Here is a 72,089-nt window from a genome sequence, read left to right on the forward strand (position 1 = left end):
ATGAGAAGCAAGAAAATGTACATAATAAAAATTGCGTTTGATCTACTAGTCTTTGTGGCCTATTTAGTCGGGATATAGAGGTGTTTGGATAAGCTGGTTTGACCAGGTTATACATACCTTTTGACTTATAATACACGCATTTGGTAAACATTATAAGTGCTTATAAGCTAAAATAAGCCAAAAGCTATAACATTGGTAAGGTTATAAGCACTTTGGTTTAATCAAAACTTTTACTATTTTATCCCTAGTATTTTTGTAATCCTTGAAATACCCTTTCCAATAAACAAACTCCTAACTCCTCTCAGTTTTGTTTTTGATGTTCATCCTTCATATTTTTTGCTCGCAAAACTTTAATTTTTTTCCAAGTAAAATTCATATTCAAACGCAGCTTCAAGATGTTTTTTTTTTCAATAGGAGACATCGTGCCAAATCTGCTAAAATTTTAGAATCCATAACGTACTTGGAATAGCTTTTTTTTTTTTGGTGCAAAGGATAACTAGATTTATTATTAAAGCAAAGTAGTACAAGCAGTTTGAGGGAGCATATGCATCGTTCTAAGGGGGCGACCTCGTGATGTGTCGGAACAAAAAGGGGTGTTCAGGGAGAAACTATTACTACTAGGGCCTATATTAGGAGTAGTACATAAAGGATGTTCAAAGGGTGTTTGCAAACGGTTTGAAGGTGGAAGAGCTGGTAGAGCCAGTCTTCTAACAAAAAGCTTGCTTGTGCGATCATCTTCCAGTGTTGCTCGAACAAAAGATGGTGGTTGTATATATACAGTGACTACCAGACTTTGCAAGTAAGTCAGCGACTTGGTTTTGCTCCCTGTAGGTGTGAAGTAGAGCTGGATCATCCAAGTGTGCGAGTAGGAACCTGCAATCATTTATAATGATATTATATAGCGGATGCGATGTTTGTAGAATATTAATGATTGTTTGGGCATCTAAGTTCACTTCTAATGGCTTATAACCATGTGTAAAAGCTAACTGCAGGCCATAATAAAGTGCAAATAGTTCTGATTCCACACTCCCATGAGAGATATGGTGACCAGCAAATCCCAGAATCCAGGAACCAGAGGAGTCACGGATTACATTGCCAATTCCGACTTGTGTGTTGGTTAATGAGCGGAAACATCATTGTTTAATTTAAAAGGGGTGGAGCTAGGGGATGCCATTTGATGTAAAGAGGGATATGGCCGTGAGAGGACGGTGGTGGAGCAGAAATGTAGTAGTATTCTGCGGCCATATTTAAAATATGTGATGAGGAGAGGGGCGTAGTGTGGGTGCGGAATACTTTTTCATTTCGGGATAACCAAATATGCCATAAGCAAAAAGGTATCAGGATGGGATTGGGGATATTAAGTGGGTTGGGAATGTCGTTGTGCAATATAAATTGTTTCAACCATTAGATTGGGGGGTCTGCGTGACTGTGTAGTGTAGTGAGTTCCTGAGTCATGTGAAGGTCGGACCAAAGTTGTAAAGCTATTGGGCAGTCAATGAGGAGGTGTGGGATAGTTTCAGAGCCAGTCTAACATTGGGCACAAATGTCAGTAGTAAAAAGGCCTATGTAGTGATAATGAGCCGCAGTGGGTAATCGATTGTGAGCACATAGCCATAAGAAATGCTTTATTTTAGGAGGTATTTGGAGTTTCCAAGTCATGTGAACGAGGGAGTAGGGGGTTTAAGGATTAGCTGATGATATAGTGATTTAGTGGTGAAAGTGTCATGCCTCGTGAGGGCCCAAGCAAAGGTGTCAGGGGATGAGGTGTATGAAGGAATATGGATATGATGTATACGTTGGAGTATGGATATGGGTAGTTCAAAAGGTAGGGAGGTGAAATTCTATTGACCCCGGGAAAGATAGGTCGAGACGGTGTTAATAAGTGTGTGGCGTGGTAGAAATCCGACTAAAGAGTTACAAAGAGTAGTATTGCACCCGAGCCAAGGATCTGTCGAAAAATTGATAAGAGAGCCATTGCTAAAGATTCATTGGATGTCTTGTTGGCAGAGTTGACATCCGGCAAGTAAGTTTGACAAAATGAAAGATACTTCTATGTTTAGGTGTCTGCGGTGGTAGAAGTATTTATGTAGTAGGGTGGCAGCCCATAAGGAAGATGGTTGTTGAAGTAGTCTCCAAGCTTAACTTGCGAGTAAAGTTTGGTTCTTGAGATGAAGAGGCTGAATGCCTAGGCCACCAAGCTGCTTAGGACTGGTAATTGTGCTCCATTTGATAAGATGTAGTTTTTTCCGTTGTGGAGTTGTGCCCCAGAGAAAATTTTGTTGGTATCGCTCAAGATGGTTTATGATGTATTGAGGGAGTTTAATATATTGCATGACATGATTGGGTAGATTGTAAAGAGTGGTGATATTCGGCTTAAAGTATGCATATTTTTATGTATATAGCCTCGCATTATGCTCATGTCTCGTATATTTCGAATGTATAATATAATGATTTGTGCTAATTTGTGGTATTTCTATGTGTAGAAATCATTCGAATACAATTTGGGACGAAAGTGCGCAAATTGGAGCAAAAATGGAAAGAAAAGGCGAAATGACCCAGTTGAGCACCACAGGCAGCGTGGGGCGCTACATGTGGCACACAAAACAGTATGTGAAGAAGTTGAGCGCCAGGGCCAGCGCCCCACGCTGCCCTAGACGCTCAAAATGTGAACATGTCCTATTTCGATCGGGACTAGGTTATTTCGACCCCAAGACGCCCCCAACTCATATAAAAGCCAACCTAAACCTATTTTGGAGAGGGAGAACGTTTTTGAGAGGAACTTCTGACCAAAGGAGAACATTTTTGGAGAGGAACTTCTGACCAAGGGAGAACGTTTTTGGAGAGGAAAACATAAGCTCAGAGCTGCCTTGGAGGCCGGAATTCATCAGATTCCATCTTTCTTCCGCCAAACTTAGTAATTTTTATCTTTCTTTATATGATTTGTTGTTTTATTGTCATGTCTATATAGAGCTAAACTTCACGTTCTAGGGTTGTGGTTCTTTCATGAATATTGTTATTCGGATATTGATATTGCTTTCTTGATTTATCATATTGGTTTATTTATTCAATTTTACGCTTAATTATTTAATTGATTGATCACCAATTGAATACTATCTATGAATCTAGAATTGAACTCGAAAGTGAGAATTCTAGATTGCACATAGGATTGAGTAGAGTAAGTTCTTGAACATGGGCATCGGGGTATAGATTCGCGGCTAGGATAGACATATACCTAATTGCCTTGCTTGGTTGATGTACATGAATTATAAATGCTCTTGCTAGTTCTAACTCCAGAGACATATAGGCGTTAGGTTAGCTTGAATAGGCGAGTAAGAACTTGACAGATTCTTATGAGTAATATTAACTTTGTCAACCAATAAGCTAGATAAATCAGTTAGTCAGTTCAATTGAAGAATACAATGGGAATGTTAGATAGCCCATAACCCTAGATCCCTTTCATCGCATTGATAACATAAAAATCTGCTCTTCTTTTGTTCAATATTCACTATTTGTTTTGCCTTTATTTTAATTAGTTTAGAGTCAAATATTTTTAGGTTTAATTCATGTTGAGATAATTAAGATAATCTAATTTAGTTAATAGTTAATCACAAGTTCTCGTGGGTTCGATATTCGACTTCTAGTCACTTTATTACTTGACGACCACATATACTTGCGTGTGCATTTGGCCGCAGCAAATTTTTGGCGCCATTGCCGGGGACTTAGAAATTAGCTATTTTCTATATTAGACATTTTTTTTAATCTATTTAAGTTTTTTTGTTTTAGTTTAGTTAGTATTATTTATTTATTTTAACATGGCATCTTGGAATAAAAATTATTCGAATGATGGTTATTCTTATTTTGATGATCCTTGTCCATATTGTGGAGGACCCACTGGTGAAAAATTATCAGAATGTTCCCAGGACCGAGTTGTGCGCACAATCCCAATCCTTCGAGTGGAATATTTATAATATATGTGGTAGTCAAGGTGGCCATTGGGATGGTTGTCCTAATTTTTTTCATCCTTCTCTGAGCCATTGTTATGATCTTTCTAATAGTGTTTGTGAGTTTGACAAGGGCAATGAAGTGCAGGATATGGAACATGATGCATATATTAGCGATATATTGAGGCAAGTAGCAGAGCAACAAGATGAACTCAAAAAAGATATGAAAAGAATGAGGGTAGCAATCACAAGAATGAAGGCCAATCTGGAATAATTGAATGAAGAGAGCAAGTTCCAGCAAGAGGAAAATTTTGAAAAAGAAGAGATTTTGAGCCAAACTTGGCTAGTGGAACAAGCTGAAAAATTGAAAGTATATGAGGCTCAATGTGAGAAAATTACAAATGAGATGAGATAATTTATAGAAGGAAGAGCGGAACTGGGACAAGAGATTGATAAATTTGGCACTGCTATTCACGACTTAGAGGCTCAATTGAATGCAAAGGTGGATGTGTCTAACGCCTAACAAAATAGCAATGAGTTGTGTGAAGCTGAAAAGGAGCTTATACGCCAAATTGAGAAGCTAAAAGTGCAGAGCCAATCATTCTAGCATATTTTTGTTGATGATACCCATGTTGAGAAAAGTACAGTAGAGCCATGTGAGGAAGCAAATAATGTTATATTTCAAGACTCTTGTGCATGTAAATATGAGGATGTAAATAGTAATACAATTTCAAAGGTGGGGCGTATTGGTCCTCATTCCATACATTTTTCAACATCGTGTTTAGATGATGACATGAAAATCGAGTCATTTGAGCCTTTGGAGGAGTCAATGGAAGAGGAACAAGCTTCTTACATTCTTGGATTTGTCGTGCCAGAGAAAAAATTACATTCCTCATATAAAGGCCGAGAAGTATAGAGTGAAATATTTTTTACTTGGCATGTTTATTTTTATATCCCCACCAAAGGAGCATAGCCACAGACTGGATGCCGTGTTAGGGGTACAATTCATAAGTTCAAGGTGGAGGTAAAAAGTGGTTCAAGTTGTGCCGCGCCTTTAAATTAGGCGCTTGTTGTGAGGCAACCCATCTTTACTGCTTTCTTTTAGTTTTAATTTTTTTTTCTTTTTATATTATTTTTGTAGTGTTATTTTATTTTGTAGGATTATGAGCATAGGAAGAAAAGCCACTGGAAGTGTGAAAAAGCAAGCCAGATGATTGGAACTAGTGTGAGGTACCCGCACAAAGGACCTTCCTTGGGAGAAGTCTGAGTACCCCGTGAGCTGCTAGTGCTTCGGCCTTTGGCCTTTCAGGGAGTTTCTTGTCCACTCTCGTTATTTTTTATTTTATTTGTACATTGGGGACACTACACTCTTTTAAGTGTGGGTGGGAGAATTCCTTTAGATCATTAGAAGTATTATATTAGTATGTTAATTTCTTATTTTTTTTCAATTTCATATTTTTTGTTTTTTAGAGTAGTGTAGTATTTTAGGTGATTAATTAAAAAAATGAAAAAATTGAAAAACAAATTGAAATTTTCCTGACGATGGATCTCCTAGACTGTTTTCTTGAGGGATTAAAGTCTAAATAAAAAAAAAATAGAAAAACACAAAAATAATACAAAAAATATGTCTTTTAGTTTTTCTTAGGTAGCAATAATCCCCTGTGGTTTTTCTTTGTGTCTCGGTTCTTTTTCATGGGATGTATTTTGAACCGGGTAGTAATTTTTTATTTTTAGAGTAGGTTAGAATGTAGGGAATAAATGAAAGAAAGATGAGATTCCTAGGCGCCCTTGACTTGTTTGATAGTAGCATATTTAGGCTTTGGCATGTATAGTATATTCCCTATATTTTGATATTGTCTATGATGCATGTATAGATTGGATAGCATGTTATTGACGCCTATGTCTCATTTACTTGACTTATGTTCACTTTATGCTTAATGGTTAATATCTCGTGGCTTTGTGAATACTTGCATTAGTTGAGAGTTGGAATAGGACCGTCCCTTAGTGAGTCATGTGACATGTGTGGTAAGGTTTTTGTGTAGTCTATGTAATGTACTTTTGTCTAGAACCTACCAGGTATGTGAGTTGAAGCGAAATTTTAGATGATGCTCAGTTTGAGAAATAATTTTAGGCTTTCTTTGATTTTTTTTGTGCTTATTACTTATCACAAATAAAATTTATCCCTACTTACCTCTTTTGAGCCTATAGACTTTTATTTGGCACCCACATTACAAGCCTCTACCCTTATTATTCTTAATTGATATTGTTTTGACCTTTTTACCTCTTAAAGTACTTTAGTAGTAAAATGAACGCTAAAAGAAGTAAGAAAGGACTAACTGTGGGGTGGCTTTTGAGTGGAACCAATGAAAGGAAGAAAAATGTACTTGTTTTTGTAAAATAAATGCGCCACTAGAGGAAATCAAAAGAGAAAAAAAAAATCTAAGAAAAAAAAATGTAGATGAATAAATATCTTGTTTTTGCTCGTGGAGTGTAAATGATGATAGTGCTTAAAGAAAAAGGGAATATTTTCTGGGGGTGATCTTGTTTGTGAAGTTGAACTTGGATTGGAGAATTTGCGCTTTAGGTTGATTATGTGATGTGTTAAAGTGCTTAGGAGAGTGAACTACTATTCCTAAATATATCCTACCCGTCATTTAGCCCACATTACAACCATGAAAAAGTCCTAATTGATTTTAGATCGAGCGAGCTTACATTAATAGAGATTCACATTATGGGCAAGCCTATGGTACCAATTGCATGCGTGTGACTTCTTTGTGAGAGTGATAGATTTCTTTTATATTAAAGTGAGTCCTTAAACTATATTTGATCATGAGATTCGGATATGTGGATTCAACTTACTCTCTTTGTTTTTGTTGTGAGGGCACGTGGTTTCACGAGGGATAAGTTACGTTATAATACTTCTCTATGATGTTGGGTGTTCAAGCCATGAGTACATTATGATATTGAGTCGATTTTTGAGGTTGGGATTGTTATGAGTATGTTGTCTTCGATGAGAATATTTCTTTTGAAGAATGACATGAGTCAAGGGAAGTATGTGTTGAATGCATATGCTTTAGCTTAATTTTTACGATCAATCGTGGTCATTGGTGTAGTGTGGCTCAATTGTGTAAAAATAAAGTGCTAAAAAAAATAATGCAAATTATTGGCTTACTCGAGGACAAGCAACATTTAAATTTTGGGTGATATTCGGCTTAAAGTATGCATATTTTTATGTATATTGCCTCGCATTGTGCTCATGTCTCGTATATTTCGGATGTATAATATAATGATTTGTGCTAATTTATGATATTTCTATGTGTAGGAATCATTCGTATGATTTGGGACGAAAGTGCGCGAATTGGAGCAAAAATGGGAAGAAAAGGCGAAATGGCCCAGTTGAGCGCCACAGGCAGCGTGGGGCGCTACCTGTGGCGCACAAAACAGTGTGTGAAGAAGTTGAGCGCCAGGGCCAGCGCCCCACGCTGTCCTGGACACTCTAAACGTGAACATGTCCTATTTCGACTGGGACTCGGTTATTTCGACCCCAAGACGCCCCCAACTCATATAAAAGCCAACCTAAACCTATTTTGGATAGGGAGAACGTTTTTAAGAGGAACTTTTGCCCAAGGGAGAACATTTTTGGAGAGAAAAACATAAGCACAGAGCCGTCGTAGAGGCCGGAATTCATCAGATTCCATCTTTCTTCCGCCAAACTTAGTAATTTTTAACTTTTTTGTATGATTTATTGTTTTGTTGCCATGTCTGTGTGGAGCTAAACTTCACGTTCTATGGTTGTGGTACTTTCATGAATATTGTTATTCGGATATTGATTTTTCTTTCTTGATTTATCATATTAGTTTATTTATTAATCTTATACTTAATTATTTAATTGATTGATCACCAATTGAATACTATTTACGAATCTAGAATTGAACTCGAAAGTGGGAATTCTAGATTGCACATAGGATTGAGTAGAGAAAGTTCTTGAACCTGGGCATCGGGGAACGAATTCGCGGCTAGGATAGACATATACCTAATTGCCTTGCATGGTTGATGAAAAGGAATTATAAATGCGTTCTTGCTAGTTCTAACTCCATAGACATATAGCCGTTAGGTTAGCTTGAATAGGCGAGTAAGAACTCGACTGATTCTTATGAGCAATATTAACTTTGTCAACCAATAAGCTAGATAAATCATTTAGTCAGTTCAATTGAAGAATACAATAGGAATGATAGATAGCCCATAACCTTAGATCGTTTTCATCACATTGATAACATAAAAATATGGTTTTCTTTTGTTCAACGTTCATTATTTGTTTTTCCTTTATTTTAATTAGTTTAGAGTCAAATACTTCTAGGTTTAATTCTTGTTTAGATAATTAGGATAATCTAATTTAGTAAATATTTAATCACAAGTCCTTGTGGGTTCGACATCCAACTTCTAGTCAATTTATTACTTGACGACCGTGTATAGTTGTGTGTGCGTTTGGCCGCAACAAGTGGAGTTAATGAGTGTGGTGCGTCCTGCCAGTGTGAGGAAATTCATTTTCCAACTAGCGAGCTTAGTTTTAAAATTATTAAGAAGGAATTGAAAATCACGTTTGGAGGATCTGGCAGTGAATAGGGGAAACCCTAGGTATTTGTCAAAGGAGCATCCTTTTGACTTTGCATTCCCTTTAAGAAAAAATAAATGAACTATATATTTTATAATTTTACCCTTAATAATGATAGCATTTCCAAAAGTCTTAGAAATGATTTGGAAAATGAGTAGTTAATGATAAGAGTAAAACATTAAGGAAAAAATTATTTTTCTCTTGATTTAGTATAGTGGACAAGTAAAAGTAAAAATATATTTTTAGTATAATAGACAAGTAAAAGTGAACAGAGGGAGTATATATCAAGTGGCATAATTCCCCCATTTTCCCTCCCCCGTAGCATTAAATGCTTTCTTTATCACATCTGACGTCAAACTCCCTTTCTCTTTCGTAAATTCTATACCAAATTCAAAGCAAATACTTATAAATATAAATTGAAAACAAATACGTAGCGACCTTTGAGCTTTTTGAGCAGATTTTACCGAAACAAAAAGGGACCTACAAAAGTATATGACACAAAAAAATGGAAAATCAGCCTAAAAAAGAAGAATACAAGAAATTCACGTATTATACAAATAAGAAAAGAGGTGCCTACTGATAGAACGGGAGGCTTCAAGGCCACAATGGTAGATACGAGCATAGATAGGAGAAGGTGAAGACTTGACTTTTGTCTTCAAGAGAGGAATTAGCTTGAATAACGGCGATGGAAAAGGCATCCACACAATTTGTGAGCAATTGAAACAATACAAATAAGTTGTTAATCTATCAAGATTTGTGAGTAATTCAACGTTAACAAGTTAGGTGAAATGAAGGCGGTTGAAGAGTAGTTAGTTAGAGTGCAAGTTGTGGCTATGGGACCTACTTAAGATTAAGTCATTATAATCTATGTAGGCAGTTAGTCATTTAGAATAGTTAGATCTTGTTAGAATACAGTGTATAAATATCATCTCTTGTACATATCTCTAGAGATTGAATAAAAAAGATAGAAAATTCATTTCTCAGTAATTCGCTCTCTAAGCTTACTGTGTCTTCTTCCTTAATCCATTTAGAGAGTTAAAGTTTCCATCCATGGAAGTTATCATGGTATCAATTCCTACGACACGAGTCGCTGCCCACTAACAACTTCGATTTCTCTCCACAATCACCTCAGTTCTCTCAATTTTGAAGTTGAACTTTCTCAGAGTGATTTGAATAAAAACTAGGGGTTTTTTGCAATTTGTGCAATTGTTCAATTTCGTTGAGCTTATCTGCATCATCCATGGCGATTGATGATGAAACCAGCACTATGCTCGGGGATCTTTGGGATGATTTTGATGCTATAATGACATGCCCTAGTTGTCCCTGTCCTGAATCAAAATGGTACCTCGAGCACTTTGAGTACCAAAGATTGATGCAGTTCTTAACTGGCTTAAATGAATCCTATAGCCAAGCTATAAGTCATATTACAATTATGTATCCCACTTCGTCTGTGAACAAAACATATTCAATCATAATAGATCAGGAGAGCCAAAGGAACCTTGCTAACTTCACACAAGTTTCTCAAATCACTGAGTTAGTTGAGAGCACAACCCTGTTCAGCAACAAAGCAGGCTATCATGCTGGTAGTAACTTTAAACATGTGCCTAGAAATATTACACTGATATGTGAGTATTGCCACCTCAAAGGTCACACTAAGGAAAACTGCTACAAGCTGGTTGGATATCTACCAGACTTCAAGTCTAAAAGAAGAGGAGGCACTGCTGGCAATTTTAGCTAATATGCAAATCAGGCTGGTTGGATGACACCTTACATAGGAGATACTGCATGTGAAGTCAACAATGCTGGAAAGTATGGACAACAACAGCAACCTGTAGTCAGAGGAGGCTTTACTTCAATGATAATGCCAACCTACTACCTTCTTTACACTAGAGCAGTATCGGCAGATCATTCAGATGCTCAACAAGGGACTAGATGAAAGATCTTTTACCAAGGAAGTTGTTGCAGGTACATAAAATACCTAATGTCAATCTATAGTGATAGGGACTGGATTGTGGGCACAAGTGCATCTAATCATATGGCATCTAGCTTACAGATGTTAAAAGCATACAGGCTAGTATCATAATCAGACAGGAGCAAAGTTCACTTACCTACAGGAAATGTAGTCTCAGTCACATATAGAGGATTGACTTATATGTTTAAGACATGTCTAATGTGTTATATATTCCTGAGTTTAAGTTCAATCTTCACTCAGTATCCAAACTCACTAAAGAACTGAAATATTTGGTAATGCTCTTTCCTGACTTCTGCATATTCCAGGACCTCTTCAGTGGACATGTGAAGGGAATTGGTAGAGAGAAACATGGTCTCTATGTATTACAGGAGAAGCAGGAGAAGGTATCAAGTCAAAATTCAAGTCAACAAGTAACTAATAGCACTAGTATATGTTATGTGAATAAGACTAGTCATGCTCACATGTCTATTGTATCTAATTCTAGTAGATTATGGCACAAGAGATTAGGCCATGCACCATTAGAAGTAATAAAGAAACATGAAGCACTTAAATACCTAAAAGTTGATGTTCATCAACATTATATTGTTTGTCCCTTGGTAAAACAAACAAAGTTTACCTTTTCAGCTAAGTTCTACTGTGTCTAAATCTGCTTTAGATTTGCTTCATTGTGATATCTGGGGCTCCTACAGAGTTCCCGCCTATGATGGCAAGAGATTCTTTGTCACTACTGTAGATGATTATACCAGGTTTACTTGGATATTTCTGATCCATTCCAAGTCTGACACTATAGTCGTTCTTAAAGAACTATTTGCTAAGATTCAAAATATATTCTCTACTTCTGTTAAAACACTTAGAACAAATAATGGTTGTGAGTTCTTCAACACAGAATTCAAGGGACTACTCTCTACTCTTGGTATTGAACACCAAAGCACTTTTATGTACACTCCTCAATAGAACGGAGTAGCTGAAGGGAAACACAAAACTATTCTTGAAATAGCTAGAGGATTAAAGTTTCAGGCATGCATCCCACTAAGGTTCTGGGGTGAGTGTGTGACCACTATTGTTTACCTCCTCAACAGGCTACCCTCCAGAGTAATTGGCTTCAAATCACCATTTGAGATGCTTTATTTGCATACTCCTTCTCTCAGTCACCTCAAAATTTTTTGGGTGTCTTTGTTATGCAGTTGTTCCAAAATATTTTGACAAGTTTGCCTCAAGAGCCATTCATGTAGTCCTCATAGGGTTTGCTCCTTCAAAAAAGGGTATAAATTGTATGATATCCAGTCTAAGACACTATTTGTGAGCAGAAATGTGGTGTTCTAAGAAGATAATTTTCCCTTCAAACAACTAAAATTTGTAGGCAATCATGTGTTTCCAGTTCTAGGCCTGCTGACACTAGAGGCATCTATTGGTAATTTGAATCAGACATCCACCGCTTATGCTGAATCACCTGGTACTCCTGATAGTTCAACTCATGGGGAGTTCTACTCACCTCATCATCTTACTGAGCTCATGAAGAAGCACCTCATTATCTTACTGAAGCCCATGAAGAAGACAATTCAACTCTTCCTGATGAAGTTAATGGCACACCTGAACCACTCAATCCACAAAAACTTAGGAGATCTAGTAGACCTCATGTGCTGCAAGGCTATGTCACTAAACCAGTCAGTCACACCTGTCCATATCCTATTTCTTCATATGTGACCTATTTCAACCTGACCACTCCTTATCAATATATGCTGGCACTTCTCTTAGTTGTGCCTGAATTTAAGACTTTCAGAGAGGCTGTCTCTGATCCCAAATGGGTGCAAGCCATGAAGCAGGAAGTTGCAACACTAGAAGATAACAACACTTGGACCATTATAGACTTGTGTCCTGGTAAGACTCATATTGGTTGCAAGTAGAAATTTAAAGTCAAGTACAGGGTTTCAGGTGAAGTTGAAAGGTGTAAGCCAGGTTGGTGGCCAAAGGGTACAACCGGAAAAAAGGTCTAGACTACACTGAGAACTTGTCCCCAGTGGCAAAAATGGTTACTATGAAATCTATCATTGCACTGGCTGCTTTTAGACACTGGTTGATCTACCAAATGGATGTACATAATGTATTCCTAAATGGTGATCTTCTGAAGGAAGTTTATATGCATATTTTTGAAGGCTTTTGCAGACAGGGAGAGACTCAGAAGGTCTGCAAACTACAAAAATTATTGTATGGCCTTAAACAGGCTCCAAGACAGTGGAACATGAAATTAACTGAGGCTCTAGTGGATATGGGATTTCAGCAGAGTCATTTTGACTATTCTTTATTCACCAGAAAATCAGGGATGACATAGTGGTAATTGATGTGTGGCTATAATTTCATAATTTCGTACATTATGTGCCTTGCATTTTACATGCTTTAATGATAAATTACACATTATTTGCGTATAATGGAGTCTATTTTATGTGTAGGTGAATTGGAGATGAAAGTAGAGCAAAAGGAACACTTAAACATTGAAAGTATGCTCGAGAACAGTGAAAAGGAGAGACCTGGCGAGGCCAGCCAAAGGCCAGCTTAACCAGGCTTTAGCCTGGCGAGGCCATCCAAAAGCCAGGATGAACCAGGCGTTAGGCTGGCTATGCCAGGCCTGGGGCCAGGTTCAATCCGAGTTTTGAAGGCTTATTTTGTCTCCTGGTTTGACTAGGACTTGACCTACACGTTTAGGTCTTTTCCTACACATATAAAAACACCTAAAAATGCCACTTTGGAGGGACAGACCGAGATTGGACAGAGAGACCGACATTAGACCGGGGATTCGACCTAAGGAGGAAAGAACACACTAGGAGCAAGGCGGAGAATTCTTCTACGAGTTTTTCACTTCCTTCTTCCTATTTTCATTATTGGTTATGAATTCTAGTATTGTAGTTATGCATACTATTATGAATAGCTAATTTATTATCTATGGTTTTGATGGAACTTATTGGAGGACGATTTTCCTGTTACGTTAATATAGATTTGTTGTAGTATTTTCTCTATTTGTTCAACTATATTATTCTTGTGGTTGATTGAAGGGCCCTCAATTAGTTGTGCCTATTTAGTATGTATTACTCGGGAGGGAGTGCATATTTAGGTAGTTGTTGAATAACATCACTCCTAAACGTATATGAGGGATCAATACGGAATGTTTAAAGGTGGGATTAGGGATAACGAAACCTTGGTGCGATCTGAGTGAGCTGTACTTAATGCCAGCTAGTGTAATTCGGGAGAATATGTCTAGTAAATTATGGTAATTACTCGAGAGAGAATTACGACAGTTAGAGTGCTCATGATCAGTAGAGAAGACTTAGGCAAATTTATAGAAAACGTAGCGGAAAGGATTCCGACAATTGGGGAAATCATAACTCTATACCTCCTTAGTCTTGTCTAGAATTTTATCCATGTTAGTTGATAATTTTACTGCTTTATAATATTTACTAGTTAATTAATAGAAATAAAAATCAAATCTTTATAACTAAAAAATTATTTGAACTTGTGTTTCTTTACAATATTGAACAACTGTAGCTAAGCCTTAGTTCTCTGTGGGATTCGATTCCGGACTTGTAAACCGGATTATATTTGTAATGACCGCTTAGTCCTTTTTATAAGGCATAGTTGGGCGTGATCAGTAATCCTAGTATATGTAGATGATCTGATCATAACATGCACCAATCCTAATCAACTAAACCAAATAAGAGATGACCTATAGACCAAATTCAAAATCAAGGATCTTGGTGAGCTAAAGTTCTTCCTAGGCATTGAATTTGCCAGGTCCAAAGAAGGAATTGTAGTGAATCAAAGGAAGTATGCCATGGAATTGATCTAGAATTAGCTGGTGGAAAGCCTATTCCTACACCTCTTGAATTCAATCACAAACTCACCTTAGTAGTATTTGACAAATTTGTGAACAAAGGAGAAGCCTCTATAGATGCACACCTTGAGGATCTAGGTAGCTATCAGAGGTTGGTAGGCAGATTGCTATACTTGACAATGACAAGGTCAGATATTGCCTTTGTTGTTCAAGTACTTAGCCAGCACATGCATGCTCCCAAGTAGTCACATATGGAAGCAGCTACACGAGTTGTCAAGTATGTCAAGGCTGAGTCTAGATTGGGTTTTCTGATGCCTGCCAACAACACAAACAAGCTTAGAGCCTATTGTGACTCAGACTGGGGAGCTTGTTTGCAAACAAGAAGATTAGTAGCTGGTTATTTAGTAAAGTTTGGGAATGCATTAATATCATGGAAGTCCAAGAAATAAGAGACTGTTTTTAGGAGCTCAGCAGAAGTAGAATTTAGAAGCATGGTTGCATGTGCTGCTGAAGTGACTTGGCTAATAGGACTCTTTGAAGAGCTTGGAGTGAATGTTGAACTACCTGTTGAGCTACTATGTGATAGTAAGGCTGCAATTCAGATTGCAACCAACCCAATCTTTCACGAAAGAACTAAACACATTGACATAGATTGCCACTTTGTGAGGAAAAGGATTTTACAAGGAGTGATTAAAACTGAACATGTATCCACAAACGAGCAGCTAGCTGATCTCTTGACTAAGTGCTTGGGTAAGTTGCAACATGACTATCTACTGAAAAGCTTAGGAGTGAAGAACTTGTCTATGCCATCAACTTGAGGGGGAGTGTTGAAGAGTAGTTAGTTAAAGTGTAAGTTGTGGTTGTGGGACCTATTTAGGATGAAGTCGTTATAATCTATGTAGGCAGTTAGTCGGTTAAAATAGTTAACTCTTGTTAAGAATACAGTGTATAAATATCATCTCTTGTACATATCTCTAGAGATTGAATAAAGAAGATAGAAAATTCATTTCTCAGTAATTCTCTCTCTAAGCTTACTGCGTCTTCTTCCTTAATCTATTTACAGAGCTAAAGCTTCCATCCATGGAAGTTATCAAAGGCACCAAAAAAATTTACGAGCAATTGAACCACACATTCAAATTTTATCAATTCATCAAGACTTGTGAAGTATTAATTAAACGTTATAGTACAAGGTCTCAGTTTGGCAGCACTTGTGAACAATGAACAATACAATCAAGTTTTGCTAATTTAGCATAACTTATGAACAATTGTACTAGTTATGCCGCCCATCATAACTTGTGAACAAGACAAGTTTTGTCTAAATCGGTAAAATTTTGGAAGCAATTTGTGCCAAATTATGCTCCGTCAAGCATAACTTATGAATAAGACAAGTTTTGTCGATCTGATAAGACTTGTGTACCAAAGTAGTGTCCGGAGACTTTCTTGCTTAATTTCTTTATACCGGGAACTAAAGTTAAACAACGATCATATATATATATATATATAAATGTAAGAAAGAACCTTCATGTAGACATGTGACCATATTTTCTCCAAAAGGAAAAAGAAATTGGACAACTCATCTTCTTATCTTTCTACTTTTCCATCCAACACAAATAAATGCTTCCCCATTCTAATTTTTCTTCTTATATGCTTTCTTTTATTTTTTTCCAAAGGGGTTACTTCTACATTCCGAAAGGAACATACACTCATTTCCAGCTTGCAAGATTAAAACCTTGTGGACCATGGACGTATTATGTCACATGGTGCCAATAAAGGACGGTTTCTTGTACAAGCAAATACCAATATAATTGAGGAACAAATTAAATAATGCGGCTAAAATGTTAGTATTGACGATGATATTCCCTGGCTAACTACTACGAAAGTTTTGAGATTACGAAAGCTTTAATTAACTGCACTAAAATGGCTATAGACCATTAAAATGGAAGCAACCTTCGTTAATTAATATTTGTGATGCCTTAGTGAAAGCGGAGTTATCTTCGTTTGAGAGGATATGAAGTAAAGGAAAGATCATAAATTCCTCAAAAAAAATTGGAATTAAAATTTCAAAACCTAAATAAAAACTAAATAATGCCACCTTATGGACTACATAAATTTTAAGACCTCAAAGTTTCTGGATATCTTTGTCACTTAAATTAGTTGAAGTTCCTAACTTTCTTAGAGAATATTAGAAAATTTCAAAATTTTATATTTGGGTGTACAAGAAACGCTAGACGTTTATATAAACTAGTTAGTCTATACGTTCGTGCGTTGCACAAATATTTTATATCAAATATTATCAAACACGTTTCAAAAGCAATATATGAAATTTAATAATCAATTCCTTAAAAATTTAATATATAATTCAACCCAACTCATTAATAATGTTTTGATACAATCAAGGGACAAAATAGAACTAAATATTCAGGAATCACGCAGTTATTCGATTAATTTACTTTAATTTAGTTAAGCCTCAATGATCCGGGTACATGAAAGTCATATTTCTTTAGCTTAAAACACATTAATAACGAAGAAAATAAACATAAAAAGTCATCTAATCATTATTCTAATCTCTAGATTCAACTTCAATCATATGTCCCATCCACGACTAATCTTGCTCATGCATAAAATAGTTCAGATCTAGTGTCCAAATATCGATCATCACTTGTATACCTGTGTATATGTGCTCTTTTTCATTTTTCCTTAAAATAATCGACGTAGTTGCTCATTACTTGGAGCGTATTCTAGCATTTTGTTTACTTGTAATCTATTTTATTATATCTTTTATTAGTGAGTTATGGTTTTTGTTCAAATTCTTAGTGGATAAAGTTTTAAATATTACGATTCACCCAATAGGAAATTATCTTGCTAAAGAAATATATAATTTAGCTTTTGCAAAGCATAACAATCTGTCTACATAATATATATGATTATCTTGACGGTTGAGTATTTTAATGCATTTCGATTAAAAAATTATTTATTTTTCCTTAAATTAAATGAATAAACTGTAATAGATAATTGAATCTCTAATATATTATATGATCAAAATAGAAGGAAAATTTTGATGTTGAAAAATGAATGTTGCATTCATTAACTATAGTATAAGGGGTAAAAGATATTTCCAACTCCTTGTTCACTGATAAATAGTTAGAGTTAGGATCTTTCACGTGGCCATTTATAATGTAATAACTTTTGTTTTGTTCCAATAAATTTTTTCACTTTTCAACATGTTATTGAAAAGTACAATCTGGATCTTTGTCCCCTGTAAATTTAATCAAACATAATTTGTTGTTAATAAGAAAATAATATAAATAAGTAAGAAATATAATACAAATATACAAAAGAATACCTCTTCGTCCACAAATATCAATTGCAGCCGCGAACCCACCTCTTTCGTTTTTATATTCTATTATTGGTCCCTTTCCAATTACTAATAACTTTATTACCCATTCAACATCGGACTTTCTTAGATTATTTATAGGTACAAATTCTTTCGCCAAATCTAATTCCAGTGTCATTCTCAAAACACCTGTAATAACTAAGAAAAAGCTGCAAAACAATATATATCTTCTCTAAAAGTGAAATAATTTTATTATTTAATACCGTTAATTCACTTAGTTAAAAAGGAAAACCCTTCTTAATGAGTGGTGGCCACTTGTGCTGGCAATGCTAGTTATAAATAGTAACAAAGAGTTTGAGGATCCAATTGATTCTGTGATATGTTCCTGTTCAGAGGAATCAATAGTTAAACTTTATACCAAAATCATTAACTATCTTAGGACAAAACTAAAAATATGTGCATCTCAGAAAAGATCCTAAGGAGCTATAAAGGATGTGAATTAGGAGTAACGATTAAACAATATAATAGTTAAGCCAAGTGGAAAAGAACTAAACATAAGTGAAGTGGAAAAAATAATACATTTTGCTACAGAATTTTGTTATGGAGTAATATACCGTCTCAAAAAGTTTATAATGGAGAATATAATAGCGGCTCTTTTATAGAAGTGTTTGAGTCCTTTTTCCTAATGAATTCAGACAATATAATAAGTTCTCAAATTATTAAATTTGTAATAGGAATGTATTAGTTTATAAGGATTCGGATAATATAATTAGAGGTTGTCAAATATAGGAATTTTTAGGAAGTATAACGTGTTCCCAGGAGGAATTGGTATTATGTTTAGGGACGTGTGGATGTATTTTTGTACGTGTCCAATGGCTAATAGGATTAGAGGGCCGACGTTGGAATTCCGGTTATGGCCTTTCCTTGGGAGTTATTATATGTAATATTTTAAGGTTATTTTGGTAAACTAATATTGTATTCATACTTTCATAAAAATATAAATAGATAGATAGATAGATATAGATTATATAATATAGAGTATATTTTTCAAATTCTATACGCATATATATACTCTAACTCATATAACCTTAAAAAGGAAATAGAAGAAGAAATTATCTGAACCACTGTAGGTTTACTCAGTTTGACTGTCGCGTAGTATACCAATTCTCGTGCATAGGGAAATCGTCATTCAGGTGATGAGTCAATTCTTTTTCTTTATCCAACGTTTTTCACCCTTTAAAGGGTAAATCTCATTCTTGTTAACAATTACTCCGTAGGTTCTAACATACCAAAAATATATTTTTATTTTTATTAGTCCGCTATATTAAATTAAGAGAAAAATAATCTTTTTTTTCTATTTTATCCTTAACATTAATTACTCATTCTCAAGACTTTTATTAATGTTATCATTATTATGAGTAAAATTATAAAATATATAATTTATTTATTATTTTTAAGGGTGAAAAGTATAATTAAAAGTGAACTGAGGGAATACTAGCGTAGAAATTGGAGGAGGGGAATTGTTTGAGATAAGATCTCCCTTTAACCTTAACCCTCTTGAAAGGAAAGAAAAAATCAGAGCATTACGGCTATCTTTGGACAAGTCAACTTCAACATTCATGAGCTGTATACACTGTAATAATTAAACGTAGCGAAGTAACAACTATTATTGGGTCAACATTTGAACCTACGTGTATATTCTATTCAACAAGTGAAAATTTACATTGGGTACGCGTAAGCGTAAATAGCTTCATTTAAACATATAAATTTGATTTCTGAAGCTCTCATGGTATTCCGGTGTTTAAAATTAAAGCTAGATTTATTTTAGGAAAATAAGATAAAACTTCAAACTAAAATACATTAGAAAGATAGAAAATATATCTTGCTTAAAGAAAAATTCGTACTTGTTTTTTCCCCCCCCCATTTTTTGGCCATACATAAATAAACAAAAACATGCTTAGTGTTGCAAGAAAAGTTAAAGCTAGAAGTTTTCAAAAGAGCAAATGAAGAATTCCAGCTTCTTGTGCATGAAGCTTTCTCTGTCCTACATGCCATGCAACTTTCTTCTTTTCCCATGGCTGCACATTATTCTTGTTTTCAAACGCCCTAACTCCCAACCCCTTTGGCCCTTACCCTTTCCGAGTTTCTTGTTCCTCACTTTCTTTTCTTGGGTGGGTGGGTGGGTGAGGTGGTGGAGGACATATTTTAGTCTGTTATTAAAGAAATATCACATTTCTATATGTAGTAAGTTTTTAATATCAAATATTTCGTTATAAAATAAAATGATATGCCATATTTAAAATCAAAGATTTCGTTGTTTTTGATATGTTACACACAATTTTTAATATCAAGATATTCAAAAATCTTAGTTACAATCTTAAATTAAATCTGTGTATAGTCAAAGTAAGGCATATAAAATAAAACGGAGAATGGAGTATTAATTGCTGCAAGTTTTCCTTGTGTGGCGTCTAGCACTCAACTCATTGCACCCACATCAGTGTGTAATTTGACCGTCCATTAGAAGGAAGAGTAATTACCCTTTACAATGCGAAAACTTCACTGATTGATCACTGGAGGAGGACCAAGGACATATTTTCATATTTTTCAGAGTTTGCCATAAACTGTATAGAGAATGTGAAAAGAAAAAGGAAAAGGAAAGAATTAATGCAGAATTTTAAAACATAGTCTGGTAGTAGGTGTTGGAAAATTTAATTTTGGGCTACCTAAAAGTTAGCTATCACATTTCCCTATTCAAGCCACCTCAATAATAAGTACTACTTACTACGTACTACTACTTTATATCTCTGCTTATACTTCATTGCTCACACATTTCTAACACCACCAAAATCAATGGCCTCAACAACCAAAATTACCGGCGCCATTGCCACCACATTTCTCCTATTTTCAATTCTAATTTCGTCCGCCGAGTCACAAATATCACCAATGGGGGCTGCTTCAGGGCCATCGATGGCGATGGCCCCGGCCGCTCCGAGCCCCGGGTTGGATTGCTTGTCAGTGTTGGTGAACATGTCAAGTTGCTTAACGTTTGTAGAACAAGGAAGCAACTTGACTAAGCCAGATAAAGAGTGTTGCCCTGAACTTGCTGGATTAGTGGATAGTAACCCAATTTGCTTGTGCCAATTGCTTGGTGATCCTGATAAACTTGGTGTCCAGATTGATATTAATAGGGCTCTTAAACTTCCTAATATCTGCACTGTAGAAACTCCACCAGTTAGCACTTGCGCAGGTACCCCTTCTTTTTTCTCTAATACTGTTCTCCGTTTATTGCCTTCTTTTATATATGAAACGAATAGTAAAGGTAAATTGGAGATATAGTTCGTTGTTTAAAAATTAAAATTGTTGTCAAGAAACCGTATATTGAACAAACTTATGTGTCAGAACTCTTTATAAAAATAGTTATTTTTATGTCTCTGAACTTTCTTTCATATGTAAAGAAAAAAAAAGATTTATTGACTTGAGGACTTAATCTAATCTTACTCCTCTTAAACAACTTGCGAGACCAAAATTACACCGTATAGCCGCTCCAAAAAATAATACTAGTAACTAAGAAAATATTTATTTTTGTATATTAATGTATAAGATACATATTTATATATTTTTTGTATATTTAGCTAGCATATGTAATTTTTTTTAATATATTTAGCTAACATATGTAATTATTTTGACCGACTAGCCAAATGTGTAATTTGCCTTTTTTCTTTTAAATTTTTTGGGAGACGACGGAGGCCTACGTAAGAGAATATTAGGAAGTATGATTATGGTCAGTATGCAACTTTATACTTGTAGGATATTGTAAGAAAGCAATTTGTTTGACTTTGTTTATGAACTTTTTCGTTTATGACTTAAATTTGTTGGAGATTTCAAGGGATTTGCATGTGAGCAAACTTTATTTTCAAATTAGAAAAGAAAAGGACATAATGGCGTTGATTAAGTAAATATATGTTAACTAATGCCAATATTTTCTTGAAACGAAAATAAAGTGAGGGGGTGATTCAAAAATAACAAGGGAAGTAAATAAATAAAACCGAGGTTAGAAACTTGAATTCTTAAGAGACTTGAGGATTAACTCATAAACTAAACTATGTTGTTCGAACTCTCTAAAAGTCTAAAAGGATTGATGTAACATTATTAGATCCTAAAAAAAAGATGCGACACATACCCATCAATATTTTTGAGAAAAGCATTGCCAGCGGGAGCATGTTCGCCAATTAATGGTCTTCTTTAATTGTCCGCTGGTTCACAACTTCCAACCAAATTGGCAGGCTCATCGAAAAACCAATAAATGCTAACATTTCTTCATGTCTTATTTTCTACGTCGAAGTATTACATTATAAATTAATTTTTTTTAGGGTACAGTGTGAGGTCTATACGTAGCTAATAAGTGACATCAATCACGATTAATACATAAATAATTGAAATTCTGCAACATAACTACTTTATTATTAAGCTCTTATGTGATATATGACTCTTGTAGATGATATTATTAAATAGCAATGTAATATTAGTTCTATGGATTGATTGAGACATTAACATTCTACTCATTTATAACACCCATATAGTTATCTTCAAAGATAGAAACCGAAACAATATACTAAGTTTTATACTTATTTTTTGTTTTCTTTTTAGTTATTAGGATGTGATAAACTGTTGTCTAGTTTCTTCAAATTGCATAAGAAAGAAAACTAATATTCTATAAACTTCCTCCCCCCCCCCCCCCACAACCCCCCCCCACTCCCCAAATTTTGGTCTATATATATCTTGAAACTCAAGCTAAAAAAAGAATTTGCTCCGATTTGGATCGGGTTGGATCTGACGGATTATTTTTAACTTTTGTTTTTGTTTTTCAGCTTTAGGTATCCCAGTTGCAGCTCCAACAGCAAGTGATGAATTAGTTCCTGCTCTTTCACCTGGTAAAGTTATTTATTTGTACTTAAATAATTTAATGTTTAACTTTTTCTCTAAAAAGTAGTATTTCAACAACCACAGAAAGATAGCTTTTAAAGAATTTTAAAATATGTAAACGAAAATTTACAACATTCTAAGTGGCGTTTGGACATAAGAATTGTGAAATTCCGAAAAAAAAATTCAAAGTTGAAAATGGTATTTAAAAATTAGAGTTGTGTTTAGAGATGAATATAATTTGGAGCTATTTTGAATTTTTGCGAATGTTTTGAAGCGAAATTTTGAAAAATAGCTTTTTGAAATTTTTAAAATTCGAAAAATTCGAAATTCTATTTCAAGTAAAATTTAAAATTTTTATGGCCTGGAAAAAAATAAAATAAAAATCGCAAAAAAGTATTTTTTTTTTATGGCCAAACGGGCCCTAAGTTTTTACATAGTTCTTTTTTACCCAATACTAGAAAGTGATTTTGTATCTTTTTAGTATATTTTTACACTATTATGTCACCTAAGATATAATTATACAAAAGTGCCCGTACAAAGTGGGATTAATAACCTAAAAATAAAAAACATGATAGATTTTTCTTACAACAAATTAAAATATGGTGACAGTGTAAATATACCAATTTTCTAATCCTCCCTTTATTTATTTCTTTCTTTCTTTCTTTCCTCAGGAGGATTTGCCTCAAGCCCTACATCTGAGAACAACGATAAAAATGCAGCTCAAACCATGGCATTCTCCAAGATGCACATCGTTCTTGGCTTTGGAATTATGTTTTTCCAAAATATTTTCTGATTCTGCTACAATTCTTGGAATATGACGCACTTGGAATTCTTGGTAGATACTACAAATTGGATCATTTTAGAGGACACCAACAGACTCTTAGGGAGTTTCTATTTTGTAATTTCTCATTATCTTTTCCACGTTCAAATCATTCTTGATTGTATCGAATTTCTAGTGACATCGACAATAGTTGTGTATTCTTATTCTGTAATGTTTTACTACGACTTTTAATTCGCTCTACATTAAATTGTTATTTGTTGAGAACTTGAGACTGCCACTTAATTGCTTTGGGTTCTATGAAGTTGCAATCTGTACTGGTGTACTATTTTTCAGTTTTGATAACGATGCACATTACATTGTAACTCACGCCTCAGCTAAAAATTGCTTTTTAATTTTGAGCGGATTTCATTCATTAAATTCTTGTTTAATCTTCGAACAAATAGTAAAGAAGCGGAGTTTAGGGTGTCAGCTACAATTACGAGGGATATTCATCATCATAAAGAAAGTTGGACAAGTTTAGAGATGAATTTGGAATTTCCTAACAAATTTATTAATCTTGTTTGTGAGTATAGTCATTCTCTGCTAAGGTCAAGCTAAGTGATATCCAAAGACCTTGCAATTTTTATAAGAATATGAACTTCGGGAAAAAAAGACATTTGAATAGGAGGATCACTATTAAAAAAAATTGTTTTGACGAACTGAGACAATAGAGTAATTCTAATAGGAAAAAAGAATTTTATAATTATTTATTTTACTCTTATTACGAGATCATCTATGATCATGCAAAATGCCTATGATATTTTTAGAACATAAGTTTTAAATTTTTTCTTTTCTTAAACTCCATACAAAGTTAAAGTGCATCACATAAAAAGGAGTAATAAAATTCCTCATACAACTAATCATACTTGTGCCTCACAAATTGTAAAATTTATCGTCAAAACAAGCTGTTGTCATATGAGAATTTTTGACCCTAAACATGGGTCTAATGTGTCACATGCAAAACATTAAGAACCAAAACGTACACACAAACATTCGTCCAAAAACCCCATCGATCAAAGTATCAAAACCAAAGAGTCTCGAAAGGAGATCGGAAAATTCAAAATAGAGCAAAAAGATGAAAAATATACCGTTGCTTTTGATGGGTTGTGGTGGAGTTGGCCGTCAACTCCTCCAACACATTGTTTCTTGTCGATCCCTTCACGCCAAACAGGTAATGATCATTTTTTGTAACTTTAGAAAAAAAAAAGAATCAATTTTTAATGCTTACTAGTGTGTTTTCTTGGGTATTTTGCAGGGGGTGCATCTTCGAGTAGTAGGTGTGTGTGATAGCAAATGTTTGGTGGTTGCACCTGATGTTTTCACTGCAGAATTAGATGATTCATTTCTTCTAGAAGTTTGCCGGGTCAAATCCAATGGCTCTCCTTTGCTGACTCTTGGAAATTTTGGTAACGGTTCACCATTTTTCTCGTGTTGTTTATTTCCTTTTTTATGACACCTCCACTATTCCACTGTGCACCTGGTAACTCCCACCAGTATAGGTACCGGGTAACTTTGCCTATCAAGGCTTAGGAGGCAGATGGGGAGAAATCAACGTTTTTTTTGTTTCTATTGGGATTAGAACCCGAGACCTCATGGTTCTCTTCGCACTTCATTAACTACTAGGCCATATCCTTGAGTGTCATTTTTGTTGTGTTGTTAAAGATGTTAAAGTCATTTGGTGTGTTCATTTGCAGAATGACAAAAAGGTGATTTTGTTTTTGGTTGTAACATGTAGGTGCATGCCAAGTGTTTACCAGTCCAGATGTTTTACTGAAAGTAACTGATATTGGTGGTCTTCTTGGTAAATCAACAGGTTTGTGGCATGTTGAAAACTTTTTATTTTGGGATTCTTGGGGTTTTATGGAAAGCATAGACTTGCTTATATTATAGTCTAATCTTTAGTGGTGGAGGAATGATCTCCTTAAGAAAGATGATTAGTAACAATTCCTAGCTGTTAAATCTGTTCCGTATAATCTCCTTAAGAATTTTGATTAGTAACAATTCCTACTGTTAAATCTTCCCCATGATTTTAAATGTTTTAATGAGTATGGTGCGATTGTGGACTTCAGCTGCCATATGATTCTGGACCTTGCTTATTTACTTCCACTATATAGTCTACTCTCTAGGCTCAAATGCATGAAGTACAGTGAATAAATTAGCTTTAATGGAGCTAATTTGCTGCTTTTCTTTAACTTTTTTTTTTTTGCGTTGGCGAGAAGTTGCTAACCAATTATGCTGCAGAAGGAAGTTTTGTCTTTATAGGGAGCAAATGGGTTCGAAACACATTTTATTCTTGCTTATAACCTTTATTGCACTTGCTTTACTTCTTTGTACGTGAAAGGCATAAGATAATGCAGGTGTCAAGATGTTAGCTTTTGGAGAGTTCTTTCATGATCAGGCTCCTTTTTGACTGAAATTCAAACTGTGGCAGGTTTAGCTTTTGTTGATTGTTCAGCTAGTGCCGAGACTATTGGAGTGCTAAATCGTGTTGTAGATTTTGGTTGTTGTGTGGTGCTGGCTAACAAGAAGCCTCTTACTGTGTCAATGGTAACTTACCCTTTTTATTGTCGTTAATTCCTTTCAATTGGTAGCTTAAGTATTGGAATGGTCTTGTATTGCAGAGGTCGTGCAAGAAGGGATAAATCCAAATATTTGTTGTGGCATAGGAGCATTACTCTAGACATGGTTTGTCCATTGAATGTGTTACAAGCATTTGAAGGAGAAAATGTAGCAGATAATGTCCTCCATGGTTGTCAAATTATTAATTTGCAGCAACCAAGCACATGCAGAAATGCAATAAATGATCCATTTTAATTGTGCTTAATCTTAAAAACTATCAAAAGATGCTACATAAGATAAGAAAGAAAATTGAGTCAAATGCTATCTCAGGAAGTATATAGTCTGTTGGAGATATGTTTAAATAACTAAATGTGTTTTATCGAACAGTTAAGCTTTGATGAGATGATTACCCAATTCAATATGGCAGCAGAGCATAAAAGGTTCTGGGTTTAGGTCTCAACTCTCATCATCACCGTTCATCAGAAAAATAAAAAAAAATTCATGTGCGTGGCCCATAGAAAAGAATCAGGTCCATATGTGAGGAAACATGTCGAAACATAAGTAAATAAATAAAAAAAAGTGTAGTCCCTGTAACAACTTCAACTTTTAGATGAAATGATCGCACGATTCGACAGAATCAAAGTCAAAGTCAGTTTCAAAAGAAAAGAATTAGTTGATTATTGCTTCCTTTGATTCATTGCACGCTTTCTTATTATGTTTGCTATGGCCACTAAGATATGTCAGACTGTGTTAAAGTTGGGGTAGGAAATGGGATATAAGCTGATACTGCATAACTTGGGTACCTGCAGAATTACGGGTCAATCACCTTTTCGACTCTTGTCACCTTTTATCTTCTTAATCTGCAATGCAACTACACTTACTGATTACAAAAGGATTTCCTCTCAACGTGGTGACTGTTGTGTTGCGTGTATTGATCCTTTTCCTACTATTTGTAGGACGATTATGATAAGTTGGTCTCACAGCCGCGTCGCCTTAGACACGAGTCAACTGTAAGTTCTCTTGTATGGTTGTACCTTATCCAAAAACCAGTTCTCTTGTTTCTTTGGGTATAAAATTCTTTTCTGCTCTTGGATACCGGAGAAAAAGTTGATTTTAGAGTGTCATCTTATGGGGTTATTCTAGTGTATGGGTCTTTAGGTAGAAAATATTAATTTTTTTTTGATCCAGTAAGACCAGAAAGCTTGCTGAAACCTTGGTTGCCCTGGCTTTCTGATATCAACATTTTACGCCAACCTTATTGCTATGGAGACCAGTTCCATTTTGTAACTTCTTCTCTTGTCACATAGAGTTTAAACACAAGTATATCCGGATTACTTGAACAAACTAGGCCAAGGAAACTCTGGAAATATAGTTAATTAAGTATTCTTCCTTTGCCCCCGTTCCCTTTCCAAATAAAACAGAGAAGCTGGATGAGTTCTTCACTGGATATGATGAAAAGATACTATTAAATTACATATCCGGAGTGGCTCATCCAGATCAGAAGGCATTACCTTCTCTCCTGTTAGTTTACAGATATGTATAGTGTAGTCTTGTCCCACATTGGAAGAGGAGTAATATCTCCTTGTAGTGTATAGCTATAAATAGGGACCTCTTGTATTGTATTTATCATCCAATATCAATAACATATTTTCTCCCGTGCCTTCTCACATGGTATCAGAGCATTAGTGAGAAAAGATCGTTGTGCGTCATTCCAGCGTTAACCGGGAAGAAAGAACTTAGTCATCGTGCAATTTTTCCGGTGACCTAAGGCTTGTCTAAGTGAAAGTCATTTTTTGTCGGTGTTGTGCTAAAACCAACACCACCACGAGGTAGATCACCCTTCAACTACCAACCCCTGAAATTTTATCCGGCAGAAAAGCCGCCACGCTCCTCCACGCGCCGGCAACAACTTTTCCGGCGAGGGTTCCGACCACTTTCCGACCATTTTTTCGCGAAGCTTCTTCAGGACAGTGTGCTCTTCTCAAAATTCCGAGCCTACCCATCCAATTAAAATCAAATTCCGGCCACTTTTATATTTTTCCGGCGTGAACAGTGACCTTTCTGGCCATTTTTTGAAAATATTTCTTCAGGACAACTTGCTCGCAAAGGAATTCCGATTCTATCCATCCTGGTTACGAGACTATCCATCCTGGTTAAGCAGACATCTTCTGAGATAGTTTCTGTTGTTCAAACAGGTAATAGCGTGACTTGTTTCTCCCAATCTTTATCCTCTGAGTCTTGGGTCATTCATATTTCTGGTAATAAATCTCTTTTCACTACTATTTCGTATTCTCAATCTCTTCCAAAAGTCACAATGGCCAATGGGTCTCAAACCATGGCAACTGCAATAGGTCAAGCAAGCCCACTTCCTTCCTTACCTTTAGATTCAGTCCTTTATGTTCCCAATAGTCCTTTTAATCTCATAGCTGTTAGTCGCTTAGCCAAATCACTTAAATGCACTGTTTTATTTCTTGATGACCATGTTTTTATACAGGAATGCAGTACGGGGCAGATCATTGGTACCGGGCGTGAATCAAACGGACTTTATTACCTTATCCTTGCTAAATCACATGGACTCACATCTTGTCTTCCTTCTACAACTTGTCCTGTTACTGATTCACCAGATTTATTACATAAATGGTTGGGACATCCCAGTTTGTCAAAACTTCAGAAAATGATATCTGGTTTATCTCACTTGTCAGCTCTAGAGTGTGAGTCATGTCAGCTCGGTAAGCATACCCGCTCCCATTTCCCTCGGCGTCTTGATAATCGAGCAGAGTCACCTTTTACTTTAGTCTATTCAGTTCCACCTTGGGATTCCGCTACTTTTTCAGTTTCATTGATGATTATTTCAAGTGCACTTGGATATTTTTGATAAAAAATTGATCTGAGCTGTTTTCTATTTTCCAAACCTTCCACGCTGAAATTCAAAATCAATTTGGGGTTTCTATTCGCACATTTCGTAGTGATAATGCCCGAGAGTATTTGTCTTCCCCATTTCAGCAGTTTATGAAATCTCATGGGATTATTCATCATGTCCGTACACATCTCAACAAAATGGGGTAGTTGAAAGAAAGAATAGACATCTTATTGAAACTGCTCGTACCGTACTCATACAATCTCATGCTCCGTTGCGTTTTTGGGGGATGCAGTTCTTACATCTTGCTATCTTATTAATCGTATGCCATCTTCAGCTATCCAGAACCAAGTTCCATTCTCTGTCATGTTTCCCCACTTACCTTTGTTCTCTCTTCCACCCCGTATCTTTGGAGGCACTTGTTTTGTCCATAACCTTACTCCAGGAACAGATAAGTTAGCTCCTCGTGCTCTTAAGTGCGTATTTTTGGGTTTCTCGAGAACACGAAAGGGGTATCGATGCTACTCTCCTGACCTCCAGTGGTACCTTATGTCCGCTGATGTTACCTTCTTTGAAACCCAATCATACTTCACAGGTTCAGGTCATCACTAAGATATTTCTTAGGTACTATCAGTTTCATCTTTTGGAGATTCAGTCACTCCAGCTCCACCACCTACAGCTCCAGTTGTAGCTCCACCACCTATAGCTCCAGTTGTAGCTCCACCACCTATAGCTCCAGTTCCACCACCTACAGCTCCGGTTGTAGCTCCACCACCTATAGCTCCAGTTCCTCCACATAATCCAGTTCAACCTTCTGCAGCTCCACCACTCTTGACTTATCATCGTCGTCCACATCCAGCATCAGGCCCAGGTGATTCACGCCCCGCATCAGATTCTGCACCTACTGCGGACTTGTCTCCTCTTAGTCAACCAATTGCACTCCGCAAAGGTGTACGATCCACACTTAATCCTAATCCCCACTATGTCGGTTTAAGTTATCATCGTTTGTCGTCACCTCATTATGCTTTTATATCTTCTTTGTCCACTGTTTCTATCCTTAAGTCTACAGGTGAGGCACTATCTCATCCATGATGGCGACATGCTATGATTGACGAGATGTCTGCTTTACATGCGAGTGACACTTGGGAGCTTGTTACTCTTCCTGCAGGTAAGTCTACTATTGGTTGTCGTGGGTTTATGCAGTCAAAGTCGGCCCGGATGGCCAGGTTGATCGGCTTAAGGCTCGTCTTGTTGCATAAAGATATACTCAGATTTTTGGGCTTGATTATAGTGATACTTTCTCTCCCGTGGCTAAAGTAGCATTTGTTCGTCTCTTTTTGTCCATGATTGCTGTACGTCATTGGCCTCTTTATCAGTTAGACATTAAAAATGCTTTTCTCCACGGTGATCTTGAGGAAGAAGTTTATATGGAGCAACCACCTGGTTTTGTTGCTCAGGGGGAGTTTAATGGTTGTGTGTGCAGATTGCGCAGGTCACTATATGGTTTGAAACAGTCCCCTCGAGCTTGGTTTGGTAAGTTCAGCACAATTATTCAGGAGTTCGGCATGACTCGTCGTGAGGCTGATCACTCTGTGTTTTATCGGCATTTTGCTCCTAATCTGTGTATTTATCTAGTGGTTTATGTTGATGATATTGTTATTACTGGTAATGATCAAGATGGTATTACTAATCTGAAGCAACATCTCTTTCAACACTTTCAGACTAAGGATCTGGGCAGATTGAAGTATTTTCTAGGTATTGAGGTCGCTAAGTCTAGCTCAGATATTGTTATTTCACAGCGGAAGTATGCCTTAGACATTCTTGAGGAGATTGGAATGATGGGTTGCAGACCTATTGACTATCCTATGGATCCGAATGCTAAGCTTCTGCCTGGACAGGGGGAGCCTCTTAGAGACCCTAAGAGATATAGGAGGTTGGTTGGCAAATTGAATTACCTCACAGTGACTAGACCTGGCATTTCTTTTCCGGTGAGTATTGTAAGTCAGTTTATGGATTCTCCCTGTGATAGTCACTGGGATGCTGTTGTTCGCATTCTTCGGTATATAAAGTCAGCTCCAGGCAAATGATTACTATTCGAGGATCGAGGCCACGAGCAGATTGTTGGGTACACAGATGCTGATTAGGCAGGATCACCTTTTGATAGACGTTCTACGTCTGGATATAGTGTTCTAGTAGGAGGTAATTTGGTCTTGTGGAAGAGCAAGAAACAGAATGTAGTTGCTCGATCTAGCGCCGAAGCCGAATATCGGGCCATGGCTATGGCGACGTGTGAGTTAGTTTGGGTCAAGCAGTTGCTCAAGGAGTTAAAGTTCGGAGAAATCAACAAGATGGAATTAGTGTGTGATAACCAAGCTGCTCTTCATATTGCGTCAAATCCGGTGTTCCATGAGAGGACTAAACACATTGGGAACGATTGTCACTTTGTCAGAGAAAAAATACTTTCAGGAGATATTATTACAAAGTTTGTAAAGTCGAATGATCAACTAGTAGATATTTTCACTAAGTCTCTTACTGGTTCTCGTATTAGTTACATGTGTAACAAGCTCGGTACATATGATTTGTATGCACCGGCTTGAGGGGGAGTGTTAGTTTACAGATATGTGATATTACTCCTCTTCCAATGTGGGACAAGACTACACTATCAATAGGGACCTCTTGTATTGTATTTATCATCCAATATCAATAACATATTTTCTCCCGTGCCTTCTCACATCTCCCAACTGAGAAGAGTATTTTCCTACTGGTTGAAGTTTAAAGTTCAGATTCCCTGTTTCAATTTTCCTCCCACCATTCGCTAAAAAAGGATGTAGTTAGGCATCTATCTGTGAATATACATTTGAAGATAAAAGGAATAAGTGATAACATATTGATGATTGATATCATTTGGTTTATCTGATGTCTAGAGTACTTGTATAGTAAAAATCATCTTCACTTGTATTTGAGATTCTTAAATGTCTCATGCACTTTAAACCTTTCTCTTATTCTGCTTTAAAAGCTGTAACATGTAGAAATTACTTTGAGTTTTTTGTTTGACTTCCTTCTCCCCATTGATATGGAATTTGTGGCGCAATCTCTTTGTTCAATTGAACTGGTTTAGTTTCTGTTGTATACAAAGGATATAATTATCCTAGTTCAGTTTATACTTGCCCAAGCAAAGGTCTCTGAAATTGCTATATCATGTGGTAGGTTGGTGCAGGCCTTCCTGCCATAGCATCCTTAAATCGCATAATTTCATCAGGAGATCCCGTCTACCGTATTATTGGGAGTTTGAGTGGTAATACTTTATGACCATTTACCACATAGGTTAGAGATGCAATTAATTATTTGTAATGGTTACTTTGCTTGTTTAAATATCAGAATTTGATGGTATGATGCTGTATATCTTGGTATCTAACAGGTACCCTGGGATATGTAATGAGTGAGGTTGAGGATGGAAAGCCATTCAGCCAAGTCGTTAGTGCTGCTAAAAGCCTTGGCTACACTGAACCAGGTGATAAATTGCAATCACCCTAGGTTAATATTGTAAATCACCATAAAGTAGTGAAGATATGACTTACAAAAACAGAAAAATGGGATATGGTACAATCCATTTCGAACTAAGTTTAGAATCTTACTTTCTATTTATATGCTGCTCCTTCTTTGAGTAATTCTACTTGTTTTCCTGTCAGGCAAGTGTTTCACTGGTACAATAATAATTTTCTGGCCTTTTGTCTAGGAAGTTTGTCTTCAACGCATTCCTTGTAATGTTTGAGAAATCAGACAAACATGAGAAGCGATTAAGAGAATGCATGCGAAAATGTCTTTCACCTGAATTCTTTATATGCTCGCATTACAATGTATCTTCTTAAATTTGTCTAATGTGGTGCATATTACATTTAGTTCTTGTTACTTACATTTAGCTATCTAATTCTCCCCTCTAGTCGGTGCATATACGAGCTTGCTGTACATGTAACCGGTAGGGAATTTGGTGAATATGTCTATAAGTTGATCATTTGACCTTACAAATTTTATAGCAATCTCTCGTGAAAGTATCTTTTTTTTGGGACAGTGACAATCGGTTTCTATATGCTTGGTTGTGAGAAGTTGCATTTGATGCGATATAAATACAACTTGATAATCACACACAAGTTCCATTTTGATCAATTTTAATTGTTAAGAAAATGAACCTTGGGCTTAACTCGACCCAAAAGCTAGTTCATAGGGGTGAGGATTACCCAAGACCACTGTTACAAAATGAATATAGACATACTACAGAATGAATGCAGACAAAATAAATGTAGACGTACTTTTACGTAATGTACATAGCTAGCAGAATTATAAGGATTCACAGCAGATTTATAAGATTTCTGTTTTTATTCTTTCTATAGTTAGGACTCTATGTACTTGTATATATATTTGTTACTTCTTGCAATAATACACAAGGAGATTGCTCCATTTTCTCTATATTTTACATGGTATCAAAGCAGATACATTTGATTCGCCGGTGTTACTTCAGAAAGTTCGCCGGAAGTCATAGACCAGGTCTGGTATGAGGGAGGTACGAGGGGATCAGTTCGGGGTTTCATTTACGATGTTGACTCGATATTTTCGATCAGAATTTTGTGGTTTCTTGTTCATTAGACCTCGGTTGGGTAGATTTCAAAGCATTCCAGATTTTGTCAATTTTGTTTTCTTTGATCAAAATCATCTTTTTCTTTTTTACTTTCCATTTGTTGAATTTGTGTCTGATTACTATCTAAGGACTCCATATTCTTGGTAAAATTCTCCTTTGTGAATCTTTGGCTTGTTGAGCTTTATTCAAGTGAAGATCATTTTGGTGATTGGGTTAGAGGAGATTCTGTTACTTGATCTTTTGGATATTTGTTGGGGTATCTTTTTTAGTGGAATTTTACTGATTCCTCTTCCATTATTTTGATACTTTGAGTGTTCTAGTTGAGCAAATTCTTGGTGGAACTTTTCAATTATATCAGTTGGAACTCTATTCTGTTTGATTCTTACTTATTCTCCGGTTCATTGGGCAAACTTCTGATTCTGTATTCCGTGGGGTAACTTTATTTGTAAAGTTCTGGTTGTGGTCAGTTTGTTGAAGTTCCCTTTTGTTTACTGATTTCGTGGACTTATGGCTACATCTCCTAGTCCAACAATCTTGGTTTCAGATGAGTTTCTAAAATTCCTTGATCAAAAATCAATTAAGGAATCTTCTTCGGTTACTGATTTTGCTGGGTCAGATAAAACATGTCTTATCAACTCTTCAATTAAATGGGTGATTGATTTAAGTGCCACAAATCGCATGACAGGTAATCCAAATATTTTTTCTAGTTTTCGGTCACACAAAACAACCTCTCCAGTTATTGTAGCTGATGGATCAACTTGTAACAGTGTTGGATCTTGGACTGTCAAACCAACTTCCTCTATTACCCTGTCATCTGTATTAAGTCTACCAAACTTGGCCTTTAATCTAAGTTTTGTTCGTAAAATCACCAGAGACCTTCATTGTTGGGTCGTTTTTTCCCCCGACCATTGTTTATTCTTAGATCTTACAACGAAGCAAGTTATTGGTAAAGGATATTTATCAGGTGATCTCTATATCCTTGATGAATGGGAGCCCCGGTCTGTTGCATGTTCTAGTGTTGTGTCTCCTTTTGAAGCATATTGTCGATTGAGATATCCCTCTCTACCTTTGTTGAAGAAGCTCTGCCCTCAGTTTCAGAATATTTCTTCATTGGATTGTGAGTCATGTCGATTTGCAAAACACCATCGCACCTCATTAGGTCCAAGGATTAATAAGCGAGTTGAGTCAGCTTTTGAGTTAGTTCATTATGATGTTTGGGGACCATGTCCTGTTGTTTCCAAAATCGGGCATGGGTATTTTGTCACTGTTGTAGATGATTTTTCTCGAATGACTTGGATTTACTTTATGAAAAGTCGCTCTGAAGTGTTTACTCACTTTGCTGCCTTCTGTGCTGAAGTCAAAACTCAATTCAATGCTTTGGTTCGTATTCTAAGGAGTGATAACGCTAAAAAATACATGTCAGAGTTATTTCGGTCCTACATGAGACAACATGGTATACTACATCAGTATTCATGTGTTGACACACCCTCTCAAAATGGAGTTGCTGAGAGGAAGAATTGACATCTACTTGAGACTGCTCGGACACTTTTATTCCAAATGAAGGTCCCTAAATAGTTCTGGGCTGATGCAGTCTCTACAACTTGTTTTTTGATTAATCGCATGTCGTCTACTGTTCTGGGTGGTAATGTACCTTACAGTGTTCTTTTCCTAAACAAGTCATTGTTTCCGTTAGAACCTAAGGTGTTTGGATGTACATGTTATGTTCGAGATGTTCGACCATCTGTTACCAAGTTGGATCCCAAGGCATTGAAATATGTTTTCTTGGGCTATTCTCGCCTTCAGAAAGGGTTTCGATTAGCTTTCGATGTTATTCTAAAGAACTTGGCAAATATCTAGTGTCAACTGATGTGGTATTTTCAGAGACTACACCATTCTTCTATGCACCTCCCATATTTCTACAGTCAAGGGGAGGAAGATGAGTGGCTAGTATATCAGGTTACCTTACTTTGACGGAAGAACCAAATGTTCCTCCATCTCCTAGTTCTTCTATTGAGCAACAATTGACTATTATGCCTTCAGCACCTGCTCCAACTGTGTTAGTCAGACCGCCAATTGTTCAAGTTTACTCGCGGAGGCGAGAGACATATGATAGATGTCCTGTAACAGTTCCTTCGTCATCAGATTCTCTTCCATCTGATCCACTAGAAGACCTTGACCTTTATATTGCTCTTCGCAAAGGTACACATACTTGCAAATCCACATATTCCATTGCTAATTTTATTTCCTATGACCGCTTATCCTCTACGTCTAGAACTATGATTGCTTCTCTAGACTCCATCTCGGTACCTAAAACATTAAAGGAAGCTTTGAATCATCCGGGATGGTCTGATGCAATGCTTGAGGAAATACATGCCTTAAAGGATAACCACACGTGGGATTTGGTGGATTTACCCAAGAAGGGAAAGAACCAGTGGGATGTAAGTGGGTCTTTACAGTTAAAGTTAATCCAGATGGTTCCGTGGCAAGACTTAAAGCCAGACTTGTAGCTAAAGGGTATGCTCAAACTTATGGGGTGGATTATTCCGACACCTTCTCTCTGGTTGCCAAACTCACTTTTTTCCGCTTATTTATTTCTCTAGTTGCTTCCGAGAATTGGCCTTTACATCAGTTGGATATCAAGAATGCGTTCCTTCATGGTGATCTTCAGGAGGAAGTGTATATGGAGCAACCATCCGCTTTTGTTGCTCAGGGGGAGTATGGAAAAGTTTGTCATTTGAAGAAGTCCTTGTAACTATCATTTGAAGAAGTTCTTGTATGGCTTGAAGCAAAGTCCTTGAGCTTGGTTTGGCAAGTTTAGTGAGGTAGTTCAGGAGTTTGGGCTGAAAATGAGCAAGTGTGATCATTCAGTCTTCTATCGGCAATCAACAACTGGAACTACTCTTCTTGTAGTATATGTTGATGACATTGTTATCACAGGAAGTGACTATGTGAATCCCTGAAGTCTTGCACACTATGTTTCGTACAAAGGACTTGGGCATGTTGAAATACTTTTTGGGAGTAGAAGTAAATCGAAGCCAGAAGGGAATTCTTTTATCTCAGAGAAAGTATATTCTTGACTTACTTGCAGAAACTGGAAAGTTGGCAGCTAAACCCTGTAGTACTCCAATGGTCCCCGATGTTATAAAAGATGATGGCGATCTTTTTGACAGAGAGATACAGGAGGTTAGTTGAAAAATTAAACTACCTTAGTGTGATTCGTCCAGATATTGCTTTTGCGGTAAGTGTTGTTAGCCAGTTCATGTCCACACCAACGGTCAAATATTGGTCAGCTTTGGAACAAATTTTATGTTACTTGAAAGGAGCTCCTGGACTTGGCATATTATATAGTAATCACGGCCATACTCGTATTGAGAGTTTTGCAGATGCCGATTGGGCTAGATCCAAAATTGATAGAAGATCTACTACAGGCTATTGTGTCTTTGTTGGAAGGAACATGGTATCGTGGAGAAGTAAGAAGCAAAGTGTTGTATCTCGATCCAGTGCAGAATCTGAGTAGCTATGTCTCAGTTTACGTGTGAGATTATGTGAATACATCATCTTTTTACTGAAATTGGGTTGGAGCATCCAATTCCAGCAAAACTCTGGTGTGACAATCAAGCTGCCTTCCATATTGCGTCAAATCCGGTGTATCATGAAAGAACTAAGCATATTGAGGTTGACTGCCATTTTATTTGTGAGAAGATTCAGGAGAACGTGATATCCACTGGCTACGTGAAGACAGGAGGGCAGCTTGATTGTATTGTGAGAAGATTCAGGAGAATGTGATATCCACTGGCTACGTGAAGACAAGAGAGCAACAAACTGATTTATTCACAAAGGCGTTGAATGGAATTCGAGTTGATTACCTTGTTACAGAATGAATGTAGGCATACTACAGAATGAATGTAGACATACTTTTATGTAATGTATATAGCTAGCAGAATTATAGGGATTCACAGCAGATTTATAGGATCTCTGTTTTTATTCTTTCTATAGTTAGGACTCTATGTACTTGTATATATACTTGTTACTTCTTGCAATAATAAACAAGGAGATTGCTCCATTTTCTCTATATTTTACAACCACGTAAAGAGACAAACTCACTTCCTCAACCAATGTGAAACTCTTAACACTCCATCACACATACATGGTTGGATATGTGGAGCTTGGATAACATAACATGGGGGCATAACATCAGCTTACTAAACATTAGAGATGGGTTTAACTCTGATATTATTAAAAAAGTGGACTTCGGACCTAATTCAACCAGAAAGCTATTTCATAAGATGTGGATCATCCAAGATTTTATAACGCGACTACATACCATATCTTTAACCAATAAGGCATACTAACATAAGCAATTTTCAATTCTTATGGTGGTTGTTTGATTTGTAGAGTTCATAAGTTACCATAGTCAATGCTACCTTTCTCCAAAAAAAAGTTACCGTAGTCATGACCCAATATTCTCTCTTCTACAAGACCGGATTGCCTCTCAGTAGAATATAGTATTTAGAAGTACAACGTATCTTAGAAGGTGATCATATTCAATCTGTGCATCTTTATATATAGCAATAGTAGATTGTCTTTGATCTTCACTGAGGGATCCTTTCCATAGAGCGGATTTTATATACCGAAGGATACAGATTGTTGCATCCTAGTGAATATGACATGGCGAATAAAAAGCCGATTGACAATAACTAGTGGAAATATGAATGGAAAGGCAATATCAGGTCTAGCACTCTCATATACTGTAACTTGTTAATGAACCACTTATATTTCTCGAGATCACTAGGAGACACTAAGAGGCTCCTCCTAACTTGGTAGAAGCTTAACATTTAAATTCATAGAAGTATCAACAGTTTTTCTTATTAAAAAAAGAATATCAATAGTTTTACAATCCATCATATCTGTCTTCTCGAGAATGTTGAGCACATACAATCCGTCATATCTGTCTCTCCAGCTCTATGTGTTGGCGTAAAAGATGAGACTGATTCTGACGAGTCAGAGGAAAAGAAATTGAAGGTTATAATTCTAGTAATATCAATGAATCACCTAATTGAGAAAGATGACGTAGATGAATATGATAGTCTTACTGATTAAAAGTAGAATGGTTTTATCTTTTCTTATTAAATTGATGATTTTATGGACTTTCACTTCATCATTACTAAATATATGTATACTATTTATGTGTCTATTATGATCTCTAACATTGTGTGATATGCGTGTGTGTATATAGGTATAATTGTTTTTCATATTGCACTTATTTTTTTACTAAAGCCCACACTTTAAGTGTGATTTGCACTTTAAGCCTCAACAAGGCTTATCGCCTTTTCTGCACTTTTTGTTTTTGAAAACATTGTGTCTTTAGTTAGGATTCTGGATTTGAATGTTTATATTTATGCACTGAGGAAATAATACTAATATAGGGTCAAAGTTGGCAGTTAAAATATTTCTAGTTACAAACTTGTTCCTTTATCAATTTGAAATCCTTTAGAGGACTTGTCTTCTCATTCTAGTCCATCTAATCCATAATGAATGGATAATTTACTAAAGTCCCTCATGCTTCCGAGGTGATGCAAATCCAAATATTTACTTTCAAGTTCCGGGAAGAACTTACACCATCTGATGGAGACTGGTAGATTGTAAGTACATGAGATGTCGTTAGCAAGTAAACTTTTAAGGAGATTCTAGTGCTTTGTCTGAGAAAGAGATAACATCAATGTTCTAATACATTGTTGAAGACATATTTCTGTATAAGATTGGTGGAGCCATTCGAAAACTTCTAAGGAAATTCTGGTGCCTTTTCTGGCAAAGAAATACATCAATGTTCAATCGATCCTCAAGATGTAGTGTTCTTTTGAGCAGTGATTATACAGGAACAATATGGCCGTGCCAAATGGCATTTGGGAAAAAAGTGGGAAAAAAAAATGCTAGACTTCCATCTCAATTCTTATAAGAACCGTTGAAGTATGAAGGCATTCTTATGTATTTTACACTTTCTTCAGATCCTCGGGATGATCTTGGCGGCATGGATGTAGCAAGAAAGGTTAGGAAACATCTTTTTTCTGATTAAACAAACAGTGGGACCTCAATCCATTTGTATTGCCAAATATTTTTGCTGATTAAAGCATCATCTTTCTTGTTTATCTGGACATACCTGCAGTCTTACAGTCTGCTATATGCTTTACTGTCGGAAGTGTTTAGAAACTATTTAACTTCTGTGATATTCTTGTGCTGAGTATTATCCATTTATGAATAAAGGAAGGTAGCAGAATGGATCCATGGTAATATGCATGCATTCACTTTATGTATCTTGCATTATAACTTAAAGTTTGATCTTCAAAAGGTAAATGTGAAAGAATTTCCCAGTACACCTAAAACCTTAAGGGGTCATTTGGTATGTGGGATAAGGGATTAATAATCCCGGGATTAAATGCAGGACTATTTTATCCTGCGTCTGGTTGAATCTAAGAATCCGGGATTAGCAATCCCGGGGTTAATTAATCCCACAACTGAGTATTATTCTAGCCCTCATTGAGGGTGGTATAATAATCCCGAGACTAATTAATCCCTAGATAAACACGAAAATGACAAAGATGCCATTCTCCAAGGCTCTTCTCCCAAAGTTTTTTAAACAATCTAAGGTTAAAATTGAAAATAAAAGTTTAGCCCAACTTATCAGGTATACACCAAATACATGTTTATATGATACCCCGTATATCCCATTTTTAGTCCTATGAATAAAATATTTTCCAATAAAAATATATTTGCCAAATAATCCCATCATTATTTAATCCCCATATTATAATCATCATTATAATCCCGGGATAACTTGTTCCCCTACGAAACGACCCCTAAAGGAATGGGTGAAATAGCCTAAACCTTTATAAACCACTGTGTAACTCTTTACACAACCCATACAGGAAAACTATATAACTCAACACTCTCTTGCCGTGTAACCAGATTTTGAAGTTCACACGTGAACTTTAATGTGGACTTATTACTGCGAGAATAAGCTTACCAAAGGTTGGCTATGATATCATCATTATGTGAAAAAAGTCTGAGCTTCCAAGGGTGGAAGCCCTTGGAAAGCCTTCATTTAACCCATATGGAGCAATTAAGACCACTCAATTCTCTGTTCAAGAGAGTGTTGAAGATGTATCTCATCAAATACTTTGTTATACTCTTTCCTTATTTGATACTTGGAATGATGATGTCTTAGGGGAACACAATAGTAGTGATTTAGCAATAATCATTTGTGCAGACTGTGATGGAAAACATATCTTATCCAACTTGATCTAGTTACTACTTGGTTCCTCAGTGCTGTACTTGCATGCTTATTTGCCTAGTTATACTTGGTTTTTGGAAATTTTGAGAAGTTGAACATCCCTCATAACAAGATTTTGTTTCGATGTCTTCACGATAGGCTCTAATTCTTGCTCGACTCCTTGGGCGGCGTATTAACTTAGATGATATGAAGGTTAGGACACGTGTCACTATGCTTCTTAATTTTGTAACTAGTTTAATTAGCTTCAGTAACCTTGATACAATTGTGAAGTCCTTTTCAGATTGAAAGCTTGTATCCTGAAGAAATGGGACCAGATGTGATGCCTCTGGAAGACTTTCTAGCTAATGGTCTTCCCTTACTTGATAAGAATATTGAAGATAGGATTAAACAAGCTTCTGCAAACGGGAATGTTCTGCGTTATGTCTGCTTGATTGATGATACAAGGTAATTCCTTATATTCGTTTCTAGTTTGCTCATCAAATAAGGACAACTTGATCCTTTATCCTAATCACAACTGCAAGTCACCACGCCTCTAGTAGCCTAAACAAAAGCTTGCTCACTGATGGGAGTGTTATGGCAAGTTTTCTCCATGACTTCAGAAGAGCTTGACTGAATTTCTCTGCCACAATTTTGGAAAGTAGATAAGGAATCCAGTAAAGGTACTGTTGAGCAATGAAGACTATTGTTTAGGACAAATTTATCTTAGAAAATAATATCAACTCCTCTAACAAATGCTTTAAAAACTAAGACAACTATACCCTAGGGTATGGGCCAACGGTCAATGAAGTGGGGGTAAACCTTGAAGATAAGGGTTCAAACCCCAGCAGAGACAAAAAATTTTGTCCATCTGCCTTAGTGGTAGATTTACTCGGTATCTGTGCAAGTGAGAGGTAGCAGGTATAAAATAGTCAAGTGTGCGCAACTGGCTCGTACACCACCATTATCAAGAAATAAAATAAAATAAAAGATAACTACACCTGCTTTGACATATAAGTTTGAGAGATACTATCCCCAAATCAATTGTATTTGTTAATCTGTTTTATGTTAGTGGAGTCCTACTAATAATTTCACTATGCCCTTGTCATCTGGTCAGCTGTTCACCTCTCCTGTGTGTGAGCATGTAATTTTTTCCCTAATGCAAATTACTCCTAAAAATATTCCAAAGTAGCTTTTAATCATTTCATAGAGTTTTAGGAATTTCTCTATATTTGATTTGATTTGTTTTGTGTTTATTTGTGTTTTGTACATATTTAGTATCATTTTAAATCATGAAAATCATTAAAAATATTTTTTTCTTTATTTCATTGCATCTTTTAGATTTTAATTGCATTTTAAAGATTTAATCACGTATTAAAATACAAAATAACGCATTGGTCATTTTCCTTTGTATGTACGAGTTTAATTAGTCAACTAAGTTTATTTTTAATTCATAGTTTAATTAGTGAACATGGGCAGGCTATTTTTGCCAAAGTTTGGTCTTAAATAGGAATTTAGCTAATTGGAAACAATAAGGGAGGAAGAAAAACAAAAGGGGGCTGCCTGCTCTATAATCCAACTGGGCTGAACATTTAGAGCGGCCCAATTGACTTCAATACCCGCCCAGTCCATAGTTACACCCGGTCCATTCCCTCATTAAAACAAACGACACCGTCTGACCCCAGTCAATCCCCACCCTCCATTTAGCAACCTCCGAATGGCTGAAAACTAGCCAAACACTTCCCTTAAAACTGTCCGAACCGCCCCTACCCCCCCTCCCCCCCCCCCCAAAAGACTTTTGTCAGCCTACTTGGCATCTCTAACGTCGACCACCCGCCGGAAATCACCTCACGGCGGCGAACAGTCTCCAAACAACCCAAAATCATCACCAAACAAGCCCCATCCCCTCCTTTTTTTCAAATCCCCTAGCCTCGTCCTTCAAATCCTACTAGAACTCCACGAATTGTAGATCTAGACATTCAAAAAAACCTAACCTGCCCCTTTTCGTTTTTTCCCAAATTTCGGTTTGTTTTAGGTCGAAACCAACATCAATCGATCACTCTCAGTGAGAGCTATCGATTGATGGTGGTTTGGTTTTATTTCATGATCGTCGAAATTCGGTTTAAACTTCAACCACCGGCGAGAAATCTCTAGAACTTATCACCTCCTTCCTTTTCTGTTCAAACCTTCAATTCTCCATGAATTTTTGACCTATGAAGTGTTTATCGGACTAAAAGTCTAAATAAATACTCACAGGTCAAAAATCTCTGGTGATTTGAAGTCACAGACCCATGGTGCTTCGTTCCTTTTCCTCGAAATTGATCATCTCATGGCTGGAAGTACGAGCCTTGATGGGTAATCCTTTTATGCTTTTCTTAATCTCGCTTTTTTTAGTTGTTCAGTTTACTGTTTGATTGTCAATGGGGTTTCAATTTGTGTCGTTTATATGATAGCAATTCTGTTTGCACAACTAGATTGACAGTTGATTGCATGATAAATTAGGGTAATTAACAGATTTGTTTAGTTTAATTGAAAGTATGTTTAGTTAGTTTTGATTGCATTTTGTTGAATCCCTTAATTGAGATTAGGATACAGATTGCTGCATTTTTCGGTTTTGTTTCTCGTATGGGTTTCTTTGAAGTCAGGCCTACATTGTCATGGACCATATGGCCAGGGTCATTTAGCCGAGGCCCAGTCGGGTGTTTGTTTGGCAGATTTAAATAACAGAAATAAAAGAAGATGAGGGATCAACAACAACAACACCAACAACATAGTGAAATTCCACAAGTGGAGTCTGGGGAGGGTAGAGTGTACGCAGACCTTACCCCTACCCCGAGGGAGTAGAGAGGTGGTTTCCGGTAGACCCTCGGTTCAAGAAAGAAGACGACAAGAGAAATAATATATCAGTACTCTCAACAAACAATAATAGAAATAATGACAGCAACATAAGAACCAAAGAATAGATGCAAAGCACTAACAATAATCAGTAGATAAGGTTCGGCACAAAGAAAAACTGTAGAATAGTGTGAACACAACATGAACCACTAGCAGTCTAAGACAAAACCCTATCAGACTAGCCTCACACCTATACAAAGTAAAAAAATGCTCAACTACCTCCTAACCTACAAAGCACTATCAATAGTTGTAAATATCGGGACAGTAAAGGGTAGTTTTTAAAATTAACTTTAGGGAATATTTTCTTGTTAACTAACTTGAGCCTTCTAGAAGGGAATAGAAAGGACTGTTTGGCAAAGAGAAGAGTACGATGGGTAGGGTATTAGGGGCTATTGAGTAAAAACAGAATTAACAACAACAAACCCAATGTAATCCCACACTATAACAACAACATACCCAGTATTATCCCACACCGTGGGGTTTGGGGAGGGTAGTGTGTACGCAGACCTTACCCCTACCTTGTGAGGATAGAGAGGTTGTTTCCAATAGACCCTCGGCTCAGGAAAGCATAAGCACCACATTAATGAAAATATAGACAAGAAGGGACAGTACCAAAAAGCCATATAAAAGCAGAATAAAAACAACAAGATAGTAAGGTGATCAATAATGAAAGGAAACAACGGTTAGTCATAAAAACCTACTACCGATAGAAAGCGAGACTGCGTGCCAATACTACTGTTATGAACACTCTAGACTACCTACTCTACTACCCTAATCCTCGACCTCCATACCTTCTTATCAAGGGTTATGTCTTCGGTCAGCTGAAGCTGCGCCATGTTTTGCCTAATCACCTCTCCCCACCTCTTCTTTGGCCTACCTCTACCTCTCCATAGGCCCTCCAGTGTCAACCTCTTACACCTCCTTACCGGGGCGTCTGTTTTCTTCCTCCTCACATGACCAAACCACCGAAACCGCGTTTCCCCCATCTTGTCCTCAATAGGGGCCACACCGACCTTGTCGCGAATAACCTCATTTCTGATCCTATCTAACCTGGTGTGCCCGCACATCCATATCAACATACTTATCTCTGCTACCTTCATCTTCTGGACATGAGCGATCTTGACTGGCCAACACTCAGTCCCATACAACATCGTTGGCCTGACCACCACTCTATATAACTTACCTTTAAGTTTCGGTGGCACCTTCTTGTCACACAAAACACCGGAAGCGAGTCTCCATTTCATCCATCCCGCCCCAATACGATGTGTGACATCTTTATCATTCTCCCCATCCCCTGAATAATAGACCCAAGGTACTTAAAACTTCCTCTTCTAGGGATGACCTGCGAGTCCAGCCTCACCTTACCTCACCTCCCCTTCCCCTTCTTGAGTCTTGCCACTGAACTTACACTCAAAGTATTTTGTCTTGGTCTTGCTCAACTTGAATCCTTTAGACTCCAGGGTTTGCCTCCATACCTCTAATTGCGCGTTCACACCGTCTCGTGTCTCGTTAATCAATACAATATCATCTGCAAATAGCATGCACCACGACACCTCCCTTTGGATGTGGCGCGTCAGTTCGTCCATCGCTAGAGCAAACAAAAAAGGGCTGAGTGCCGACCCCTGATGCAACCCCATCATAACCTGAAAATGGTCTGAGTCCCCACCCACTGTCCTCACTCGGGTCTTTGCTCCATCATACATGTCCTTAATCAACCTAACGTAGGCAACATGTACACCTCTAGCCTCCAAACATCTCCACAAAACCTTCCTCGAAACTTTATCGTACGCCTTTTCTATGTCGATGAACACCATATGCAAGTCCTTCTTTCTCTCCCTATACTTCTCTATCAATATCCTAACAAGGTGGATGGCTTCTGTTGTCGAACGTCCCGGCATAAACCCAAACCGATTCTCGGAAATAGACATACTCCTCCTCATCCTTAGCTCTACCACTCTCTCCCAGACTTTCATAGTATGACTAAGCAGCTTGATACCCCGATAGTTATTGCAATTTTGGATATCACCCTTGTTCTTGTATACAGGAACTATCGTGCTCCCCCTCCACTCTTCGGGCATCTTATTCGTTCTAAAAATGACATGAAATAATCTAGTGAGCCACTCCAAGCCTGCCTTGCCCGCACTCTTCCAAAACTCCACCGAGATTTCTCCGGCCCGGTCTCTTTGCCTCTGCTCATCTTACGCATAGCCCCCATCAACCTCATCAACTCTAATCTGCCTACAATACCCAAAGTCACAACGATTCCCGGAGAGTTCCAAATCACCCAGTACAATGCTCTTGTCCCCCTTCTCGTTCAAGAGACTATGGAAGTAGGTCTGCCATCTCCGACGGATAAGCCCCTCATCCAACAAAACTCTACATTCTCGTCCTTGATGCACTTCACTTGGTCTAAGTCACGCGCCTTCCTTTCTCGCGCCTTGGCTAACCTGAACAACCTCTTATCCCCACCTCGGCCCTCGAGTTCCTCATGAAAACGACTAAAAGTTGCAGTCTTGGCCGCCGTAACTACTAGCTTTGCCTCTTTCTTAGCCAACTTATAATGCTCCTTATTCGCCCTCTTCTCCTCGTCTACACTTTCCACTAGCTTCAGATACACTGCTTTCTTGGTTTTCACTTTTCCTTGCACCTCTCCATTCCACCGCTAGTCTCCCTTGTGATCACCAGAGTAACCCTTTGAGACCCATAATACATCTCTCGCGGCTTCCCTAATGCACTGCGCAATCGTGGTCCACATAGCGCTTGCATCCCCACTACTCCTCCAAGCCCCCATAGTCAACAGCTTGACCTACAACTCCTGTGCTTTAGCTTCCGCCAAGGCTCCCCACTTGATCCTATGTTGGCTATACATCGCCCTCTACCTCGTGATGAAGGTCCATGACCATGAGCCTATGAAGGGTCGAGGGGTTCTCACTAGGGATGGCCTTGCAATCTGTGCAAAGACCTCTATCGGACTTCCTGCAGAGTAAATAATCAATTTGAGTCTTGGCCACCGAACTCCGAAAGGTGACCAAGTGCTCCCTCTTCTTCGGGAAACTCGAGTTTGCTATCACCAAATCAAATGCTCTAGCAAAGTCCAGCAGAGACGTTCCTCCTCCGTTTCTTTTTCCAAAACCAAAGCCACCATGCACATCATCATACCCCCAGACGTCGCTCCAATGTGGCCGTTGAAATCTCCTTCTATGAAAAGCTTCTCGGTGTGCGGGGTACTACGCACCATCTCATCCAAATCCTCCCAGAAACGCCTCTTGACTTCCTCATCCAAGCCTGCTTGGGGTGTGTACGCACTGAATATGTTCAAAGTAAAACCTCCAACAACTAGCTTAATAGTCATCAGCCTGTCATTCACCCTCCTAACCTCCACCACTAGTTCCCGGGGGTCCTTATCAACCAAGATACCTACCCCGTTCCTGCCCCCAGCCTCCCAGAATACCATAGTTTGAACCTGTCCACATCCCGCGCCTTATCTCCTACCCACCTAGTCTTCTGTACACAAGCTATATTAATTTTCCTTTTCTCGAGAATCTTCGCTAACTCTACAGATTTTCCAGTCAAAGTTCCTATGTTCCAAGACCCCACTCTCAGCCTAGTAGCTCCCTTAGCCCTCTTACCCCCTTACTCCCTCCCCCGCGCTGACACCCCCCGAGGACAAGACCTTACCCTACCATCGTTCACCAAAACCACTATAATGTAGGAGTCACTACGCAAGCACTATCCTGAAAATAAGCGACAAAAATAAAATGAATTACCGAAATATAATCTACCACTAAATGTCGCAAAACAGGTGAAATAAAATAAAGGAACTAACGGGAACTATAATCTACAACTAAAGGTCAGAAAAACAGGTGAAGAAATAAACTAAAGGAATTAAAGGAAACTATAATCTACAACTTAAGGACAGAAAAATAGGTGAAGAAATATAATAAAAGAGCTAAAGGGGACTATAAATCTACAACTAAAGGTCAAAAAGAAAATGTGCAAAAATAGAGCAGAACTACTAGGCGATATATGAAATAAAGATTCAAAATAAAGATGTAAACAGGTAGATAATAATATAAACAAGTAGGCAAAGCTATCACTAATGCAATTAATTTTACAATGCTAGGGCAAATACTAACTAAATATTCAAGAACAAAATAGGCAGGCAAGGAGATACAATTACACTAAAATATCAAACTATTGAAATATCAAGACAAGAGAGGAAAAATAGAACCTGGATTGCAGCCCTTGAAGTTAACGGAAATCTGGCCGGCGGTGATGGATTGCGACGAGCTGGCTGAATCCCAAAACGTCTCCGTTTCAAATGATCGAATCCAAATTTCTTCAGAACCTGTTATGGACGTTCCTTTCTTGAAATGGGGCTAGGAATTAGGTGTAGAAAGTTTTGCACTTGAAAGCTTTCCTGAAAGAGAGAAAGGCAGATAGGAGGAATGTAATCCCACACTGAAAAAAGAAAAAGAGAATCTGAGGAGCAGCCCCTGAAAGTTGTTATAAAAGGACACTCCTTCACTCTTTGCATTCATTCACACTCACTCATTCACTAACATTCATTCTCACCTCACTCACACATTCACACACGCGCGTCTCACACTCAAATAGAGCTAAAAACAAGTTCTGAATTCAAAATTTGAATCTCAGATCTGAAAAATACAAACAAACTTTTAAAAAAAACAAACAAAGGAAAAACAGAGTAGGAAAGGAGATTAGGAAGCTGTTTCAGATTTCAGTAGAAAGAATTAACTCCAGGCTGGCATGGCTTTGAGGTTCACTCAAGATCCGGATTCCCTCGGGGATTATTAATTCGTATACATAAGGAATATTTAACAAAGCAGACCAGCACTTTTTATTCATTAATAGCCGTTACATGGGAATACATCAAATAGGAAGTTCGTCTGCTCAATATTTCTGGGATTTTAAAGGTGATTGAGCTGTAGAAGTGCTGATTTTTTTGATTTTGCTGTTTCTGGATCTGCTGAGCTTCATCCTTCAATTCTTTTGCCTTTATTTGGCTATTTCAAGCTTGTTTCCAGGTTTAGGTACACACAAAATCTTTTGTACTCATTTTCGATCTCTATGACTAATTGCTTAAATTCTCTTTAAATGTGTGGAATGAATCCTGTTTAGCCTGAGTTCTGTACGTGTAAGTCTAAAACCACTCTTCTAATTTGCCTTAAACTGCCTCGATGACTTATGTCCTGTGATTATGAATGAATTAATAAGATCATGTTCACTACAGAATAATTTAATGGCTAGTCATGAAGCTGCAGTGATTGTATGTTCAGTATGTATAGTTGTCTGTCAGGTGTAATTGAAGCAGCTATTTCTGGAGGTTTCAAAATCATTATTTGATGTATCCATTTAGCCATGTAATTCCGAATTTGAAACAATCATGTGTTAATGCTTGAGAACAGTTTCCGTTTGTCCTCATTTGGTAATGATGTAGGAAGGTTGTACGTAAATCCGAGTAGTAGTTAATGTTAGAGATTCAAATTAATTTTATGTAATAAATCAACACTGGGATTTCAAATTTAATTATCATGTATTAATTTTGAAACGGTACGTAAGTATTTCCATTTTTATCATGCTGTATGTAGAACCTTGTTGAAAATCGAAATTGGATTCGTAATTTGGTGAATCTCAAATCCAGAAATTACCGGGCCATGTGATCAGTCCAGGCGAAACTGTTTTTGGTTTAGAGTCAGATGTACTCTGGACTATACGTATCTGGGCTCAATTGCAGGCCCATTTAGAAGCTTGTAACCTCATGTGCGTAAAGGCCTGCCACTTTCAGAAGGGCCTAACTCTTTGGGTTTCACTTTCCCTAGCCCAAATCGAACCTAAACCCAGACCTGCTGAAGGTTTTAACGTGAAAGTTTTGACCAAATTCATCCTGTAAAATTATGATTCGGTCACTAAATCGCTTTTAGCCAAATAAAGTAATAGGAAGCATGTAATTAATTCACCTAGTGTTTTTTTCCCAAATACATAATGCGAGCATTGTTAATTATCTAGATAAGCTGTTTGAAATTGACTTACCAATTGTTGCTTCCTTCGCACTAATGTATGTTGGCCTTCAGTTTAAATGAACGATTCCGTTCACCCCAGACCTGTCCTAGCTGAAATTGATTTATGAGCTTGCCTCTCTTTTAACACAAACATCCATCCCCAAGATTCATCCATGATCAGTGACCTCTATGATAATCCCAAATCTTAGAAAATAATTAACTTATGAATATGCGTAGAATTCTTTAAGCGCTCTTTTAATCCATTATCATGATTATGTATCCGTTCGTATGACATAATTATGATCCCAAAAATAAATCAAGGTACGCGTTCGCGCAACTTTGGCCAAACAATCTCAATAAATAATTAAGTGTTATTAATTGTGTACACGTACGCGTGACATGATTTTGACACCCGAACAAAACGGATACACACGTGATTCGTTTCAAAGATAATTCCATAACAAAATAATTTAAAAGCGATAAAAGATGAAAATGCACATAGGTTTAAAATACGTAATAATCCGATAATTAAGCCGATTGTAAATTGTAGAGCGACCGTGCTAAAACCACGGAATCCGGGAGTGCCTCACACCTTCCGGGTTAACAGAATTCCTTACTCGGTCTTCTGTGTTTCGCAGACTTAAACAGAGTCAAATTTCCTTGAATTGGGATTTAAAATAAACCGGTGACTTGGATCACCTTAAATAATTATTTCAAGTGGCGACTCTATAAATTAAATAAATAATCCCTATTCAATAATGTCACTTAAAGTGGAAAAACTCCTTTCCACAAAAAAGGAGTTGTGACACCGTGCGCAACCAATTAAAGAAAGTGTTAGAAGTACAAATCTGAAATTGCATAGATGGGGCAACATTGATATATTTTTAAACGTTAGTTCCAGAAATAATTTCATTTATTAGTTTTTCTATTCATGTATTTGGGGAGGGGAGATGGGTGTCATAATAGTACTCTAGATAGGATGGATCAATATCTGAACTTCTTGCATCTCTTAGGTGGTAACATGTTGTAGGATTGGTGGGAGTGTTGTTATCTTGTTCTTGTACTATTTCTGTGCCATCTATGCAGCAGTTTAGTAAAAGACTTTACCTATCAAAAAAAGCTTTAATCATAATTTTCTCGAGACTTATGTTGGCAAAATCGTTATAAACTCTTGTATTCAGTATAACGGCAATTGAAAAATGGGAAGCAAAAAACTATTTGCCTCATTCTACCTTAAGGTATTTGTATGGATGTATTTGGATGTAATACAGTAACCCGTTCATATGATATGATGGCTTCATTTGGATGCAAAATGATCGTCCTCGTTTGAATATATTCTCTCCATAGTGGTAGATTATGTGTTTGGTTTTGTTTCTAGGCTAAAAGCATATGCCTTCAAGCTTCAGTAGTTCAGTTCCTCTTGTCTTCTCCGTGGAGGGGTTTGGTCTAACTTCATAACGTTTGAGATTTCATTTCTTTTGTTCTCTAGCACAAGGCTATATTAAGAAGTATCTATTTACTTGTTGACTGAAAAAGAAATAGTAGATATTTCTCTTTATTGGTTATTGAGTGTTTGACCTCTTTTTCAAAAAAAAAAAACTACTTTCGAACTATAATGATTTGTTCTAGCTAAATCAACTGCTACAAACAGCTCCACTTAAAACAAACAGTGAATAAGAAAGCGTCTGCTGCTTGGGAAAAAATAATTATTGAAAGAACTTTTGAGTACATGACTAACGTCTCTCACTTTCAGATGTGAAGTTGGCATCCAAGAAGTCCCAAAAGATTCTGCTTTGGGAAGATTAAGGGGAAGTGATAATGTGGTAAGCATTTTGCACTTTCACCTCCCTTTTTGCTGTTTCTCTGGTCCCTCACTTCTATTCTCTGTTCGAAAAATTGTTTTGCGATGTTCGTTATAGTATCAAGGCAAAACATTTTTTTTATTGTCTAAGGCCCTGTTTGGGACATTTGCGAGGTCTAGAGTCTCAGACTGTCTCGAGAGTGATTTTGAGGTGTTTCCCTACCTAAATCACGATCACTATTGGATTATGCAATTTTGACTTTTCACGTTTGGGCAAAAACTGCTAATAGGCATACAAATACCATCATGCTGTGAATTTAAAGAAAGCTTATTTATCATCTCTTAAAAAGATGCAGACATCTTGTGCATGTCTTACAACCTTAGCCATGACTCATGAGGCCCATTGACAGTTGACATGGGTGTCGCAGCATGCTGAGTCTCTCTTTGAACAACTATTAGTATCTGTTCTCAGGCCGAAGCCTATATTTGTCATTACGCATCATCTGGTGTCACCTTGCAAAACTTTGTGCAGTTTAAGGTCTTAGATTCTACTTAAATTTTAAGTTGCATCCCTTAAACATGGGAGGTTATACGAACAATAGATCAGTGACTGCTTTTGTTGAAGAATGCCTATGAAGATTGATAATCTGTATTCATTTCTCTGCAGCTGGAGATATACAGCCGTTGTTACGAGAAACAACCACTGGTTATCCAAGGTGCTGGAGCAGGAAATGATACCACAGCAGCTGGTGTCCTAGCTGATATCCTTGACATTCAGGATTTATTCCCTCAACCGAGTGTTGTACACCGTGGACATTGAAGACTCAGATTTGTGTCGCTTAATTTAACATCTGATCTTCAAAGAGGAAATACGGACTATTCTTGACCGTCTGCTTCCAGATTGGAGATTGAAATCGGTGTCAGCCAAGCACATCCAATTTTGAAAAGTTTCTCAGACACACGAGAATCCCTTGTCTATTTACAGTAAATTATTATGTGATTTGATTTCTCTCCTCTCTTGTCAGTAGTGCATAACGACATAAATGGAACTACTGCATACGGTGACACTGAAATGGCACAGCTACAAATTGAGTCCTGTGTTGGCCTTAGCGCAGGACAAAGTTTCAGGATTACACTTCAGCTTATAATCAGTTCAATTGTTAATGACCATTTTGGTACTTGAACCGTTGATGCTATGACAATTTTTAGAGAGCCATCTCTTCATTATGCTTTTCAATGTATGAAGTGATTTGAGATCATGCTCATAATCTCCATTTGTTCAGATGATCAGTATCCATGTTAATGAAAACAATGGGTTGTTATAAGGTTGGAGTCAACCTTAAGCATTGAAAAATGATGTTGGATTAATAAAGCTACAGAATAGAAACAGCAATAACATCATAACAAATACAGAAGAATCGTAGATGTAGAAAGCCTAGTTCATTGTACAAACGTTAAATTGCGACAATTAAATCAGCACGTTGATGATGTTAAGAGTGGTAATATGAACACATAAACAGACTAATTTTATTCTTTCCTTCCCTCATTATGTTAACTACTAATACAATCACAAGACACCATCCCAGCACTGTGTAAATATTGCAGGCCACCAATCTGGAAATCCAACTAAATACCAAGAGATACTTGAGAAATAGTTGTCCTTCACAAAACCTTTTTTCATGACAGGATCTAAAACTCGGCCATTGTTGTACGATCAAAGTAGCAACCATTAGGCCCTCCATCTGGCAAAAGAGCTAGCATAACAGGGCCTTCAGCTCCTTCTTCAACAGTCATGGTCCCAGCGTGCCAGGTTAAATCCGTATTGACAAATCCAGGATGGACACAATTGATACACATTTTAGGATACCTTCTAACGAGAAGTCTGGTGTAAGCATTAAGAGTGGCTTTTGATATGCTATATGCTGGTGCGATCATCTGCCACCCGTTCATTTCAAGAGCATCTTGTTCCAAATCATCCAAAAATTTCTGCAGAATCTTATAAATTTTATCTTCTGTCAGGTTTTCAATATCTCCAAGCTCCTTTCTCCTCTCTTCATTTGGAACTAGCTGCATGAGAACAATAACTCAATAAGATATAGCAAATGTTAAAATATTACAACAACAACAACAACCCAGTATAATCCCACTAGTGGGGTCTGGGGAGGGTAGTGTGTACGCAGACCTTACCCCTACTTCGGGGACTTGGTTGGAAGTGGAGGGTGCTTACCACTAGAGCAACTCACTCCTGTCTCAAATGTTAAAAGATTATGTACCCATATTGTTGTGGTGTAAAAGTTGAATCATCGTTTTGCTTTGATTTGCTATAGTTAATGCTATCCCTAATAAGCCATCATCAAGAGAAAAATCTCGATTATTCACATTATATTAGTCAATCATAATAGAATTCAACTTTGTAAGGGTAATTGTTGTTACTGCCTTCATTGCAGCATCTTTTCTTCTTCTTTTTTTCTTTTAAATATAACGGGTGGTGACCATGTACTGGAAACTAGATCACTTAACGGGTGGTGACCATATACACACACAGGAACAGTGAATGTGCTGATAAGCAATTTATAGGCACGGACTTCGGCTATATGGTTACTAACTTTGCTCGGGCAAAGGAAATTCACAAAGATGCTTTATTCACATCGATATTTCCAGAAATGATAAGAGTGATGGTCTAACGTACCTTTAATGCACCTCTACGGGAGGAGACATTAACAATTCTTGCTAAAGGGGAATTTTGTAGCAGCGGAAGAAGAGCTTCAGTAACATTCTTAACACCGTAGTAATTAGTATCAAAGCATAATTTGGCACTCTCATAGGTTAGTTTGGTCACAACTTGAAACAGATTGCCAGCTTTTCCTGCAAACTATTTATAATAATAAGTTTACGGGTAAATCCCATTTATAGCAATCTATAAAATACTCAATTGAATATAACCATAAGATCCAAACTTTAAACTCTATAGTTTCATCCTTATAGGTTTTTAGCAATAAACCCATCATATTTTTAAAATTATGGGTTCAGAGCTACTATCAGTTGCAATTTTAATGAATTTTACACATAAATTTATACATTGCATCGGAAGTATTGGGTTCATATGAACCTAGTGCTATGAAACTGCATCCGCTCTAACCATAAGTGCATGATTAGTGAAAACGACAAAGCAGGAGAGAGGCTAGGGGTTGTGTAGCGACTAAGATGAGATAAGGAAGGATGGGATCACCCTCATGTGGTTTTGTTCTATCCCATCCCTATGGATTACAACAGAAAAGAATATCTCCAGACTAGTTCAGAGCACGACCAGAGACAAAACAAAGGGACTTCCGTCCACCTCAAATGTTAAGGACCAATATTTCAGTTAGATATGGGATTGAATCACATATCGCTTTACCATGTGAAATCCATAATAACATAAGACCTAATCTTTGAGCAAATTATCTTACCAAGTCTACAGGATCTATGTTCAAGGTCCTTAGGACATCTTCATCAACTACAACTCCACCACGTCCAGCATTATTTACCTGCAGAAATTAAATCAGCAGTGTTTTGCACTATTTGCTTCAAGAATCGAATGAAAAGTAATATACATAAGTCGTTGCATCTTATCTCTTCTTTTTTTTTAATAACCGAGAAATCTCCGAGGACCAGTGGTACATGGTTTGAAACTCGGTAAATAATGGGCAATGGCCTTCTACCGTTCTCAATTTAAATATCAGGCTTTTGTTTGCGGCAGTGTTCCAGCTCGTGATGTGCGCCAAACCCGCACATCATGCACTGTACTCTTACCACTAGACGTAAGACCGGGGGCCAAAAGTCTTTGAATCTTATGCCAACATAAAAAGTTTTGATCTCACACAATGTACTTAGATGGAAATTTATCTCCAGTAACTCTAAGCCACTATCATGAGAAATTGGTCTGTTCATAATCTTACCAGAATATCAAGCCTCCCATATTGTGTTTGTATGAACTTTGCCAAGGACTCAATGCTCTGAGCATCTTGAACATCAAGCTGATGGAAAACAATAGTTGGAAAACCTTGTTTATTCAGCAAGGATATTGCTTCCATTCCCCTCTCCTCGTTTCTCGCTGTTAAGATCACCGTCACTCCTGAAATTGCAAGCTGCTTGACAATCTCAAAGCCAATTCCCTTGTTTGCTCCCGTAACCACTGCATACCTACAAGCATATCCCATCACTTCAGTCCAAAGTTTCTAACCTTTTCTCCCTTAGAATCCTGTAGGAAGAAGGGATAAGAACACCATTTCAAAAGAAGAAACACGATAGAAAGAAAGAGGTACCTTTCAGGTGCCTTCTCTACATTAACTTCCATTGCTAGAATCCTTTGAGGTTAGAAGATCTTCTGAGCAGGTGCTTTCTGACTTTATCAACACGACGAATAATCAAATTTTTATCGGCGTTATCAAATTAAACCATAGACTAAAATGTCATGTATTGTTCTATATTTTGTTGTGAGAGAACTTTAGTCAAGGACAGTAACAACTTAAGTGCTACCGTGATATGTATGTGCGTATTTCAATTTTTGTCTTTAGTTTTATTTTAAAGATGACACAGATCGATGAGGCAAAAATTATCGTCCAGAGAGGTAAGATATTGGCATTTTCAGGTACACGACCTCCTAGCATTTTACCAATTACTCCACTTTCAGGAAAAAGAAACAGGTCCAGTCAATATGATCGAGACTTGCTTATTATTTTTCTTTCAGTTTGGTCAAGATGGTGTTTCATCCAAGAAAGAAGAGGAAAATAAGAAAGGCAAGTGAAAATTATGTTGAGAATACCATACCTATATATCTATAGGGCATTGTATTGTATGCAGTTGAGGACTAAGTGAAGCTTCTAAGAAACAACAGAAGAAGATATGGATTAAACAGTTCAACCCTTTCTGCTAACTTTAAAAACAAGAAGACATCTGGAATGAAACCTTACCAGCGAAGCATCCACATATTAGAAATTCAAACTATAAAGAATTTAAATAAATTACTAACCTCATTGTTCAGAAACTCAACATGTTGATCAGCAACAATAAACTAAACTACCAAGACCGAAAATAAACGTAAAACAGCTCATTTTTATCAAGATAGAGAAAGAAACAAAGGGTTTGCAGTGAAAAATGGATGGACTCACCTGCAACGGGAGAGAGAGCATAAATTTGGTGCGGAATCAACAACCCCTGAGTTCTTCAAGTATAATAAAGCAAATGGGTTTCTATGCTTAATTGACATATTCAATGACATATTTTTCTTCACTTTATGGCTATATAAAAGTCTTGTAATAGATAAGAAAATACACACAATTGAAGAAGAAAATCTTTTCCTTCTCTCTATCTCCATTTCTTGTTCATGTTTTACTAAATTACTTTTATTTTATAACAACATTTCTTGTTCATATTTTACTAAATTGTTTTTATTTTATAACACGTTATCAGCACGAATTGCTCATTTCATGATCTTCTACGTCAAAACTATATAAATTATAAGCAGACAATGAGATCAATTACAATGAAAAATGTTTTGGATGATAATACAAAGATAAGTTTTACATCCATCTAAACCCATTCATACTTTCATATATTTGCATTAACTTTATGTGCAGTGTTTAGTTAAAATATTTTTTTCAATTGTATCTAGTGAAATAAAGAACTGAAAAGGTATGTCTTTATTTGCTACATCTCTTATAGAACAAAGATAATATTCCAACGTATATATATATGTTCCGACCGTTTACATATTATGTTAGATAATTATTAAGGTAATTTAGTAATAATATTTTTACCATCACATGATTTATTTCATTGAAAGTAAAATTATCAAATATGTAGGCGAATTTACGGTATCTTGTAAATTTGGCATTCGAATATACACTCAATATAAACTCATTATAGTTATAATTTATAATAGTCACGGTTATGCATTAAGCCTTAAATATTTTTGCTGGAAACATAAGGCTCATTCCTCCGTATTGGATTTTTTTAGGTAAAGTTCTTATAGTCTTTGAAATATAAGTGGTTATAGGTTATCTGCACATTTTCCCTAATTAATTTGTTAAAATATAAAAGTGATTGTATCATTTTTTTAAAATAATAATAATAAAAATGGCATATATCCTAACTAGCATTTTTGTTGCATAGGAACTGTTTCAAGATTGAAATAGTTATATATGTCTTCTTGAAAGTTAATTTGCTTATGCCTATAATTATGAAGTAATAATATTTTAAAGGCTCGAGTGCGAGTCCTAGTGAATTTTGGCCTATTATGCCAAAGATTAAGGGTAAGACGATGGGTTCAAGTCCCAACGCACTATGTTGATGAAAAGACGTTGGATTCCAATTCCAACGCATTATGGCCTGGCATGCCTTTATATGGGTAAGGCATTGAGTTTTAGTCCTAATGCACCATATTGATAATAATAATAATAATAACTAAAGAAAAATAATGTATTTTTCATGAAAAAGCATGAAGCTTGTCCCACTTGATTTGCTCCACTCTTGAAGTGAATGTGATAGCAGTGCATGATAAGTCTAAATAAAGACAAGTGATTGGCCAATGAATATGGGCGAGCAAAAGGCCAAACTAATAATAGTTATCACTATGGTAATTATAAAAACTCTTTTCCTATATATATATATATATATATATATATATATATATATATTCAAAATAGTGCATATGCATCATAATTTGATTTATAAGCATACACAAGTATTTTTCATAGTTTTCTATATTTTTAAAGATTTTAAACCAATTTATTTCTGTATTTTTATTGTATAAATATCCAATAATTATCCTCCAAATTATTTTATGATGATTTAATCATCTAAACTTATCATTTATACCATAATGAGGTTTTAAATATTTTTCAGTGCATTTCTTATAATTACATTTGCATTTTTAAGGCTAAATTGCACATTTTGTAATAATAGCCCACATGCATATATAATAACATTATTTATGCATAAAATGACTTTTTATATTTTTATAATGTTAAGTAGTTATTTTTAATCACTTTAGTGCACAAATGATATTTTTGATATTTATTAATTACTTTTATAAATTATTTATTTATTAAACATTGGGTATTTAAAGTCTGGCCCAAACCTTACCTATTTTCGGACCAAACAATGGCCCAAAGTACCTAATACGCTGGCCCAAATACCCCAGTCCAAACAAAATTAACCCAACTCTCTTAAACCCGGTCGCGACCCGTTTAACCACCCGATCCAAGACCCCTTTTAAATCGTGAGATCAACGGCCCACATTACACCCTCCCTTTTAATTACCACCCAAACCCCTAACCCTAATCACTTCCTACCGACCGCCGCCCTCAAATCCCACCTCCCTTCTCCCTCCTAAGAACCCTAGCGCCGCCTCCCCTAAAATCTCTCCTAATCCCACCAGACATGGGATTATACGGCCATTTCTTGCCATATACTACTCTTCCCTGGTACTGGATCCTTCTCTATACCGTTCGCCTAAACATGGCAAGCGGATCTCATCAGAATCGAACCAAAGTCGGTTCAACTTCTTGACCTTTCTGCTATTCCGTCTATGTTCATTCTTGTTCTATTATGGGTATGAATCTCTGTTGATTCTTACTTACCCTAAAAATTAGGGTTTTCAAATCTCTTTTAATCGAAGCAATATAGGTTCAATCCTCTGATTTTAGGTATCATTATGTCCATATTCACTCGATATTCTACTATGGCCTGTTTTCATTTTTATTTCTGTCAATATTTGTCTTACCCTAAAATTAGGGTTTTCAGATTTTTCTTAAATTAGTTCGATTCTCTGATTTTAGTACTATTTGTGTCTCTATTCATCTTGTGCTACTTCATTTTTGAATATTCTGTTAATATTTATCTTTTTCCTAAAATTAGGGTTTACTGGTTTACTCTCCTAATTTGATTTTTAATCAATTTATGTGTTTCTTTCCTTTTATGGTCTGATTGTTTATATTTCCTTATTTATGTGCTTGTTCTACTGCTATATAAACTGATCCCCCTTCCCTTTTGTGGGGGGGAATTTTGGGAATCACTATTTTCTCACTAAAAACTGAAGCTTTCTACTCTATATTAGTTCACTATTCTATTCTGTTTGGCTCTTGGCCGACTGAAAGCTAAGGCCACCGGATTTTTACTCTTTTGACCTCTCTTGGGTGTGAGCACTGTCTGGGTTCTTGAAACCCTTGGAAATTGACACCTTCAGGGTTCTGGGTCCTTACTGCAATCTTTTCTTGTTTATCGAATAATAATTGGTTAGTTTCTAAACCTTTGCAATGTTTACTCTATTATATTAAGCATGTTCTCTGAAACTGCATAATCCAATGCATCTCTTTGACTATTTTCTGCCTAATTCTGCTTATTAGCTTAATGATGTTCTGCACTTAGCCTAATTAATTTAGACACAATGAAGCATGCTTAGTTTAATTCATGATGACTGGAATGATATGTTTGACTATATGGTTTGAGCCATGTTCCCTGCCTAATTCTGAACTTCTAACGACCAATTGGTATTATTAGTATGCCCTAACTTATTTAATATACCTTTAATCTGAATGTTGTATGCTCCTATGACTATGGTTATCACCCTATTAACTTCTGCTATGTCCAACCTATACCCTTAATGACATATGATCTTTTGAAACTAATCTCCTTTGTTTTAGTACCCGCCATGATACATGATCTTGTTTGTGTAATACTATTTAAACCTAGGTTAGCATGATCTGACCCCTTTAATCTTAATTCAGTTGTAATAGCCTAATACTAGTTCATGTTAACTTGTCATCCCAGACTCCTTGTTCCTTGTCATAAGCCACCATGTCCAGTGTGTTAATTTGTTTTCTTTGGAATTCATTATGTGATTATCTTACAAGCTAGCAAATGCTTTCAAAACCTATTGCCCTATTACTATTTTTTATGGGTTGTTTCTTGTTTAATTCTGGGGCTGGCTGAAAGCCAAAGCCCTTCCCTAAGTCTCCTCTGTCAACCTCCCTAGTGTGAGTACTGCCCTGGGTTCTTGAAGCCCTTGGGAACTCTGACACAATAGGGTTTAGGTTTCTCTGCCACTTTTCCCTAATTGCTCAAACTTTTCCCCTCTTCTTACCCACTAGATTAAACCAGTTGATTTGTGTAAACGGTTATACTTTTGGAACTTTTGTTCAAACTATGGTTGCTGGATGTGGTTTGTTCTTTGTAAAATGGAGATTGGTTCTGGGTTGTTGAGAAACTGTATGGACATGAGAACGAAGGCCTGGCTAGGCTGGGTATATTTTGGGCCTGCTGTAGGCCCACTATAGCTATTCTATAATTCTGTAATTTATTTCATTTATTGGGCCTGTAATGACATTGTAATAACAATTGGGGTGTTAGTAAAATTGGAAAAAAGGGGGTTTATCTTAATACTTACATTGAAATGGGTAGAAATCCTGCCTATAGGTGTTTTACTTTGCTCAAATATGTTCTGCTATTCTGTGTGTTAGATGACCTGCCTATAGGTGTTTACTCTGCTCAAATATGTTCTGCTATTGTATGAGTTAGATAACCTGCCTATAAGTATTTAATTTGTTTGACATATTTTGCTTTCACATGCTAGAAACCGTGCCTATAGGAAATTAAATGACCAATGTCTCAATGTGCATTATAGCATACTCATTAGGCACTATAGGATTCTGTTAATTTACATGCTACCTAATATGCAATTTAAAAATCCTGCCTATAGATCTTAATTATTGATTATAGAAATCATGCCTATAGGATCTAAAATCAGTCATAATTATTGATTATAGAAATCATATCTATAGGATCTAAAATCAGCCTTAATTGTGACTATAGAAATCATGCCTGTAGGATCTAAAATCAGTCTTAATTATTGATTTTCTTGTTCGTTTCCTTTGAGTGCTAATGTTGAACTTTCAACATTGTATCATTGTCACTATTAGAAAGCATGCCTATAGGATCTAACTAAGCAGTTCTGAATATTCTCCTGCAATTATCATTGCTAATTACTGCATAAATCACCTAGATATCATGCTTATAGGTTTAAACTCTTATAACCTATAATTAGTAGGCAACTGCGTAGTCACTTAGAAGTTGTTCTAAAATGGCATCTTGCTCTGAAATTGCCTGCACGCTTGAATACCAAGGTCACATAGAAACCATGTCTCTGGAGCTTAATGGCTTTAACTTGTCTCAATTCTAAAATTGTCAAACACCTAATTTGTTTGCGTGGATTTGTTGTCTAAGTGTGGAGGCTAAATTGAGCCATTAATTGCCTTCGCATGAAATCCAACTTGTTTTGTATGTTGCCTAGTTTTATTATTTTGAGCAACCTAAGTTAAGTCTACAACCACCCAAAATAGAGGTCCAAACTTCTCCTGGACCATAGGCGTGGGACGGGTAGTGCACGCATAAGGCACGGTTTAGAATCAACTAGCGCGCTTTAGGTAAAAACTTAAAGATAGTAATCAGGTAGCAGGAGATAATAGTCTGTGCCCGCTGAATAATACGAGTAACACCCCACCTCGAGGGAGTTACGAAATATTATTTATGTTGCACGGGGTGATCTTTTAGGCTAAAAAACTTAGGACCCCCCATCTTGTCTTAAAGTCAATTATTTGTTTTTATTTGTAGACTTTTGATAATAATTGCCCAAACTTCTTGTCTTTCCTTCTTGTTTTTCACTAATTCATATAATTCGAGTTCGGCCAGGACCCACAGTTATGGACCTCGAGGAATGCCTAACACCTTCTCCTCGAGGTAATTTGAGCCCTTACCCGATCTTTGGTGACGCAAACTGGTTAAACCAGAGTTATTTGCAAATATGTGACCTAACGCACCTCAAACCCGTTAGGTGGTGGCTCTCTTTTTTAACACCTCTCCCTTTAAAAGAGTTTGTCACGTGTCGAGGCCCGATTTCGCGAGAAAGAGGGGGCGCGACAGTAATTATAAAAAGGGAGAAATTCTTTGAAGATAATGTGATTTGTGATAAACATTGAGATTGCATACTCATTCCTGAAAGTGAATGTGAAAATATATATATATGTGATAAAGATTATGCATAATAATGTACTTGTGCATGGTTGGATAAATACTACAACTCACCTCTAAGGGAGGTTTAAGACCAAGAAAGATATTGAATATTACTGTGTAGTTACATGAATATATCATTGGTCGCATACATGTGATACGCCAAAAATATTTTTTCAAGCCTTATGAAAGTTATTAAAAGCAAAATTAAAGCAAGAAATTATTATGCTTATGATGATTTTGAACATGACAATTATTATGATATGATTCTCTTTGTGAAGGAGATATTCATTAAATGGATGGTGTGACAAAAGATCTTGTAGTACAAAAGCAATTAAGAGCTCTGAAAGAACTAATTTGTTATTACCCGGATGAATGAAATTGTTCTTGACATTAATATTGTAGTAAGTCTCAAAAGAAATATTTTGATTTACAAATATATTAGCCAAAGTGGTTGGCATATTGAGACTATAAATAAAAAGAAGATTGAATATCTTTATATTACTATAATCATACCGGGTAAATATGAAAGGTTACGTGACTTTTCTTTTATTTGTACTACACAAGTATAAGCATGATGATGCAATCACAGGCCACAAGTAAACTAGAGGTTTACTGAAATAAATATTAGTTGGCATGACCGGTTGATCATCTCGGTTCAATTATGATGCAAAAACATTAATTGAGTATTACATTGGCATATATTGAAGAAATATAAGATTCTTCAAGAATTCTCTTGTGCTGCTTATTCTCATGATATACCAGTTAAGGTTGGGATTAAATCGCTTGATTTCTGGAATGAATAAAAGGTGATAAATATATGGGCCTAGTCACCTTCCATGTGGACCGTTTACTATTATATGATTTTAATAGATGCATCTCTTCTATGGTCACATGTGCATTTGTTATCAACTTGCAGTTTGGCTTTTGCAAGATTGATTGCTTAAATTATTAGAGAACAGTTCCAGAATATAAATTATGATAATTTATCTTGATAATACTGGTTTAAATCCAAGTTGGTTTAGCAGAAATTGTATGCCTCCAATTATATCTAAACCATTGGTTATGAGACCAAAACTGCCAAAATAAAATTTGGTATATGATGTATTATTTAATATACAACAACACTTGTACGTATCTAGCTAAGTTATGATAAGTTCTCCCTATCACAATCGGTTCAGGGTCAGGAACCAAATAATTTTCATCTAGAAATATGAATGTGCTATATGATTTAATTGTTCCACCATAATGCACAAAGATGGATCCCCAAATAAGGCTAAGAATATGTGTTGGTGATCCCAACAATAGGGGGAGAAAATGGGCAGCTGAAAAAGTAATGCATGTAATAAATTATTATGAGTACATCTAGATCCTCGTACGAGAAAATGTGAACTTGAAGTTCAAGTGAAAATTCATTTGCAAAATATTGCCGGGCGTATTTGCTGACCCAAAGCTAAATGTCATATTCAGCTACTAATGCTCCAAATAAAATAAAGTTCATAATGAATAGAGTCTATCGCATGCATGAGGCATAATAGACTAATTAGTTCCAAAGATAAAACTCTTTGAAGAAAGAGAGAAGCAAATGTTCAAGATGGTCATAATAAGGAGGCAAGTACTCTAGAAGAGCACCACGACATAACACTTCATAAGACCTCATGGGAAAGGCTCAGGTACCTGAAAATAATAAGATAAAGAGATCTCAATAAGTTATGTCTTTATTGGATAATAGTAGAACCGATATAAAATGATCGTCGACGATATTGTTAATATAATGTAGCGCTCAATATTATTAATATTGACGAGGATCTTGAGCTCAAATCTATCATGAAATTTGGGCAAATAAATAATTGGCCAAATGAAAAATACGCAATGAAAATTGATTTCACCTGAAAAATATGAAGTTGGACGGATAGTCCCAACATCTGAAAGTATAAATCCAGTGGAGGTATAAATGTATTCTTGTGCGAAAAAAAGAGAGAGGTCAAGTCGATAGACATAAAGACGACTTGTGTCACAAGAAGATTTGTAAATATCATGGCATTGATTATGTCACGACCCTATTTCCCCTCCGTGTGATGTCGTGACGGCACCTAGTCTCTACAACTAGGTAAGCCTAATATTTTTGCGGAATAATGAAATAAAAATAAAAATTTAACCAACTATTCAAAAATACAAAACAAATCCCAAAACCCGGAACATCATGAATCACAAACTACAGAAGGAAAGATCTAGTGTCTTTATACGTCAGAGTCTAACAAGGAAAATTACAGAAGATAACGGACATGAGAAAGAGTAGAAAGGGACTCTGAGGTCTGCGAACGCGACAGATAAACCTTGAAGTCTCCAAAACTGTCTCGGCTCACTGATAGTGCGGCTGGTAAGGTGCACCTGGATCTGCACACGAAAAATATGTGCAGAGAGTAGCATGAGTACACCACAATCGGTACCCAGTAAGTGCCAAGCCTAACCTCGGTCGAGTAGTGATGAGGTCAGGTCAGGGCCCTACTAGTAAATATATAATAAAACAATATAGAGTGTAATACCGCAATAAGATAAAGGCAGAAACTTAACAACAATGGAATCATAGAAGATAACAACTCAGTACACAGAAACACAACAGGGGATCTCCCAAGATACCGTCTCGTAGTCCCAAACATAAATGTGTAGGGGGGTCTCTCGAAATACCGTTCCGTAGTCCCAAAGTAAATGTGGAGGGGGATCTCCCGGAATACCGTTCCACAGTACCAAAGTAAATGTGCAGGGCAGGGGGATCTCCCAGAATACCGTTCCATAGTCCCAAAGTAAATATTCAGTACATGGGGATCTCCCGGAATACCGTTCTGTAGTCCCAAAGTAAATATGCAGTACAGGGGGATCTCCCGGAATACCGTTCCGTAGTCCCAAAGTAAATATGCAGTACAGGGGGATCTCCCGGAATACCGTTCTGTAGTCCCAAAGTAAATATGCAGCGCGAATGATAGAAATACAACTACATCACGAAATGCTTACAATTTAGACTATGTACCAGTCAGGGAAAGAAGCAGGAAATTCACATAAACAATTAAGACACGTAGACATGTTGTATTAGACTAAACATGATAGCTACACATATTGGAATAACTCAATTAAGAATGAAAATAGATTTGTACTCATTAAAATGGTATAACTCAAAATAACAGGAAAACATGTTGCTGCTCGTTAAGAAAAACAGGTTTTACCACAACTAGCCCGTGTACGTACTCGTCACCTCACGTACATGATGCTCACATAACATAATACTTCCAAATCTTAAGGGGATTTCCCCCACACAAAGTTAGGCAAGCCACTTACCTCTAACCAAGCTCAATCAATCGGTCACAATGCCTTTCTCACGAATATCCGGCTCCGAATGGCCCAAATCTAGCCAAAAGCAATTACATATCATAAATACAACATTAATAGACTCATCTAATTAATGAAATCAACATTTTAACGAAAATTCCAAAATTAACTCAAAATCGCCCGTGGGGCGCACTTCTCGGAACCCGACAAAAGTTACAGAATATGAACGCCCATCCAACCACGAGTCCAACCATATAAATTTCACCAAAATCCGACATCAACTCGAACCTCAAATCTTCAATTAAAGTCTATGAAGATTTCTACCATTTTCAACCCAATCTTTACTCATTTGAACTTAACAATCTTTCCACGACCTTATTGGTATGTATACATAATACTCTTACACCCAAGAATCATACTATTAATCACTCATCTTTACTCCAAACCCGAATTGAAGAATTGAGGAAAGAAATTCTTACCTCTTTGAAGCCCTAGTAAGATCCTTGTGAAATCTTCAAACCTTGAACAAGAAATTGATGGATAAATGACTAAGTCTTCACTTTCTATCTCTAAAATGCTCTCACCTCTCTCTAAAATATCAAATGAAACCCTTCAAAATGACCCCCAGTAGTGTTTTATAAGAATGGGGTCTAATTTATAAAATCAGAAAAATGAAGCTCCAGAACAGGTTCTGCGGTCACATATGCGACCGCATAATGGTTATGCGGACCGCATATCGGTCGCATAATAGGTGTCCAATACTGGCAAACATCTATCTGTGTATGTGGTCACTATGCGACCCACATACCTGTTCTGCGGTCGCATAGCGACCGCAGACCGCAGATTTCATCCAAACTAGCCCTCTTCTGCCTCACTTCTGCGGCCATTATGCGGCCCGCAGAGTGATTATGCGGTTGCATAATGGATCGCAGAAACGCATTTTTCTGCCAAAATATTTTCGTTACTTTCCGGTGCATTGTTCAACCCAAAAAGTCCGAGCCTACCTCGACACCACAAAACCTTAATTTTCCTTAGCAAAATTTCTCCGGGTCACTACACATATGTCAACATCTGGTCAACGTTTTCAACTAAATTTCGAAACCTTGGAACTAAGTGTTCCAAATCATTCAAAAAACTCACCAGACCCGAACCAATTACCCGCGACAAGTCACATAACAAATGTAAAGCATAAATTGAGAAGTAAATGGGGAAACAATGTTATAATACTCAAAACGACCGGCTGGATCGTTACATTCTCCCCTTCTTAAACAAATGTTTGTCCTCGAACGGGTTTAGAATAATACCTGGAGTCTCAAATAAGTGTGGGTATTTACTCTGCATCTCCTGATCAATCTCCCAAGTAGCTTCTCCGACTGGTTGGCCTCTCCACTGCACCTTCACTGATGCTATGTTCTTGGACCTCAGCTTTCGAACCTGCCGGTCTAAAATAGCCACCGGCTCCATCATAAGTCAAATTACCATCCAACTGCACTGTACTGAAATCCAGAATATGAGACGGATCTCCAACATACTTTCGGAGCATGGATACATAAAACACTGGATGAACACTGATAGACTAGGTGGCAAAGCAAGTTCATAAGCCACATCTCCAATTTTCTTAAGTATCTCAAAAGGCCTAATATACCGAGGGCTCAACTTGCCCTTCCTCCCGAACCTCATAACGCCTTTCATAGGTGAAACCCGGAGCAAGACTCGCTCTCCAATCATGAATGCCACATCACGAACCTTCCGATCTGCATAACTCTTTTGTCTGGACTGGGCTGTGCGAAGTCTATCCTGAATCACCTTCACCCTTTCCAAGACATCCTGAACCAAGTCCGTACCCAATAATCTGGCCTCGCCGGGCTCGAACGAACCCACTGGGGGCCAACACTGCCTACCGTACAGAGCCTCATACGGTGCCATCTGAATGCTGGACTGATAACTATCGTTGTAAGCAAACTCTGCAAGTAGCAATAACTGGTCCCAAGCACCCCCAAAATCTATCACACACGCACGGAGCATATCCTCTAATATCTGAATAGTGCGCTCGGACTGACCATCTGTCTGAGGGTGAAATGTTGTGCTCAACTCAACCCTAGTACCCAACTCATGTTGTACAGTTCTCCAGAACTGTGATATAAACTGCGTACCCCAGTCAGAGATAATAGATTTTGGTACGCCATGAAGCCTGATGATCTCACGGATGTAGATTCGAGCTAGGTGCTCGAAAGAAGAGGTAGTCATCACAGGAATGAAATGAGCCGACTTGGTCAGCCTATCCACAATCACCCAAACTACATCAAACCTCCGTTGTGTCCGTGGAAGTCCAACAACGAAATCCATAGTGATCCGCTCCCATTTCCACTCTGGAATCTCTAACTTCTGAAGTAATCCACCTGGTCGATGATGCTCATATTTTACCTGCTGGCAATGCAGACAACGAGCCACATACTCTACTATGTTCTTCTTCATTATCCTTCACTAGTAATGCTGTTTCAAGTCTTGATACATCTTTGCGGCACCCGGATGAATAGAGTACCGCAAACTGTGAGCCTCATGGAGAATCAACTCACGCAAACCATCTACATTAGGCACACATAGCCTTGCCTGCATCCTTAATGCACCATCACCTCCAATAGTGACCTCCTTAGCATCACTGTGCTGGACCGTGTCCTTAAGGACAAGCAGATGGTGGTCATCATACTGACGCTCCCTGATATGATCATAAAGAGAAGAACGAGAGATCACACAAGCCAATACTCGACTTGTCTCAGAAATATCCAATCTTAAAAACTGGCTGGCTAAGGCCTGAACATCCAATGCCAATGGCCTCTCTACTGCTGGTAGATATGCTAAATGCCCCAAACTCTCTGCCAGGTGACTCAAAGCATCGGCCACCATATTGGCCTTCCTAGAGTGGTACAAAATAGTGATATCATAATCCTTAATTATCTCCAACCACCTCCGCTGACGTAAGTTAAGATCTTTATGCTTAAACAGATGCTGCAAACTCCGATGATCGGTGTAAATCTCACAAGGAACACCGTACAAATAATGCCGCCATATCTTCAAGGCATGAACAATAGTTGCTAACTCAAGGTCGTGGACATGATAGTTCTTTTCGTGCACCTTTAGTTGTCTGGATGCGTAGGCAATCACCCTACCGTCCTGCATCAACACCGCGCCGAGACCAATCCGCGATGCATCATAATATACAGTATAAGACTCCAAACCTGTAGGTAATACCAATACTGGGGATGTAGTCAAAGCTGTCTTGAGCTTCTGAAAGCTCTCCTCACATTCCTCTGTCCACATGAACAGAGCACCCTTCTGGGTCAGCCTAGTCATAGGTGTTGCAATAGATGAGAATCCCTCTACAAAGCGATAATAATACCCCGCCAAACCAAGAAAACTCCGGATCTCTATAACTGAGGACGGCCTGGGCCAACTCTGCACTGCTTCAATCTTCTTCAGATCCACCTGGATCCCCTCACTCAATACTATATGACCCAAGAATGCCACTGAGTCTAGCCAAAACTCACACTTTGAAAATTTTGCATATAACTTCTTTTCTCTCAAGGTCTGAAGTGCAGCCCTCAGGTGCTGCTCATGATCCTCCCGACTCCGGGAGTATACCAAAATGTCGTCAATAAACACAATGACGAATGAGTCAAGATAAGGCCGGAACACACTGTGCATCAAGTGCATAAAAGCTGATGGTTCATTGGTCAACCCAAAAGACATAACAAGAAGCTCATAGTGACCATATCTGATCCTGAAAGCAGTCTTCAGGATATCCTGCTGCCGAATCTTCAACTGATGATAACATGAACGTAAGTCACTCTTGGAAAACACTCTGGCACCCTGTAACTGATCAAATAAGTCATCAATACGAGGCAATGGATATCTGTTCTTCACTGTGACTTTGTTCAACTAAAAGTAATCAATACACATCCGCATAGAACCATCATTCTTCTTCACAAATAAGACAGGAGCACCCTAAGGTGACACACTGGGCCGAATGAAGCCTTTATCAAGCAATTCTTGTGACTGCTCTTTCAACTCCTTCAATTTAGGAGAAGCCATATGATATAGAGGAATAGAGATGGGCTGAGTGACCGGCAACAAATCAATGCCAAAATCAATATCTCTATCGGGCGGCATGCCCGGAAGATCAGCTGGAAACATATATGAAAAGTCCCTCACTACTGGAACTGACTCAACTATAGGGGTATCAATACTGACATCTCTCACATAAGCTAGATACGCGTCACACCCCTTCTCAACTATCTGTTGAGCTTTAAGAAAAGAAATAACTATGCTGGGAGTATACTCTAAGGTACCTCTCCACTCTAATCGCGGTAAACCTGGCATAGCCAGCGTCACGATTTTAGCGTGACTATCAAGAATAGCATAATGGGGCGACAACCACTCCATGCCTAAAATAATATCAAAGTCCACCATGCTGAGCAATAATAAATCGGCTCTGGTCTCAAAATCTCTAAGAGCAATCAAACACGACCGATACACGCGGTCCACAACAAGAGAATCTCCCACAGGAGTAGATACATAAATAGGGGAACTCAAAGAATCCCAAGATACACCCAAATACGGGTCAAAATAAGAGGACACATAAGAATATATAGAGCCTGGGTCAAATAATAACGACGCATCTCTATGACAGACCGGAACAATACCTGTAATGACAGAATCAGAAGCCACTGCCTCTGTACGAGCAGGAAGTGCATAATATCTGGCCTGGCCTCCCTCTCTAGGGCAACCTCTACCTCCCTGACCTCCACCTTGAGCTAGTTGAGCAGGTGGGGTGGCAATTGGTGCTGTAATCATAGCCTGAGGACCCGGTGGAGCACGTTGTGGCTGAAAAGTTTGTGAAGGTGCACCCCTCCAAATCCTGGGGAAATCCCTCACCATGTGGCGAGTGTTGCTACACTCAAAACAAGCTCTGGGAGGGTGTGGCTGCTGTGACTGGCTCGAGCCAGGTCTACTGGACTGGCTGCTAGGAACACCCCGTGCAGTAGGCACACTAGATATTGATGGTGCATAATAGGGCTCCTGGGGTCTAGAAGGAGCTGGAACACCGCTGGAGGCTGGAAGAGCTGAATGAACGGGGCGGCTCACATAACCCCTACCATGGCGAGTTGCTGGGGCACGAGCTCCCGAATAATAACCAGCCTCTCGAGACCTCTTGGCCTCCCTCTCCTCTTTATTCCAGGCAAACATACCCTCGAATCTCCTAGCAATACCCACAACCTGCTGATAAGAAATATCCATCTCCAATTCCCTGGCCATACTACTTCGGATTCTGGGATGGAGACCCTCAATAAACCGTCGAACCCTCTCTCGAACTATGGCAACTAAGGCCGGTGCATGTCGGGCTAAATCACTGAAACGAACTGCATACTCTGACACAGTCATAGCACCCTGGCGCATCTGCTCAAACTCCGCACGCCATGAGTCCCTGAGGCTCTGAGGGACATACTCTCTCAAAAACATATTATAACTGAGTCCATGTAAGTGAAGTTGCCTCAGCCGGACTACTCAAATCATAAGCAAGCCACCACTGATAGGCTGCTCCTCTAAGTTGGAATGTGGCAAAAGAAACCCCGCTCGTCTCCGCTATGCCCATAGTATGGAGAATACGATGACACTCCTCCAGAAAACCCTGAGCATCATCTGTAGCCAATCCGTTGAAAGTAGGTGGGTGGTACTTCTTGTACCTCTCAAGTCTGAGCTGCTCCACCTCAGAAGCTGCTTCCCTAACCTCGGGCTGAGCTGGAGCTACCGGCTGCATTGGTACAATATCTGGAACCTGGTCGACCTGAACCCTCTACTCTGGAGTACCGGCGACGGGAGTCTGTACTCCTCCCCCGGCCTGAGATGTGGCAGGAGCAAGTGAAATCAATCCATCCTGAACTAAGGTGCTGAACATGCTCAGAATCTGGGCTAGAGACTCCTTGAGGGCTGGTGCAGGAACAGGTATCTCAGGTGTCTGCCCTCCAGCTTGCTCTACTGGGGGATCCTCTGTAGAAGCTTGTGCGGGTGCTCTGGCTACACCACATGGATGTCCTCGGCCTCTACCCCGGCCCCGGTCCCGGCCTCTCGCGGCTCTAGCAGGGGGCGCGGGTGCCTTGTCATCAGATCTGCTTGTACGTGTCCTCACCATCTGTGAGAGAATAGAATACATAAGTTTATAATCTTTGAAGTCAACAAGTTTTTCGCACGACAAGGAATCAAAGTA

General features: G+C 37.4%; 4 protein-coding genes across 11 annotated transcripts; 3 read left to right on the forward strand and 1 right to left on the reverse strand.

Annotated features, from left to right (window-relative positions):
- Nucleotides 1–10,485: 10,485 nt before the first annotated feature.
- On the forward strand, nucleotides 10,486–14,593 carry LOC142164032 (uncharacterized). Its single transcript, XM_075221197.1, has 8 exons — nucleotides 10,486–10,518; nucleotides 10,831–10,908; nucleotides 11,150–11,438; nucleotides 11,710–11,787; nucleotides 11,886–12,189; nucleotides 12,306–12,403; nucleotides 12,496–12,707; nucleotides 14,309–14,593. Exons 1-8 carry the CDS (start codon nucleotides 10,486–10,488, stop codon nucleotides 14,591–14,593), a joined length of 1,377 nt encoding a protein of 458 aa, XP_075077298.1.
- A 5,867-nt stretch (nucleotides 14,594–20,460) lies between these two features.
- On the forward strand, nucleotides 20,461–23,647 carry LOC107759803 (non-specific lipid transfer protein GPI-anchored 2). Its single transcript, XM_016577819.2, has 3 exons — nucleotides 20,461–20,929; nucleotides 22,551–22,613; nucleotides 23,277–23,647. Exons 1-3 carry the CDS (start codon nucleotides 20,533–20,535, stop codon nucleotides 23,396–23,398), a joined length of 582 nt encoding a protein of 193 aa, XP_016433305.1. The 5' UTR covers nucleotides 20,461–20,532; the 3' UTR covers nucleotides 23,399–23,647.
- Nucleotides 23,648–24,314: 667 nt separating this feature from the next.
- LOC107759801 (uncharacterized) lies at nucleotides 24,315–52,673 on the forward strand. 2 transcript variants are annotated; one of them, XM_016577812.2, is made up of 12 exons: nucleotides 24,317–24,596; nucleotides 24,681–24,831; nucleotides 25,161–25,238; nucleotides 25,857–25,972; nucleotides 26,941–26,994; nucleotides 32,049–32,136; nucleotides 32,260–32,352; nucleotides 39,480–39,520; nucleotides 40,901–40,954; nucleotides 41,043–41,206; nucleotides 51,410–51,479; nucleotides 52,125–52,673. In XM_016577812.2, exons 1-12 carry the CDS (start codon nucleotides 24,501–24,503, stop codon nucleotides 52,275–52,277), a joined length of 1,158 nt encoding a protein of 385 aa, XP_016433298.1. In that variant the 5' UTR covers nucleotides 24,317–24,500; the 3' UTR covers nucleotides 52,278–52,673. The 2 variants fall into 2 exon arrangements, with proteins under 2 accessions (XP_016433299.1, XP_016433298.1); XM_016577813.2 differs by lacking the exon at nucleotides 26,941–26,994 and having other exon boundaries at nucleotides 24,315–24,596.
- A 243-nt stretch (nucleotides 52,674–52,916) lies between these two features.
- On the reverse strand, nucleotides 52,917–56,707 carry LOC107759802 (short-chain dehydrogenase/reductase 1-like). 7 transcript variants are annotated; one of them, XM_075221867.1, is made up of 7 exons: nucleotides 56,469–56,597; nucleotides 56,267–56,319; nucleotides 55,762–55,842; nucleotides 55,396–55,639; nucleotides 54,907–54,984; nucleotides 54,147–54,329; nucleotides 52,917–53,524 (listed from the first exon to the last, which is right to left on the reverse strand). In XM_075221867.1, exons 3-7 carry the CDS (start codon nucleotides 55,791–55,793, stop codon nucleotides 53,147–53,149), a joined length of 915 nt encoding a protein of 304 aa, XP_075077968.1. In that variant the 5' UTR covers nucleotides 55,794–55,842; nucleotides 56,267–56,319; nucleotides 56,469–56,597; the 3' UTR covers nucleotides 52,917–53,146. The 7 variants fall into 7 exon arrangements, with proteins under 7 accessions (XP_075077968.1, XP_075077967.1, XP_075077970.1 ...); XM_075221866.1 differs by lacking the exons at nucleotides 56,267–56,319; nucleotides 56,469–56,597 and adding an exon at nucleotides 56,608–56,707; XM_075221869.1 differs by lacking the exons at nucleotides 56,267–56,319; nucleotides 56,469–56,597 and adding an exon at nucleotides 56,608–56,702 and having other exon boundaries at nucleotides 55,762–55,838.
- Between the last annotated feature and the right edge of the window lie 15,382 nt (nucleotides 56,708–72,089).

This window comes from Nicotiana tabacum, chromosome 9, assembly GCF_000715075.1.
Source record: "Nicotiana tabacum cultivar K326 chromosome 9, ASM71507v2, whole genome shotgun sequence".
NCBI lineage: Eukaryota > Viridiplantae > Streptophyta > Magnoliopsida > Solanales > Solanaceae > Nicotiana > Nicotiana tabacum.

Coding starts and splice junctions, on each gene's coding strand:
- LOC142164032 (XM_075221197.1), top strand. CDS start 10,486: ATGAAAGATCTTTTACCAAGGAAGTTGTTGCAG. Junction 11,788..11,885: donor GTTTGCTCCTTCAAAAAAGG/GTATAAATTGTA, acceptor TAAAATTTGTAG/GCAATCATGTGTTTCCAGTT. Junction 12,190..12,305: donor AAGGCTATGTCACTAAACCA/GTCAGTCACACC, acceptor TAAGACTTTCAG/AGAGGCTGTCTCTGATCCCA.
- LOC107759803 (XM_016577819.2), top strand. CDS start 20,533: ATGGCCTCAACAACCAAAATTACCGGCGCCATTGCCACCACATTTCTC. Junction 20,930..22,550: donor ACCAGTTAGCACTTGCGCAG/GTACCCCTTCTT, acceptor TTTGTTTTTCAG/CTTTAGGTATCCCAGTTGCA. Junction 22,614..23,276: donor AGTTCCTGCTCTTTCACCTG/GTAAAGTTATTT, acceptor TTCTTTCCTCAG/GAGGATTTGCCTCAAGCCCT.
- LOC107759801 (XM_016577812.2), top strand. CDS start 24,501: ATGAAAAATATACCGTTGCTTTTGATGGGTTGTGGTGGAGTTGGCCGT. Junction 24,832..25,160: donor GCTGACTCTTGGAAATTTTG/GTAACGGTTCAC, acceptor TGTAACATGTAG/GTGCATGCCAAGTGTTTACC. Junction 41,207..51,409: donor TGCTTGATTGATGATACAAG/GTAATTCCTTAT, acceptor TCTCACTTTCAG/ATGTGAAGTTGGCATCCAAG.
- LOC107759802 (XM_075221866.1), bottom strand. CDS start 55,793: ATGGAAGTTAATGTAGAGAAGGCACCTGAAAG. Junction 54,985..55,395: donor ATGGGAGGCTTGATATTCTG/GTAAGATTATGA, acceptor TAATTTCTGCAG/GTAAATAATGCTGGACGTGG. Junction 53,525..54,146: donor CCCGTAGAGGTGCATTAAAG/GTACGTTAGACC, acceptor GTTCTCATGCAG/CTAGTTCCAAATGAAGAGAG.